Raw genomic sequence first — 61,619 nt, 5'->3', positions numbered from 1 at the left:
TCTGTCCTCAGCCTCCAGGCCAAGAACTCCTCCTTTTCCCACACATTTTCCCATTACCCTTTTCCTCAAAGGATGAGGCCAACACCAGTGTTTGCCAGGTACAACCGCGTAGGCTGTGGCCACCAGGGTGGCCGTGCAAACTCTAACTGTGGGATCCCAGGGTGCCCCGTTCTCGTGATCCAGTGTGAACGGCACCCATGTGGTTGTGCAATGTTGAAGTCCAGGTCACTACCATGCAGAGCAAGGAACGGAACGTTGGCAGGGTTTTGGAACCCTCCTGTTTGCCCCGTCCCGATCACTACCTCCCCCTTTGCACATGCCAGAGGAAATCACTCTGCTCACTTTTCCAATAATCACTCACTTTCCTTTAAGTATTAATAATTGCCATTTAATAACCCTCACCAACATATAAAAGTTAGAGGCAGTTAAATGCAAAATTATAATATGTTTGAAACAATACACAGACACACACATACACTCTCACACATACACGCGCGCACACACACACACACACACACACACACACACACACACGGGGATAACTCAGAAGCCGGCCATTTGACAGGTATAAGGTGATCAAGCCAGGTAACTACTACCCAGGTCATGAAACTGTACATTGCACCTTTAGAGAATTGCGATCTGAGTGTCTTTCTCTGAAGGAAGCCAAATACGCATGCTACGTACTGTGTGATTCCATTTATATGACATTTTGGAAAAGGCAAAAATCTAGGAACAGAAAACAGATTGGTGGTTGCAGGATCTGAGGGTTAAGACCAGGAGTTCACCACCAGAGGGCGTGGGGGAACCTGGGGGGGGGGGGATGGCGATGCTCTGTATCTATATATAATGTGCTGGTGTTTCCATAGCTGTATGCATTTACAAAATCCCATAGACCTCTGAGTAAGTTATAGCCCAATAGTCCTAACTTTTTGGGAAATCATAATGTCAGCAATACATCTCGAATGGATAATGACATGTAGTCAATACCTTTTGTGACTACGAGGAGCGTCTTTCTCTCCCCGAATCTGTTAATGTGGAGAATTGTACCACTGTATTTTCTGAAGGGAAATTAAGTTCGTATTTCTGGGATGAAGCCGATAGTAGTCATGCCATATTAGGTATTTTCCTTTTCATATCCTGTAGGCTTCCGTGGGCTAAGATTCTGGTTCCGATTTTTACTTCTATGTCATGAGCCTGTGATTGATCTCTAGCTTGTGATATTTCTCTAGGTGTCCTTGCAGGATTTGGTATCGAGGTTATGCCAAGCTCATACAGTGAGTGGAGGATTGTTTCTCCCTTTCAATTTCCTTTTCTTTTTTTCTTTTTTTTTTTTTTTGAGATGGAGTCTTGCTGTGTCGCCCAGTCTGGAGTGCTGCAGTGGCACGATCTTGGCTCACTGCAAGCTCCGTCTCCCAGGTTCATGCCATTCTCCTGCCTCAGTCTCCCAAGTAGCTGTGACTACAGGTGCCTGCCACCATATCCAGCTAGTGTGTGTGTGTGTGTGTGTGTGTGTGTGTGTGTGTATTTTTAGTAGAGATGGGATTTCACCGTGTTAGCCAGGATGGTCTCGATCTCCTGACCTCATGATCCACCCGCCTCAGCCTCCCAAAGTGCTGGGATTACAGGCGTGAGCCACCACGCCCGGCCCCTCCCTTTCAATTTTCTGAACAAGTTTGTGTCAAATGGAAGATATGTGTTCCTAGGATGTTTGTCAGAATGTGGTGGGGAATCCTGGAGTTTATTCATGGAAAGCCTTTAACTACTGATATCTTTCTGTAATGATTCTGGAACAGTTCAGGTTGGCTGTGCCTTCTTGTGTCCATTTTGGCGGGTTTGGTTTCCTACCGATTGGTGACCTTTTGCATTGTTTTCAAACTGACTGGAATAAAATGGTCCATAGTGCCCCCTTCATCCCAGATTGCATTTGTTTTTATTTGGAGCCACAGGAGAGTTGCAGGGAAAGCACAAGGAGCACCCCTACGTATATTCTTCAACTGAATCCTCCAGTTGTTACCACTTTCTCACATTTGCTTCATCCCTCCCTCCATCCCGTGCCCCTGTCTTTCTCTGAGAGGTGTGTGTGCTTGTATTTTTTTTAATTGTTTTGTGGGATCATTTGAGATCCATTTGAATCATTTAGATCCATCATCCGTAAATACTGCAACATGTATCGCCTACGAGAAAGCATGGTCTACCACAAACCTTAATGCCATCATGACACCTCAGGAAATGTAACATTGAGACCACACAGTTTTTTACTGTATGATCACTTGAAACATTTTCGATTGTCCCATGGTCCCATAGTGTCCCTCATAGCTGCTTTCTAACAAAATTCTCTTTCCAACCAAACATCATGCTTTGCATTTAGTTGTGAAGTCTCTTTTGAGACAGGGTCTCCCTCTGTCCGCCCACGCTGGCAGGTAGTGTCGGGAACCCGGTTCACTGCAAACCTCCCGCCTCCAGGCTCAAGGCATCCTCCCACCTCAGCCTGCTGAGTAGCTTGGACTACAGGCAAGCCCCATCCACTCGCCTAGGTCTCCCCAAAGTGATGTGATACGGACGTGAAGCCATGGTTCTTGGCCCATCAGGTCTCTTCAGCGTCCTTTAAGGAGTACTTTTTTTTTTTTTTTTTTTTTTTTTTTTTTTTTTGAGATGGAGTCTCCACTCTGCTGCCCAGGCTGGAGCACAGTGGTTCCATTTCAGCCTACTGCAAGCTCTGCCTCCTGGGTTCACACCATTCTCCTGCCTCAACCTGCTGAGTAGCTGGGGACAAAGGCACCCGCCACCACACCCAGCTAATTTTTTGTATTTTTTAGTAGAGACGGGATTTCACCATGTTACCAGGATGGTCTCAATCTCCTGGCCTCGTGATCCACCTGCTTTAAAGTGTGCTTTAAGCCAGTGCAGTTGTCAGGAAGCCCTTGAACGTAGGTTTGTCGAATGGCTTCCTTGTAATTAGACTCAGGTAGGTTTAACATTTTTGGCCGGACTACTGCATAGCAGCAGTGCTGTCCTTCTCAGGGCAATGACATCAGCAGATTCTCCATGTCGGTTTTGTCTCATGACTGGTGATGTTCATCTTGACCATGTGGTCAGGGCGCTGTTCCAGATTACTCCATTGTGAAAGTGCCATCTTCTCTTTGTATTTAATTAGCTATGTGCTGTTTACTGCATGGGGACTCTGTGTGAATATCCAGTTCCCCCACAATATCCTTTTTCTATATTTTGGATGTCTGCATACGATATGGCTTGGAACCGTGTCCCCACCAAGTCTCGTGCCCACCTGTAACTTCTAATGTTGGAGGTGGGACCTGGTGGGATGTGACTGGATCACGGGTGGATTTCTCCGGAATGGTTTAGCAGCATTCACTTGGTACTGTCCTCGTGGTTGTGAGTGAGTTGTCATAAGTCTGCTCATTTAAAAGTGTGTGACACCTCCCCCTGTTCTCTCTCTCTTGCTCCTGCTCCTATCATGTAACATGTACCTGCTCCTGTTTGTCTTCCGCCATGAATGCAAGTTCTTGAGTCCTCCCAGAAGCAGAAGCCTCTACACTTCCCATACAGCCTGCGGGACCATGAGCCTCTTCTCTTTATAAATGACTCGGTCTTGGGTATTTCGATACAGCAACACGAGAATGGACGTAACATCGTCTGTGGTTATCTCTCCCTTTTCTTTCCTGATCGCGGTGCCCTTCTCTCCTTGTTTTCTTCCCAGTCTCACAAGAGTTTTACCAATTCATTCCTCTTCCAAACACCCAACTTCTGGTTTTGTGATTCTTATGCTGGTTTCCGCTTCACTGATTTCTGCTTTTACCTTGATGACTTCCTTCTACATTCCTTGGTCTTATGTTGGCTTCTTTTCGAACGTTTTCTCGTTAATTGTCTGCGATCCTCTTTTAATATATGCTTTTAGCAGCCAACATGTCCCTCTCAGGACTCCTTTACTTGTGCGACAAGGGTTTAGGAAGTAGTATTTTTTGTGACCATCCAGTTCCAAACATGGAAAACCGTGAAGAATCGCAACTTTCATGGGATGGAATGAATACATTGCGGTATGTTAATACAACGGAACAGTATTTCAGCAACGGAAAGGTACAAAGTACTCTTCCATGGAATAATAGGCGCGAATCTTACAAAGATAATATCGAGTGAAAGAAGCAAGGGACAACACGGACATAGTTTAATGATTCCATTCCTATAACTTCAAATGACAGGCAACACTGACCTACCTTGTTGAAGAACGCATACTTAGGGTATAAAACCATAGAGAAGAGCAAGGAAAGGACAATCAGAAAGTCAGGATGTTGGTTACCCCTTGCAGTAGGAGTGGGGCTGAGCTCAGGCAGGGCACCCCAGGAAGCTTTGGGAGATGCTGGCGGTGTTCTCCTCTGGGACCTAGGGGAACGTTTCCATACAGGTGCACTTGATAATCATGTATTAAACTGTGCGCATAGATTGTGATGTTTTCTTTCTGTGTGGTGCTTGCCACCATAAGCCGAGAAAAACCCGTGCTAATGGAAGTAACCTCGCATTAAACAGTAAGTATTTTATAACCAGAAGGATAACCAACATTTTATTTTCCCTATTTATAGCAGATCTCCTTGCGAGTACTAATATCAGTTTATTGATAGTGATAGCTTGATTTCAAATTCTCATAGATTTCACTGAACATCATAGGAATGATGCTTACATAATTGTGATGTTAATTTTGATGTTTTGGTAAATATTTTATATTTGGGTGGTAAGTTTTCACTCAGAATTTGTGGATTTTGTGCTGGAACCCCATGCACTTGCTACATTTTTCTCACGGGAGATGTGTCCCCCCTCCCCATCCACTTATTCTCAGGGGGTGGAGGACCTAGGACCTGAGATAAAGAAATTAAGGCAACAACAGTAGGGAAAACAACGCAAATTTTCACCTTCGTAGTTTTTGTCAGTTAATTGTGGTATATTCATACGATGGAATTCCTTTTTTTTTTTTTTTTTTTGCAATGGAATGTATGGGGGTATTCTTAGGGATACTATCCATTTTTAAGAAAAGTCCATTACCAAGATATAACTAATTACATAAGTTAAATATCATATGATATTTATAACAGCATACTATACATATTACAAGTTTAGAAAACCAATCTACTGGCCGGGCGCGGTGGCTCAAGCCTGTAATCCAGCACTTTGGGAGGCCGAGACGGGCAGATCACTAAGTCAGGAGATCGAGACCATCCTGGCTACACGGTTGAAACCCCGTCTCTACTAAAAAATACAAAAAACTAGCCGGGTGAGGTGCGGGCGCCTGTAGTCCCAGCTACTCGTGAGGCTGAAGGCAGGAGAATGGCGTAACACCCGGGAGGCGGAGCTTGCAATTGACAAGCTGAGATCCGCCACTGTACTCCAGCGCTGGGCGACAGAGCCAGACCTCCATCTCAAAAAAGAAAAAAAAAAAAAGAGAAAACCAACCTACGCGAATGAACTGTTGTGAAGTGATGAAAGCACATATTGAGTACTGAGGTCAAGAAACAGTACACTGCAGTTCTACAGGTCTTATATTTATTTCATTGTGCTGAAGACACCAAATATGAAATGCTATATAATGTATGATTCCATTTGTAGAACATCCTTAAAACTGGAAAACTACACATACAGAAAACTAATCAGTCATTTCCAGGTCAGTGGATTGTGAGAAGTGTTAACTACAAATGTGTGTTATTTGTTATGCAATTTTGCCCCTCTTTATTTTGAAATGCAACATGCATAGAGAGAACTTCACAATCTGTGTGTGTGGTTTAATAAGGTGATCATCAAAGGCACCTCTACGGAAATACCCCCATGTCACAGAGGAGAACACCACCAGCATTCCCCAAAGCTCCTGGGGTGTCTCTGCCTGATCTCAGTCTCATTTCTCCTTCAAGAGGAAACCAACACATTTACTTTTGTGATCATCCTTTCCTCTGTTTGCTCTATGTTTTTCTGTCCTATATCCTACATTACATTCTTTTAATAGTACAGGTTGCCTGCAGAGGACATGTTCCTAAATCTAGAAAACCACACAGTCTCAGCCCCAAAGCTCCTTAAGCTGATAAACAACTTCAGCAAAGTCTCAGGATACCAAATCAATGTGAAAAATCGCTAACATTCCTATACGCCAACAACAGTCAAGCAGAGAGCCAGATCAGGAACACAGTCCCATTCATAATTGCTACACACACGCAAGATACCCAGGAATACTCCACACCAGGGAGGTGAACGATCTCTACAAGAAGAACTACAAAACAGTGCTCAGGAAATCAGAGATGTCACAAACAAATTAAAAACATTTCTGCTCATGAATAGGAAGAATCAATATCATGAAAGTGGCCATACTGCCCAAAGCAATTTGCAGTTTCAATTCGATTCCTATTAGGTTACCTGTGGCATTCTTCACAGTACAAGAAAACCTATTTTAAAATTCATATGGAACTGAAAAAGAGCCTGAATGGCCAAGGCAATCCTAAGCGTAAAAGAACAAAGATGGAGGCATCACGGTATGCGACTTCAAACTACACCGCAGGCCTGCAGTAACCAAAACAGCATGGTACTGGTACAAAAACAGACATGGAGACCAATGGAAAACAACAGAGGATCCAGAAATGAGGCCCCACACCTACAACTATCTGGTCTTTGACAAACCTAACGAAAGCAAGGAATGGAGAAAGGATTCCCTATTCAGGAAATGGTGCTGGGATAACTGGCTAGCCATACATGGAAGATTGCAACTGGACCCCTTTCTTACACCAGGTACTAGTCCATTCTCTTGCTGCTAATAAAGACATACCTGAGACTGGGTAATTTATAAAGAAAAGAAGTTCAATGGACTCACAGTTCCACATGCCTTAGGAGGCCTCACAATCACGGCAGAAGGCGAAGGAGGAGCAAAGGTGTGTCTCACATGGCGGCAGGGAAGACAGCATGTGCAGGGGAACTGCCCTTTATAAAACCATGAGATCTCAGGAGACTTATTCCCTATCACAGGAACAGCACAGGAAAGATCCGCCCCTATGATTCAATTACCTCCCACCAGATCCTTCCCACAAGACGTGGGGATTATGGGAGCTACAACTCAAGATGAGATTTGGGTAGGGATACAGCCAAACTATATCACACTATATACAAAAGTTAACTCAACACGGATTAAAGACTTAAATGTAAAACCCAAAACTATAAAAACCCTGAAAGGCAACCTAGGCAATCATTTTCTGGACATAGGAATGGGCAAAGATTTCATGATGAAGACACCAAGAGCAATTACAACAAAAGCAAAAATTGACAAATGGGATCTAATTAAACTGAAGAGCGCTGCACACTAAAGGAAACTATCAACAGAGTGAACAGACAACCTACAGAATAAGAGAAAACGTTTGCAGACTATGGATCTGACAAAGGTCTAATATCTAGCATCCATAAGGAACTTAAACAAGTGTGCAAGAAAAAAACCAAACAACCCCATTAAAAAGTGGGCAGTCCAGGTGCGGTGGCTCACGCCTGTAATCCCAGCACTTTGGGAGGCCGAGGTGGGTGGATCACGAGATCAGGAGATCGAGACCATCCTGGCTAACACAGTGAAACCCCGTCTCTACTAAAACCGTACAAAAAAATTAGCCGGGTGTGGTGGTGGTCACCTGTAGTTCCAGCTACTCGGGAGGCTGAGGCGGGAGAATGGCGTGAACCCGGGAGGCGGAGCTTGCAGTGAGTGGAGATCGCACCACTGCACTCCAGCCTGGGTAACAGAGCGAGACTCTCTCAAAAAAAAAAAAAAAAAAAAAAAAAGTGGGCAAAGGACATGAACAGTCACTTTTCAAAAGAAGACATACATGCAGCCAACAATCTTGTGAAGGAACACCCAACATCACTGACCATTAGAGAAATGCAAATCAAAACCACAACCAGATACCATCTCACACCAGTCAGAATGGTTATTATTTCAAAGTAAAATAATAATGGATACTGGCGAGGTTGCAGAGAAAAAGGAACACTTATACACTGTTGGTGAGAGTGTAAATTAGTTTAACCATTGTGGAAGACAGTGTGGTGATTCCTCAAAGACCTACAGACAGAAATACCATTCGGCGCAGCAATCTCATCACTGAGCATATACCCAAAGGAATATACTAAATCATTCTATTATCAAGACATGTGTATGTGTATATTCATTGCAGCACTATTCACAAGAGCAAAGACATGGAATCAGTCTAAATGCCCAGCAATGGTAGACTGGATAAAGGAAATGTGGCACACATACACCATGGGATACTATGCAGCCATAAAAAAGAATGAGATCAGGTCCTTTGCAGGAACATGGTTGGATCTGGAGGTCATTATCCTCAGCAAACTAATGCAGGAACAGAAAACCAAAAGCTGCATATTCCCACTTACAAATGGGAGCTAAATGATGAGAACACAGGGACACAAAGAGGGGAATGACACGCACTGGGGCCTATCGGACGGTGGAGGGTGGGAAGATGGAGAGGAGCAGGAAAAATAATGAACCGGTACTAGGCTTAATCACTGGGTGATGAAATAATTTCTACAAGAGCCCCCACGACACAAGTTTACCTATGTAACAAACCTGTACATGTACCCCTGAACTTAAAAGTTAAATTCAAGAAATAATAATATGATTTGATCTTGACTGTTATGTACTTTGTATTAGTGGAATCAGAAAATATGTTCATATTTCTTGCTTCTTGTGTTTAATGTCAGGAGTTTGGTTTTGGATATTTCAATTTGAGATGTCTGTTAGGTATCCACGTGGAGAAGTTGAGTAGACAAAGGTCTGGATCTGGGCTGAAGAAATACATATGGGAGTCATCGTAGCATCGATATTTTTTTTCAGGGCCCACCGCAGAGCTTATAGCTTGCAGTGAACGCCAAGAATGAGTTCTCAGAGAATTCCAGCCGAGCGGGGCCAGGGGCAGCTCTGCTCAGAGAGTCCGCCCCAGCATCTGTCCGCCAAGTATTTATTGAAAGGGCCGGGCGCGGTGGCTCAAGCCTGTAATCCCAGCACTTTGGGAGGCCGAGACGGGCGGATCACGAGGTCAGGAGATCGAGACCATCCTGGCGAACACGGTGAAACCTCGTCTCTACTAAAAAATACAAAAAACTAGCCGGGCGAGGTGGCGGGCGCCTGTAGTCCCAGCTACTCGGGAGGCTGAGGCAGGAGAATGGCGTAAACCCGGGAGGCGGAGCTTGCAGTGAGCTGAGATCCGGTCACTGCACTCCAGCCAGGGGGACAGAGCGAGACTCCGTCTCAAAAGAAAAAAAACAAAACAAAAAAACAAACAAACAAAAAAAAAAATGAAAGGGCCTGTGAAACCGCAAACATCCACTAGATGGCTTTTTTGAGGTCTGGTCTTGAGACACCTGTGGCCTTGTAAAAGCACTCAAACCGCATTCTCGGGAGGTTGTTTTCAGCGTTCCTTATCACACCACACACTCCACTGCCCTTCCTGTTTTCAGGGTCAAGGAGTTTCATTCTCATGCACAAATACCATACACACAATGCCTCAGTATGTTTCCATGCCCCGACCTCAAACGCCTTGTACATAAGCTTGAATATGTTGTCGTGCACCCCCCACACCCACTCCAGAGACAGAAATTGCACCACTTTTCTACTGAGTTATGTTAAAATACACGGAACATGAAATTTACCATCTTAAGCGTTTTTCAGTTTTCAGCTCAGTAGTGTTAAGTATATTCGCATTGCTGTGCAGCCAATCTCCAGCATGTCTTCAATTGCAAAACTGAAATATATACCCGTTAAACAACTCCTCATTTTCCCCTGCCCCCCAGCCTCTGGAAAACACCACTCTACCTTCCGTTTCTGAGTTTGAATATGTTAGATCCCATATATAGGTGGAATCATGTAGTATTTGTCCTTTTGTGACTGTCTCATTTCATAGCATAAGGTCCGGGTAATTCCATTTTTAGCTTTCTGAGTAACCGCCACACGGTTTTCCACAGCAGCTGTGCCATTTTACATTCCCACCAACAGCGCACAAAGGTTCCAATTTCTGCACATCTTCACCAGGATCACCTCAGTTTTATTGGACAAATGGAATTTATTTCATTTCTTTGTATTTTATTTCTGTTTATTTTTAATGACACAATCGTATACATTTATAGTGTACAACATGATGTTTTGAAATAGGTATACGTTGTGCAATGGCTAAATTAGGCTAACTACAATATGGATGAACTCACATGCCTTTCATCTTTTGTAGTGAGAACCCTTAAAATCTACCCTCTTAACAATTTTTCAAGTATATGTTATTATTAACTATAGTCACCATGCTTACAATAGATCTCTTGAACTTAGACTTCGTGTCTAAATGAAGTTTTGTATCCTTTGACCAATATCTGCCCAATCCTCCCCAGCCCCAGACCCTGGTAACCACCATTCTAGTCTCTGTTTCTAAAAAGTTTGATTTTTTAAGATTCCACATCCCAGTGAGATTATACAGTATTTGTCTTGCTGTGCCTGGCTTATTTCACTCGACATAATGTATTCCAGATTCACTCATGTTGTCACAAATGACAGGATTTCCTTTTTTTTTTTTTTTGTAAAAAAGGCTCAATACTATTCTACTGTGTGTACATATACACATGTGCTTTATCCATTCATCCATCTGATGGGCTCTTAGGTTGACTTCACGTCTTGGCTCTTGTGAACAGTGCTGCAATGTATATGCGAGTGCAGATATTTTTGACATACTCATTTCATTTTCTTTGGCCATATATCCAGTAGCAGGATTACTAAATCAAATGATAGTGCTATGGATAATTTTTTTAATTTTAATTTTAATGGATACATACTACCTGCACATATTTATGCTGTGCATGTGATATTGTGTCACGTGCATAGGATGTGTAAAGATCAAGTCAGGATATGTGGGGTAACCATCACGTGGAATATTTTTCAGTCCTAGTATTGGAGATATTTCCAGTCCTCTCTTCTGGCTATTTTGAAATATACAATACATTGCTGTTAACTGTAGTCATCCGACTCTGCTGTTGAACATTAGAAATTATTCCTTTTTTTTTTTTTTTTGAGACAGGATCTCACTCTATCGCCCCAGACTGGAGTGCAGCGGCGTGATCACAGCTCACTGCAGCCTCAGCCTCCTGGGCTTAAGTGATCCTCCCACCTCAGCCTCCCAAGTAGCTGGGAGGCTGCCAGGCACAAGCCACCATGCAGGGCTAATTTTTTTTTTTTTTCCCTAGAGACAGGGTTTCGCTATACTGTCCAGGCTGATCTGGAACTCCTGAGCTCATGCGATCTGCCAGCCTCGGCATCCCAAACTGTTGGGATTACAGGCATTAGCCACCATGCCCAGCCTAGAACTTATTCCTTTTTAACTGTATGTTTATACCTATTAACCAACTTCTCTTCTTCCCAACGCCCCTTCCCCCAATCCACACACATTTCCCAGCTTCTCATATCTATCACTCTATTCTCTGCCTCTGTGAGATCAACATTTTTACCTCCCACGTATGACTGAGAACATAAGGTATTTGTCTATCTGTGTCTGGCTTGTTTGACCTAACATAATGACCTCCAGTTCCATCCAGGTTGCTGCAAATGAAAGGATTTCATTCTTTTTGTGGCTGAATCGTATTTCCTGTGTATATATGCCACATTTTCTTTATCCATTCATCCACTGATGGACACTTAGATTGATTCCATATCTTGGCTATTGTGATGAGTGCTGCAATAAGTATGGGGGTGTAGGTATCTCTTTGATATACCGATTTCCTTTCTTTTGGATAAATGCCCAGTAGTGGGATTGCTGGATAGTTCTATTTTTAGTGTTTTGAAAAGTCTCCAACTGTTTTGCACAGTGGCTCTACTAATTTCCATTCCCACCAACAGTGTATAAGGGTTCTCTTTTCTTCACATCCTCGCTAACACTTGTTTTCTTTTATCTTTCTGATAATAGCCATTTTACCAGGTGTGAAGTCATAGCTCATTGTGACATTTCCCTGATGATAAGTGATGTTAAGCATTTCCTTTTTTTTTTTTTTTTTTTTTTTTTTTGAGACGGAGTCTCGCTCTGTCACCCAGGCTGGAGTGCAGTGCAGTGGCGCGATCTCCACTCACTGCAAGCTCCGCCTCCCGGGTTCACGCCATTCTCCTGCCTCAGCCTCCCATGTATCTGGGACTACAGGCTCCCGCCACCGCGCCCGGCTAATTTTTTTTGTATTTTTAGTAGAGACGGGGTTTCACCATGTTAGCCAGGATGGTCTCGACTTCCTGACCTCGTGATCTGCCCGTCTCGGCCTCCCAAAGTGCTGGGATTACAGGCGTGAGCCACCACGCCTGGCCTTGATGTTGAGCCTTGTCATACAACTGTTGGCCATTTGTATGTCTTCTTCGGAGAAATATCTATTTAGATCCTTTGCACATTTTAAAATCAAGTGATTTGTATTCTTGTTATTGAGTTGAGTTCTTTATATATTTTGGATACTAACTCCTTATCAGATGTATAGTTTGAGAATATTTTCTCCCGTTCTGTAGGTTGCCTCTTCACTCTGTTGATCATTCCCTTTGTTGTGCAGAAGCCTTTGAGTTTGACGTAATCCCATTTCTCTATTTTTTCTTTGGTTGCTCATGCTTTTGGGGTCATAGCGCAAAAATGATTGCCCAGGTCAATGCCATGGATGATTCTCCCTATGTTTCTTCTGGTAGTTTTATAGTTTCAGGTCTTATATTTAAATCCGGAGTCCAGTTTGCCTTGATTTTTGTGTATGATCTGAGACAGGGGTCCCATTTCATTCTTCTGCATGTGGATATTTCCGTTTTCCCAAGACCATTTATTGAAGAGAAAGTCCTTTCCACATTGTGTGTTCTTGGCATCTTTGTTGAAAACCACTTGACCATAAATGCAAGAATTCTTTCTAGTCTATTATATTGGTCCATGTGTCTGTTTGTATGCCAGTACCATGATGTTTTGATTACTCTAGCTTTTATTATGTTTTGAGATCAGGTTGTGATTCCTTCAGCTTTGTTCGTTTTGCTCAAGATTGCTTGGGTAACTGGAGTCTCTTGTGGTTTGCTGCGAATTTTAGGATTGCTTTTTCTATGTATGTAAAACTAGCATTGGAATTTTAATAGGGATTGCATTGAATCTGTTAATTGCTTTGAGCAGTATGGACATTTTAACAGCATTGATTCTTCCAATCCCTGGTCATGGGTTAGCTTTCCATTTATTTGTGGCTTCCTCAATTGCTTTCATCAATGTTTTATAGTTTTCAGTGCACACATCTTTTACCTCCTTGATTGAATTTATTCCCAATTATTTTATGTTATTTTTGAGAACTCTTTTAAATGGGATTGTTTTCTTGATTTATTTTCAGATACTTTGTTATTAATGTATAGAAATGCTACTGTATATGTTGATTTTGTTTTTTGTAAAATATTTTAAGACTTTATATATGTACAATCATGTTATCTTCAGAGAGAGGTAATTTAATTTCTTATTTTTTTCTTTTCTTTTTTGAGATAGGGTCTCGTTTTGTCACCCAGGCTGGAGTGCAGTGGTGCAATCTCAGCTCCCTGCAGCCTCGACTTCCTGGGTTCGAGCGATTCTCGTGCCTCAGGCCCAGATGTAGTTGGGTGCCACCAGGCCCGGCTAGCTTTTGTATTTTTAGTGGAGACAGGGTTTCGCCATGTTGCCCAGGCTGGCCTCAAACTCCTGGCCTCATGTGATCCACCTGCCTTGGTCTCCCAAAGTGTTAAAATTACAAGCATGAGCCCAGCAAACTTGTTACTTTCTGTTTTGTGTGCCTTTCATTTTTTTCTCTTGCCTAAGATTTTTGACTAAAAGTTGCAGTACTACTTTGCATAGCAGTGGTGAAAGGGGACATCTTCGTCTTGTTCCTGATATAGGTAGTACTGAAACCAGCGTCTTCCATCAGCTGTGGCAAGAATGTAGTTAAAGAAAAGAATCAGACCAAAAATTGAGCCCCGGGGCTCTATATTTTTAAGAATTTGGGGGGAAGGGAGCTTCCTGATAGCTGAACACATGGAAGTTCCTGGAGGGAGGTGCACCTGGAGAGGTCATGGAAGCTCCATGCCCCTTCCCACATACTGTGCCCTATGCATCTCTTTCATCTGGCTGTTCGTCTGTATCCTTTGTCATGTTCTTCATAATAAATGGGTAACATGTTTATGAATCAGTGATAAAACCCAACACGATACGCTAACATGATTTTGTGCACTTACAGGAGGACTGTTTCCTAGTTAAGTAGGAAATTGTGCAAAAGGCCTCTGAAAGACCTTCATTCTAAACTGTTTTGTAGGGAAACATTTCATTTAGAAGTCTGGACATTCTTTCTTTGGTTTGCTGTAATCTGCATTTGCTGAGTAGAACTCGTATTGATCATCAGGACCCCGTTTATTCCAGGGTTCTGGGGGATTCTTTCTGTCCCAACTAATTTTGGGGTTAAACAGTGTCAGATGCAAGACATGCAGCCCTGCTCTAGTGCCTCCTGCTCAAATAAATACAAAGAGAGAGATGTCGAACTCAAATGCTTTCTGGCCTGACCAAAGAGCTGGGGGAGCATGTGTGAAGCCTGGAAGGAGAGAAGAACAAATATTTCAGGCCTGGGTCTAAGTAGGTCAATGCAGCATTTGATTTTTGGAGGAGACTTTGGTAATATAGAATTGAGTTAATCATAATCCTTATTTCATAACATGCTACCCGTGATTGATACGAGGCCCTATTTGTTTATTTTAAAATGCAATGTGCCCCCATTTACCTATTACCCAATCCAAGAACTAGGCTATTAGTAGAAACCTGTATATCTACCTCTGAGCTCCCCTCACCGTAACCTCCTGAATCCCTTCACTTCCACCGGAGGCAACCCCAGCCTGAATTGTGTACTTGGCATTCCTTTGATTTTTATTGAAAATAAGTATATATATGAAACAATATACTCTTTTTGTTTGTTTGTTTTTGGAACAGGGTCTCACTCTGATCGTTCAGTCTGGAGTACAGCAGCATGATTTTGGCTCACTGCAGGTTTGACCTCCTTGGCTCAGGTGATCTTCCCACCTCAGCCTCGCGAGTACCTGGGAGTACAAGCGCGCACCGTGACATCTGCCTAATTTTTTGGAGACACGGGGTTTAGCCATGTTGCACAGGCTGGTCTCAAACTCCTGGACTCAAGCACTCCACCCACCTCTGCCTCCCAATGTGCTGGGATTACAGGCATGAGCCACTGCGCTCGGCCATTATACTCTTCAGTTTTGCTTGATTTTGAACTTTATGAAAAGGGTGTCACACGGTATGTAGTCCTGTGGGAATTACTATTTTCATACTTATACTAACATTATCCATTGTTGAGTATAGAACTGCAGTTCACCCATTTGCCTTGCTACATAGTGTATCATGGTGTGCATATGCCACAGTTTAGGCATGCTCTTGTTCATGAGCATTTGCATTGGTCCCAGGTTATTGCTACTGTGGCCAATGCTGCTGTGAAACTCTTGTCCAGAGGACATTGATAGGAATTGCTGAGTTGTCAATGATCTACTTTATATATTGATGTCACATTGTTTTCCAAACTTGTTGTGTTCATTTATATTCCCAACATGTTTCAAGCTGTATGAGATCCCACTGCTCTGCGTTATTTCTAACCTTTGATGTTGCCAGGTTTCTTATTCTTTGCCAATCAAATGGGTACAATATTTATCTTGAGGTCATGTTTAGCATTTCCCTGACTACTGATGAGCTGAGCATATCTTCATGTGTTTATTGGCCGCATAGGTTCCTTCTTCTATGGAATTCCTATTCATGAGTTTTGCCCATTTTCTTACTGGGCTGTTTGTCTTTCTTATTGATTTCTACAAGTTCTAAAAATATATTCTTTTTTTTTATTTTTATTTATTTATTTTTTTTGAGACGGAGTCTCGCTCTGTCACCCAGGCTGGAGTGCAGTGGCCGGATCTCAGCTCACTGCAAGCTCCGCCTCCCGGGTTTACGCCATTCTCCTGCCTCAGCCTCCCTAGTAGCTGGGACTACAGGCGCCCGCCACCTCGCCCGGCTAGTTTTTTGTATTTTTTTTAGTAGAGACGGGGTTTCACCGTGTTAGCCAGGATGGTCTCGATCTCCTGACCTCGTGATCCGCCCGTCTCGGCCTCCCAAAGTGCTGGGATTACAGGCTTGAGCCACCGCGCCCGGCCTAAAAATATATTCTTGATACCAATCTTTTGCCAATTGTATATAGGATAAATATCTTCTTCCATATCTTATACCATATATTTCCACTTTTATATGACATCTTTTAAAAATTGAGGCATTACATACATACAGCAAATCACAGAAATGTAAGTATACAATCTTATCACAGTTATACCCCCATGTAACCGCCATCCAGATCAAAATATAGAATATTTTCAACATCTTCCCATCCCCGAAAAGAGAATTTTGAGAGAAGATGAGGAACCAGTAAAGACTGAGGAGTGATCACTGAGATGGGAATAAACCCAATGTCTTCTCCTGGTAATGGCAGATGAGATAATTCAGATAAACCCTCTGTGTTGGCCATCTGTTAGTTGGTCATCTAGTTTAACTCGATCTACAGCCTCCCTCCCTCTCTCTGAGCTGGTATCACATAGTTCAATGCCCCAACCCTCTAGCCATATGGTTGGACTTTCTGGTATGGCCAGCCTCCAGTCTGAGTCATCTCATTACATGAACTATCTAGGGGCCTCCCATGATTCACCTCATTAGCGTAAACCATGAAGTGTGGTCCGTGGGACTCATCAGGAATGACACTATCACTCAGGAAATTGCAAGGGATTAGAGGTTATCTCCCAGGACTTAGGGACAAAGTCCAGGCAAATTCTTTATTACACATTAACTGCACAGAAAAATGAACATTATTTTAAAAATTTTGTCTTATTGGGATCTTTCCAGATCCTGGGAATACAGAAATATACTGCTATGGTTTGGATATGATTGGTCTGTCCCCGCCAAAACTCGTGTGGAATTGGATCCCCAGCATGGTGGTGCTGGGAGGTGCGGCCTTGTGGGAGGTGTTTGGGTCATGGAGACAGAACCCTCATGAACAGCTTGCTGCCGTTCTAGATGTAGTGAGTGAGTACTGGCTCTGGTGAGACTGGATTAGTGCCCATAACAGTGGGTTTGTTATAAAGCCAGCATGCCCCTCGGGTTTTCCCTCTTTGCATGTGTCTGCTTCCCCTTTGGCCTTTTCCACTATGTTTTGGCCTAGGAGGTGACTGTCACCAGAAGCTGGGCAGTTACTGGTGCCATGCTCCTCCTACTTCCCAGCTTGCTGAATCATGAGCTAAATCAACCTCTTTTATTTTTAAATTACCCAGTCTCAGGTATTCTGTTACAGCAACACAAAACACACTAAGACACATACTAACAATGGCCTAAAAGAGGGAGAGATGGTATAATGTTGGTGCAAAAGTCATTGTGATTTTTGTCGTTACTTTCAATAGCAAAAATTTCTGCAGCAACCCAATACCACAAACAACTCAATTCAAGAACTTACATGAAATGGACTAAATGTTTGAAAGACATGAATTATCAAGACTCACCCAATATGAAATAACTTGAATAGTCCTATAAAGACATTGAACTTTGGGAGGCCAAGCTGGGAGAATCACCTGAGCCCAGAAGACCGAGACCAGCCTGGGCAACAAAGTGAGACCCTAGTTCTACAAAAAATTTTTATATAAAAAGAAATGGAATTCATAGTAAAATACCTTCCAAAGAAGATACTCCAACCCAGATGGTTTCACTGGCAAATTCCACCAAACATTCAAAGAAGAATTAATACCAATTCTACAATATCTCTTCCCAAAAATAGAACAGTAAAGACTACTTGTCAACACATTTTGTGAGCCCAGGATTACCCTGATACCAAAACCAGTCAAAGACTGTATAAAAGAAGCAAGCAAGCAAGAAACAACAGACCACCAACTCTTATGAACATAAATGCAAAAATCGTCACAAAATATTAGCAAATTGAATCCAGCAATGTCTGAAATATGTATGTATATAGTTCAACCATGTGAGGCTTATCCCAGGAATGCAGGGCTTGTTGAATGTTAAAAACAAACAATAAATTTATTCCATTATATTAATGGTCAATAAAAGAAAGAAATACATGATCATATGAATTGATGTAGAAAAAGCCTTTGGCGAAATTCAACATCCATTCAAGACATAAACTCTCAGCAAACTAAGAACAGAAAAGACCTTCCTCAGCTTGATAAAGGTAATCTTTATCAAGAAAACCCACAGCTAATATCATAGTTAATAGTGAACACCTGAACGTTTTCCTCCTAAGTTCATGAACAATACAAGGGTATCTACTCTTGCCACTTCTATTCAACATCATACTTAGAAGTCCTTCCTATTTTAATAATTCAAGAAATAGAATTAAAAGACTTTCAGATAGGAAAAGAAGAAGTAAAACTGCCTGATATTCGCATATGACATTATTATCTATGCCTAGAATTCCATGGAATCTACAAAAAATATTCCTAGAACTCATAAGCGAGTTTACTAAAGGTAAAGCGTATTTGCTCAATACACAAAAATAAATTGCATTTCTATATAAAGTAAGTATAGAAATAGAAACAAAACATTTAAAAACCAGTGACATTTACAATAACTGCAAAAATGAAATACCTAGGCATGAATCAAAGAAATTCTACGTTCTGAAAATTACACAATGCTAATGAAAGAAATCCAGGAAGGCCTAAATGAATGGAATACACAGGAGTATACTGTGTTTATAAATGGAAACACTCAACAAATACATGAGTTCTCTGTGAATTGATCTATATATTTAATGCAATACAATTAAAATGATAGTAGGATGTTTTGTAGACATACACAACATGATTCTAAAATATACTAAAAATCAAAAGAACTACAATCATTAAAACAATTTTGGGCAGTGTGCAGTGGCTCACACCTGCAATCCCAGCACTTTGGGAGGTCGAGGCGGGTTGATCATGAGGTCAAGAGATGGAGACCATCCTGGCCAACATGGTGAAACCCTGTATCTACTAAAAATACAAAAATTAGCTAGGTGTGATGGTGCGTGTCTGTAGTCCCAGCTACTCGGGAGACTGAGGCAGGAGAATTGCTTGAACCCGGGAGGTGGAGGTTGCAGTGAGCTGAGATCATGCCACTGCACTCGAGCCTGGATGACAGAGCAAGACTCCACCTCAAAAAAAAAAAAAAAAAAAAGTTAAAAAGCATGAAGTTGAAGGAACCACTTTACTCACCTTTTTTTTTTAGACAGAGGCTCATTCTGTTCCCAGGCTGGAGTGCAGTGACACAATCATGGCTCACTGCAGCCTTTAACTCCCAGATCTAAATGATCTTCTCGCCTCAACCTGCTGAGTAGCTGGGACTTCAGGTGTGCACCACCACACCTGACTAATATATCTATTTTTTTGCAGAGATGGAGTCTCACTATGTTTCCCAGGTCTCACTGTGTTGCCCAGGCTGGTCTTGAACTCCTGAGCTCAAGTGGTCCTCCTGCTTTGGCCTCCCAAACCTGACTTCTAAGACTCATGAGAATACTACACTAAATACAACAAGGGTGTTATTAGCAATGGGGTAGATATAAGTCAGCAGAAAAGACAGAGATTCCAGAAATAGACCTTAGAGGTATTGCCAACAAATTTTTAAATTTATTTTTTGAGGAGTTTTCATAACATTAACCTTTCAGAATGAACAGTCCAGCAGCATTCAGTATTTTCATAATGTTGTGCAAGTACTGCCTCTATCTAGTTTGGAACATTTTCATCACTTCCGTAGAAATTTGCATACTCATTAAGAAACTACTTCCCATCCTCTTCTTCCTGGATTCAGGCACACACTAAGTTACTTTCTGTCTTTAAGGGTTTATCTATTCTGGATATTTCATATGAATAAAATCACACAATATGTGACCTTCATGTTTTTCTCACCCTTTTTATTTTTTTTCCTTGAGACACGATCTCCCTCTTTCACTCAGGTTGGAGTGCAGTGGTGGAAACAAGGCTCACTGCAGCCTCAACCTCCTGGGCTCACGGGATCCTCCCACCTCAGCCTCCCGAGTAGCTGGGACGACAGGCATGCACCACCATGTCTGGCTAATTTTTTTTGTATTTATTGTAGAGATGGGATTTCACCAGGTTGCCCAGCTGGTCTCCAACTCTTGGCCTCAAGTGATCCACCCATCTTGTCCTCCCAAAGTGCTAGGATTACAGGCGTGAGCCACTGCGCCTGGCCTTGGCTTCTTTTCTTAGCATGATGTTTTCAAGGCCCATCCACATTGTAGCATCTGTGAGTATTTCATTCCTTTTTATGGCTGAATAACATTTCAGTGTATGCATAGACCACAGATGGTTTATCCATTCATCAGTTGATGGATATTTGGATTATTCTCAACTTTTGACTTTTGAAATTATGCTGCTATGAGCATGCATGTACAAGTATGTCATTGAGCACCTGATTTCAGTTCTTTTGACTATATACTCAGGAGTGTAATGCTCAAGTCACATGTTAATTATATGTTTAAATTTTTAGGAATCACCAAAATGTTTTCCACAGTGGCCGAATTATTTTACATTCCCATCAGCCATGTATGAAGGTTCTAATTTCTCTACATCCTATTCAACAATTCCTGTTTTCCATCTTGAAAAAAGTATCGCCATTCTAGTAGATGTGAAACAGCACCTTATTGTTTTGATTTGCATGTTCCTAATAGCTAATCATGTTGAGTATCTTTACATGCATTTCTTGACAATTTGCATATCTTCATTGGAGACATGTCTATTCAAATCCTTTGCTTATTTCAAAAATAAGTTTACCTTTTCTTGATGGATTTTTTGTAAGTTTTAATATATTCCAGATGTTACATGATCAGATATATAATTGGCAAAGGTTTTTCTTCCATTTTGTTACCTTTTCACTTTCTTGATAATGTCCACTGATCCCCAAAGGTTTTCAATTTCAGTGAAGTCCCATTTATCATTTTTAGTTTTGTTGCCTGTGCTTTGGGTGTCATATTCTAAGAATCCAATGCCAAATACAAAGACACAATTTACCCCTGCGTTTTGTTCTAAAAGTATTAATTTTAACTCTTACATTTATGTTTTTGATTCATTTTGAGCTAATTTTTGTATATGGTATATGGTATGAAGTAGGTAGGGGTCCAATTTCATTCTTTGGCATGTGGATAACCAGTTATCCTAGCACCATTTCTTTAAGAAACGATTCTTTTCCCATGAATGGCCTTGGCGCTTTTGTTGTAAATCAATTTAGCATAGGCTGACCCCCACGGACTCAGGCTCCAGGTTTGCCCTTCCATTCCCAGGCTCCAGGTCACCCGTGCACACTGTCTTCAGCTCCACCTCAGCGCTGGTCCAGTCCCCATAGACTCAGGCTCCAGGCCCACCTCATCACCAGGCAGGCCCTGGTTGTCCCAGGCTCCAGACTGGCCCCATGGCCGGGCCTCTCCCTCAGCCCTAGACTCTGGGTGCACCTATGAACCAAGCCTCCAGGCCTGCACTGGGGCAAAACTAGCCTTACAGCCCCAGGCTCTGGGCTGGCACCCATGGAATGAGTCGCCAGGCCTGCCATGGGGCCAGGCTGGCCCTGCAGCCTCAGACTCCAGGCCAGCCTCCAGAGACCCAGACTCCAGGCTGGCACATGCAGAAATCACCTGCAGACCGGTCCCTACAGCCCCAGATTTCAGGCCTGGACTTGTGGACCCAGCTCCCAGATCTTCCCCAGTGTCAGCACAATCCCTACTGTCCCTGGACCTGGTCTGCTTCAATGATAGGCTGGCTTCTATAGTTTCAGACTTCAGGCTGGCACGCATAGACCTAGCCTCTGTATCGATTCCAGCTCCAGGCTGACCCCTGTGACCTCAAGCACCAGGCCAGTACCTGCAAAGCCAGCTTCCAGGCCAGCCCCCAAGAATTAAAGTCTCCACACTTGTCCAGTGCTACACTAACGCCTTTGGCCTCAGACCCCAGGCTGGCCCTCTCAGACTCAGGCTCCAGGTCCACCCCAGGCGCCAGACAGCCCAAGAGCAAGTCTGACCCACATGGCCTCAGGCTTCAGGCCCACCCCAGGGCAAGACTGGCCCCCATAGCCAGATTGGTCCCCATGGCACCAGGACCCAGGCTCAAATCCATGAACTCAGGTCCCAGGTCCACCCTACCTGCTCACCAAGCCAGCTTTCCCAAGAAATCCAGCAGCAAGCCCATCCACGCACCATACCAGATGGTCTTCCCAGAATCTCTGGAGGGACTGAAACATGAAGCGCTTTTCCAGCCAGAAGCAGTCATCAAACACTGGAGTAAGTCTCTACTTCTTTTTTTTTTTTTTTTTTTTTTTGACGAACTTTCGCTATTGTTGCTCCAGCTGGAGTGCAATGGCACAATCTCAGCTCACTGTAATCTCCGCTTCCCGGGTTCAAGTGATTCTCCTGCTTCAGACTCCTGAGTAGCTGGGATTACAGGTGCCCACCACCACGCCCAGCTAACTTTTTGTATTTTTAGTAGAGACGGGGTTTCACCATGTTGGCCAGGCTGGTCTCGAACTCCTCACCTCAAGTGATCTGCCCACCTCTGCCTCCCAAAGTGCTGGGATTACAGGCATGAACCACCGCGCCCGGCCCAAGTCCCTGCTTCTTTAAATGCACAGACGCCAATGCACAGCCACAAAGGTGACAATCAATCAGGGAAGCATGACACTACCAAAGGAACAAAGTAATGCTTCACTGACTAACCCTAAAGAAGCAGAGATTTAGAAACTTTCTAAGAAGGTGTTAAAAATAATCTTCCTGAAGTAGTTCACAGCATTACAAGGAATGCTAGAGGGAATTCTTCAAGCTGAGAGAAAACAATCTGGTTTTTGAGTTTGTTTGTTCTTTGGGTGTTGTTTTTTTGTTTGTTTCTTTGTTTGTTTTGAGAAAGGGTCTCACTCTATCGCCTGGGCTGGAGTGCAGTGGTGTGATCGTGGCTCACTGCAACCTTGACATCCCAGGCTCAAGCAAACCTCCTACGTGAGCCTCCCAAGAAACTGGGATTGCAAACCTGCACTGCCACGCCCAACTAATTTTTTTTTCTTTGTATTTTTGTGGAGACAGTGTTTCACTATGTTGCCCAGGCTGATCTCAAACTCCTCACCTCAAGTGATCAGCCTGCCTCAGCCTCCCCAAGTGCTGGGACTACAGGCATGAGCCATTGCACCCAGCCAAGGAAAGGATGTTAATTGGTAATAAGAAAATATGAAAAAAGAAAATTCATGGGTAAAATAAGTACATGTTCAAACCCAGAATACTCTTACCGTAATGGTGATGTGTAAATCACTTGTATCTTTAGTATGAAGATTAAAAGACAAAACTATTTGTAAAAGTATAGCTACAAAAATGTGTTAAGGGATACGGAACATAAAAAAGATGTAAATAGTGACATCAAAATCATAAAATATAAGGGGAGTTAGGGAGCATAATTGTAGTTTTGTGTGTAATCAAAATTAAGTTGTTATCAGCTCAGAATAGCCTGTTAAGACCATAAGATGCTTTATGTAAGCCTCATGGTAATCATAAAACAGAAATCCATAGTAGATACACAAAAGATAAAAAGTGAAGAATCACAGCATATCACTATTGAAAACCACTTGATCATGAAGGCAGACAGCAAAAGAGGAAAGGAACAAAGAATCCACAAAACAACCAGAAACAAAAAGCAAAGTGGCAACGATAAGTCCTTACCTATCAAGAATTAACTTGAGCTCTTTTCCGTGGAGCCTCAGAGGTGTTCAGCTGCTTGAAGATGAAGCTGAACATCTCCTTCCCAGCCACTGGCTGCCAGAAACTCATTGAAGTGGACGATGAACGCAAACTTCGTACTTTTTATGAGAAGCGTATGGCCACAGAAGTTGCTGCTGACGCTCTGGGTGAAGAATGGAAGGGTTATGTGGTCCGAATCAGTGGTGGGAACGACAAACAAGGTTTCCCCATGAAGCAGGGTGTCTTGACCCATGGCCGTGTCCGCCTGCTGCTGAGTAAGGGGCATTCCTGTTACAGACCAAGGAGAACGGGAGAAAGAAAGAGAAAATCAGTTCGTGGTTGCATTGTGGATGCCAATCTGAGCGTTCTCAACTTGGTTATTGTAAAAAAAGGAGAGAAGGATATTCCTGGACTGACTGATACTACAGTGCCTCGCCGCCTGGGCCCCAAAAGAGCTAGCAGAATCCGCAAACTTTTCAATCTCTCTAAAGAAGATGACGTCCACCAGTATGTTGTGAGAAAGCCCTTAAACAAAGAAGGTAAGAAACCTAGGACCAAAGCACCCAAGATTCAGCGTCTTGTTACTCCACGTGTCTTGCAGCACAAACGGCGGCGTATTGCTCTGAAGAAGCAGCGTACTAAGAAAAACAAGGAAGAGGCTGCAGAATATGCTAAACTTTTGGCCAAAAGAATGAAGGAGGCTAAGGAGAAGCGCCAGGAACAAATTGCGAAGAGACGCAGACTTTCCTCTCTGCGAGCTTCTACTTCTAAGTCTGAATCCAGTCAGAAATAACTTTTTGAGTAACAAATAAATAAGATCAGACTCGGAAAAAAAAAAAAAAAAAAAGAATTAACTTGAATGTTAACGGATTAAAACTCTCCAGTCAAAGACATAGCGAGGCTGAATGGGGAAACAAGAACAAAAACAAACAAACAAACAAAAAATAAGACCAAAGCATATGATGCCTGTGAGAGACCCACTGCACCTTTAGGACACACATAGACTGAAAGTGAAGGGATGGAAAAACACATGTCATGCAAATAGGAAACAAAGGAGAGCCAGAGTCGACATATTTGTATGTGACAAAATAGACTTTAAGTCAAAAACTACAAAACGAAACAAACAAGGTCATTATATGATGATAAAGGGGTCAATTCATCAAGAGGCTATGATAATTATAAACACAAATACATGCAACATTACAGCACCTAAATATTCAAAGCAAATAATTATACATCTGGAGAGAGAAATACACTGCAATACAACAGTAGGAGGAGACTTCACTATCCCACTGTCAACAATGGAAATTCAGAGAGAAAATTGATAAGGAAACGGTGGGTATGAACACTATAAAGCAAACGGACCTAACAGACGTATACAGAATGTTCCACCTAACAGCAGCAGAAGACACATTCTTCTCAAGTGCACACTGAACATTCTTCAGGACAGATTGTATGTTAGGCCACAAAACAAGTCAACACATTTAAGGAGATTGAAATCATATCAAATGTCTTTTCTGACCACAATGCTATGAACTTAGAAATCAATAACAGGAGGAATTTCAGAAAATTCTCAAATACACACAAATGAAACAACATGTTCCCGTACAACAAATTATTCAAAGAACAACTTAAAAGAGAAATTAAAAACTATCTTGAGACAAATGAAAATGGACTCACAACATACCAAGACATGAGAAATGCAGGAAAAACACAGTTTTAAGGGGAAGTTTATAGCAATATTTGCTTACATCAAAAAACAAGAAAGATTTCAAATAACAACCAAATGTTACACCTCAAGGAACTAGAAAAAGAAGAAAGTTTATGCCCAAAGATACTAAAAGGAAGATAATAATAAACATCGAACACGAATAAATAAAATGGGGACTTGAAAACAATAGAAAATAGCCACAAATCTGGGATGGTTTTTTGAAAAGATCAACAAAATTGACAAATGCTTAGCTAGATTAAGGAAAAAAAAGGAAAGACTGACTAAAAGCAGAAATGAAAGCAGAGACATTACAACCAATGCTACAGAAATTAAAAGGATTATGAGAGACTATTATGAACAATTGTATGCCAACAAATAGGATAACCCAGAAGAAATGAATAGATGTCTTTTATCCATACAACATACCAAGACTGAATTATAAAGAAATAAAAAATCTGGACAGACAAAAAGTGGGTGAGGAGATTGAATCAGTAATGGAAAGTCACCCATCAAAGGAAAGCCCAGGAACTGATGGCTTTCTGTTGAATTCTACCAAACATTTAGAGAAGGATTAAGATCAGTCCTTCTCAAACTCATCCAATAAACTGAAGAAGAAGGAATACTTCCAAACTCATTTTATAAGGCCAGCACTACCCTAATACCAAAGCCAGATGAGGACACTATGAGAAAATTACAAGCCCATATGCCTGATGAACATAAAAGCAAAAATCCTCAACAAAGTACTAGCAAATCAAATTTCCTAGCACATTAATTTTTTGCATGTTTTTCTGCTGCTTAATTAAAGGATTGCTCAGCATGACCCAGTGCCTATGGGACTTGCATTGAACTCAGTGCTGCCCTGTCACAGTAGAAGGCAAAACTGGTGTGAAGTCGGCTGATGCCTGCCCACAGAGGGAGCATTTAGACCAGCCCTAGCCAGAGGGGATTTACACATCACAGAGGTCGGAACTTGGGTTTTGGGAAGCCTCTCCACTGCGGGATCTGGGGTTCTAAATAAACTTGAGAGGTGGTCTAGGCCACAAGGACTGCAACTCCTAGTGCTATGCTCGGCTCAGTCAGAGAACATAGGGAACCAGCCTAGTGAGATACCAGCCAAGTTGGCTGAGGGAATGCATGCACCATGGCTCCCCCAACCCCAGCAGCACAGCTCAGAGTTCCAGGAGAGACTCCTTCCTTCACTTGAGGAGAGGAGAGGGAAGCATAAAGAAGACTTTGTGTTGCATCTTGGACACCAACTCAGTCACAGTAGGATACAGCATTGGGCAGAGTCCTGAGGCCCCCATTTCAGGGTCTAGCTCGTGGATGACATTTCTAGACACACCCTGGGCCAGATGGGAATCTGCTGCCTTGAAGGGAAGGGCTCAGCCCTGACAGGATCCATCACCTGCTGACTAAAGAGCCCTTGGGCCCTGAGCAACCTGCAATGATACCCAGGTAGTTTACCACGGGCCCTGAGTGAGACTCTGAGACATGCTGGCTTCAGGGGAGACCCAGCACTTTCTCAGCTGCGGTGGCTATGGACAGAGACAGTTTCTCCGGGAGAATAGCAGAGGGAAGAGTAAAGGGGACCTTGTCTTGCACCTTAGGTGCCAGCTTGGCCACAGTGGGGCAGAGCAGAAGTGAGCACTTGGGGTCCCTGAGTTCAGGTCCTGGTCCTTGCATGGGATTTTTGGACCTCCCGTGGGCCAGAGGAGAGCCCACTGCCCTGAAGGGTGAGTCCCAGGCCTGGCAGTATTCACCACAGGTGACTGAGGAACACTTCAGTCTGAAGTGAACCCAAGCAATAGCCTGGCAATACTTGCTGTGGGCCTGCAGTGGTGGTGGCCACAGTTAGAGGCTTCTCTGCCTGTGGAAAGGGTAGGGAAGAGTGGGAAGGACTTTGTCTTGTGGTTTGAGTGGCAACTTAGCTGCAATGATGTAGAGCACAATGCAGATTTCTAAGGTTTTTGACTCCGGTCCCTGGCTCCTGGAGGGCATCTCTGGACCCACCTGGGATCTGGGGGAACTCGCCACCCAGAAGAGGACTCAGGCCTGGCTGGCTTTGCCACCTGCTGATTGTAGAGTCCTCCAGCCTTGAGTAAACATAGGCAATAGTCGGGTATTGGTTACAGCCAGGTAATGGGCGAGACCCAGTGCAGTGCTGGGTTCAGGTCTGACCCAGCAAGGCCCCACTGGTGGTGGCCACAGGGGGGATTATGTTGTCCACCTGCAGGTCCAGGTGTCTCAGCACAGAGAGAGAGCAAGAGCAAGAGAGAGCAAGATAGAATGAGAGCAAGAGCGATAGCAAGAAATGCCAGGGGCGAGGGGCGGAGACAGAGAGAGAGAGAGAGAGAGAGAGAGAGAGAGAGAGAGAGAGAGAGAGAGAGATTGAGAGTTTGTTTGGGAGAAATAAGGGAAGAAAACAAGAGTCTCTGTCTGGTAATTCAGAGAATTCTTCTGGATCTTATCCAAGACCACCAAGGCAGTACCTCTACAAGTCTGCAAGAGCCACAGTGTTACTGGACTTGGGGTACCCCTAATGCAGATACAACTTAGATTACAACACCCAGTTCCCTTTGAATATCTGGAAAGCCTTCCGAAGAAAGATGGGTACAAATAAGCCCAGACTGCAAAGACTACAATGAATACCGAACTCTTCAATGCCCAGGCGCCGATGAACATCCACAAGCATCAAGACCATCCAGGTAAACATGACCTCACCAAATGAACTAAAGAAGGCACCAGGGTCCAGGCCTGGAGAATAAAGATATGTGACCTTTGAGACAAGTAATTCAAAATAGCTGTTTTGAGGCAAGTGAAAGAAACTCAAAATAACACACAGGGAATTCAGAAATCTATCAGATAAATTTAACAATGACATTGAAGTAGTTAAAAGGAATCAAGCTGAAATTGTGAAGTTGAGGAATGCAGTTGGGAGGGTGGAGCAAGAAGCTGGAATGGAAACCTCCATTGATTGCTCCCCCTGCAGGAACACCAATTTTAACAACGAACTACAGACAGAAAAACACTGTGTAAAAAATTAATAACTATGAGAAGTTTTCAAGACATAGAGAGTACAATAAGACACAAAGAGAAACAACAAAAGTTTAAAAGTGGGCAGATGAAGTTAAAGTGTTGAATTTTCATAAGTTATCTTTTCCCTTGTTTGTTTGTGTATATAATCAGTGCTAAGTTGTCATCAGTTTAAAATAATGGGTTATAAAATAGTATCTGGAAGCCTCATGGTAACCTCAAGTGGAAAAACATAAAATGAATACATAAAAAATAAAAAGCAAGAAATTAAATTTTACCACCAGAGAAAATCATCTTCTGTAAAAGGAAGACAGGAGGAAAAGAAGGAAAAGAAGATTACAAAACAACCAGAAAGGAAATAACAAATTGGAAGGAGCAAGTCCTTACCTATCGATAGTAACATTGAATGTAAATGAACTAAACTCTCCAATCAAATAACATAAAGTAGCTGAATAAATATTTTTGGGAGACCCAATAATCTGTTTCCTTTAAGAAACACACATCACCTATAAAGACAAACATAGATGGAAAATAAAGGGAAGAAAAGAAATATTCCATGCCAATGTAAACCAAAAAAGAGAACCTGTAGCTATACTTACGCCAGACAAAATAGATTTCAAGACAAAGACTATAAGAAGAGAAAAAGAAGGTCATCATATAATGATAAATGGGTCAATTGAGCAAGAGGATATAACAATTGTAAATATATATGCACCCATCACTGGAGCACCCACATATAGAAAGCAAATATTACTAGAGCTAAAGAGAGGGAGAGACCCCAATACAATAATAGCTGGAGACTTCAACATTTCACTTTCAGCATTAGACAGATTGTCCAGACATGAAATCAACAAAGAAACATCAGACTTAATCTGCACTATAGAGCAAATGGATCTAATAGATATTTTCTGAACATTTCATCCAATGGCTGCAGAATACATATTCTTTTCCTCAGCACACAGATCATTCTTAAGGACAGACCATGTGAGATCACAAGTTTTAAAACATTCAGAAAATTGCAATAATGTTAGACATCTTCTCTGACCACAATGGAATAAAACTAGAGATCAATAACTACAGACATTTTAGAAACTATACAAATAAATGGAAATTAAACAGTGTGCTCCTGGATGGCCAGTGGGTCAGAGGAGAAATTAAGAAGGAAAGTTTAAAATTTCTTGAAACGAACGACGATAGAAACAAAACATACCCAGACCTATGGGATACAGCAAAGCAGTACAAAGAGAGAAGTCTATATCTAAAAGTACCCACATCAAAAAAGAACAAAAAAAAAATCAAGAAGAGCTAATACTAATCCTACTCAAACTATTTTGAGAAACAGAGGAGGAGGGAATACTTCCAAACTCATTCTACCAGGCCAGTATAAGCCTGATACCAAAAACCAAAGACGCAATAGAAAAAAAAAAAAAAAAAAAAAAAAAGGAAGCTACAGTCCAATTTCCCTGATGAATATTGATGCAAAACCCTTCAGCAAATACTAGCAAACCAAATTTAACAATACATTGATAATTTGACTTCTTTCTTTCTAATTTGGAGGCCTTTTATTTCTTTCTCTTGTCTGATTGTTCTAGCTAGGACTTCCAGTACTGTGGTGAACAAAAGTGGTGAACGTGGGCACCTTGTTGTGTTCCAAATCTTAGAGGAAAGACATTCAGTCATCATCATGACCAAGTGCGATATATCCCAGGGATCCGAGGAAAGTTCAACATATGCAAATCAATGTGATACACCATATCAACAGAATGAAGGATAACAACCATATGATCATTTCAATTAATGCTGAAAACCCCATTTGATAAAATTCAGAATTCCTTCATGGCGAAAGCCCTCACAAAACTGGGTATAGAAGGAACATACAGACCCACAGCTAGTATCATACTGAATGGGGAAGAACTGAAAGCTGGGGAAAGGGAGAAGCTTGGAGTGGCTCAGTCTAAGTCTGAAAGCCTCAAAACAGGGAAGCCGACAGTGCATTCTATTTAAATATCTTTTTTGGACCCATTAATTATTCTCACCTCTCCCTCACCCCTCACTACCCTTTCCAGCCTCTGGTAATTATCCTTCTGCTTGTTTGCAGATGACATGATCTTGTATTTGCAAAAACCTAAAGACTCCACCAATAAACTCTTCGAACTGATGAACAAATTCAGGCAAGTTGCAGGATAGAAAAGCAACACACATAAATCTAGCATTTCTACATGCCAACAGCGAACACTCTGAAAAAAAAAAAAAATCGATAAAGTAATCTCATTCACAACAGCCAGAAATAAAATAAAATACCTCAAGGATTCGTTATTTATTCCAGTCTTCTCTGTCTGGCTTGTTTGGATTTTTATGTTTGCTTAGAGATTTTGTGTAATTTTCCTGTTGAATGTCATTTTTCTCTGCTAGGCCACTGCCTCCTTTACAGCATTAGATGGTGCCTTAAGCCCAAGTTTGCCTTGTCTCAAGCAAATGATCAGACTGCTGCCCATCCAGAATGGGGGAGGTCCCAAAGTTGGTATCTTGGCAGTATGGAAGAGCTAGCTGGCTAAGGGTCTGTGCCCAGGGGGCTCATGGAACATCCCACTAACAGTGTGGCACTGTTAAACAACCACTCTGATTTGGCATCTCCTCTGACTGAGTTACAGAGCAGAGGTTCCAGGGCTGAGGATAATAGTTCTGCCTCCCCTTTTTGTCTCTGGCTGTCCTCAGGGACATTTCTCCCCTCAGGCACTCACAATGCTTCCTGTGGGTTGAATCAGGAACAGGTCTCCTGCCACGGAACCCAAGATGGTGCGGAAGCTGACTGTTCACCTCAATATCACTTCTTCCAGTGTAGAAACCATGATTCGGCCAGCGCAGTTGCTCACGCCTGTAATCCTAGCACTTTGGGAGGTTGAGACTGGCGGATCACCTGAGGTCAGGGTTTCAAGACCAGCCTGGTCAACATGGTGAAACCCCATCTCTACTAAAACTACAAACATTAACCAGGAGTGGTGGCACAGGCCTGTAACTCCAGCAACTTGGGAGTCTGAGACAGGAGAATTTCTTGAACCCAGGAGGCAGAAGTTGCAGTGAGCCAAGATCGTGCCATTGCACTCCAGCCTGGGCAACAGAGTGAGACTCCGTCTCAAAAAAAAAAACAGGCAAATCAAAAAAAAAAACAAACAAACAAACTCACAGATGTCTCCACACATACGCTAATCTTGAATGGTATCTGCATTTCTCCTGTCTTTGTCTGTTCAACACTCAGGTTCTTGGTGTTCAGAGCTGGCAGAACCTACACACACCTCCTCACTGGCACCAGAATCTGTGTCTGTGTCTCACGCCCATCCAGCCCAGGATTCCGGCTGAAGGAAGGAGGCAATCCCAACTGTCAGGGAGGGTGAAGGCAGAACAGGAAGCTCAAGGAAATCTCATGTGACCTCAAGAGGCGGTCTGAAAGACTTAACAGGCACACAGAAATATCACGTCTACAAAAACCTGCAGCCTTGGGGATTGTGGAACAGTATTTGACGGGGACCATCCAAGAAGAGCCAGGCCTAGCAGCCACACTTGCCCTGGAAGGCAACTGGCCATTTCAAATCAAGGGTATGGAGTCAACAGGTCGCTTACAGGACACCAAGGATGTGGAAGACGCCTTCCATGTAACTGCCAGCGGGAAGTTTTTTTGGTTTTGGTTTTGGTTTTTTGTTTGTTTGTTTGTTTGTTTTTAGATGGAGTATTGCTCTGTCACCAGGCTGGAGTGCAGTGGCACAATCTCGGCTCACTGCAACCTCCGCCTGCTGTGTTCAACTGATTCTCCTGCTTCAGCCTCCCGAGTACCTGGGACTACAGGTGCCCAGCAGGCAGTTTTCACCAGGTTGGCCTGCTGGCACCAAAACAGACTCAATGCCCCCACCTCTAACCAAGAGACTACCCTGCCCTTTTCTTCAGTGCTCCCTGTGCCTTCCCTTTTGCTCGGCCACCCACCAGGATGTGGCGTCTGCTTCCATGTGGCTACTGAAATTAAGGAGGGAGACCTAATGGGATTTGGAAACAGAGGTTCAAAGATGAGGGCTAATAGAGGAACTGAGGATGTCGCATGGGTTTCTGGCCCAGATGAACTGACCGTGTGCATGGTGGCACTGGAGGGACATAATGGCTCCAGAAAGAGGACTGGGCCCTTGAGTGGGAGGATGAGCTCCGTCGTGCTCCTCAACAGCATAGAAATAACCATGCAGGAGAGGTGACCAGCATCAAGCCACAGGGAGAGCAAGGATGCTCATGATGGAGAGGACAGTAACATGGCAGAACCGTGACAGTGAACTGCAGGAGGAAAGGCAAGAGAGACTGGGGTTCTGAAAGGAGGCACTCAGCTCCTCCTGAGGGTGAGGGAGAGTAGCGCTGAACAACGGGAAATGTGAGACCCCAAAGTAGGAGGAGACGAGGAAGGAACATGAGCAGGGTGTGTTGGGAAAAGGCAGAAAATGCTCCTGTGGCGGGGCAGGGCCCCCACAGCACCTAGACCCAGGCACTATGGTGACTGCAGGGCTGCTGCTCAGAGGCCGGCCCAGGCGCCCTACAGGGAGAGGCCCCACCACAGAGAGCCAGGGGAACTGTTCTTCAAGTGCCAGAGAACGGACCAACACCCCACACCCCCCAACACTCCCAACAATTGCAGAGAGGGTAGACCACAGACCACAGAATATGAGAACGACTTTATTTCAAACTGCTTTGAACTGCGTTGGGAGGGAGCAAATGCAGCGGAAGAGTAGAAACCCTGGCTGAAGAGGGTATGGAGGGAACCCGCTTGGCTGCAGCTCTGGAGCTCCAAAGGTAGCAGTTGCTCATCTTGTAGGAAGATGCTGGCTCCAACCTGTGAAACAGAGCAGGCTCAGGGACAGGCCCCCAGCCAGGGCCAGTCCACAGCCCTCCTAAGCTGCCGGGACTGTGGGAAGGGGCATGGTGTGTGCAACACTCACTTCAAAGGTCCTGGAACTTGTCAGTGAGGAACTGCATGGCCGCTGAAACAGAAAGGCAGAACCGGGCACTCCAGACCCAGGGAAACAGAAACCCACCCCCTGCCCCCGTGGAGAATCACCTAGACCTGCAACCAGAAACCCCACCAGCCCTGGGACTGACTCACCCACCCGTCACCTGAATTAAATGTGGAAATGCCTTCTAAGCAGGAAAGTAGTTCTCAGGTGTTGGGCCATCCCAAAACCGTTCAGAACGTGTTCCAAAGACAGATAAGCCAGCCAGCAGGCAAAAACCATATAAGCCGTATCAGGCAGCAGTTAAAGGAAAATACATGAGGTATCTCTAACCGTCCTAAGAGAAGATCTCTGGGACTCGTGGACAAAGTGTACACGGAGTTCGGATGACACACTGCCGTCTGTGCACACCCTTAGCTGGAAAGGCACAGAAGGCTCCAGGGCCAGGCCTGCTTGATTCTCTTCCCCAGAGGAAAGTCAGTCCCAGTGACACCGCCTGTACCTGCAGTCCACCCCCATCCCCAGCACCTGCAGAAAGACACCGCTGTCCATCCCTGCCCCAGCCAGGGCTCCATCATACCTAGCTGGTCTCTAAGGTCATCAATTTCCATCTGCAGCAGGATGCACTAGCCCAGGAGACACCGGTGGAAGATAAATGGTTAGTCAATTCTGGCCTCCTCTCTCCCCGTTCTCCATCTCTCCCCCAGTCCTTACAGCCCCCATAGTCCGCAGCCCAGTGGTGAGGTAGATTGGCACAAAACCCTCAATGGAAAAGAGGCACCCACTCTGCATGGGTTATGGTAGGCAGAGGGGATTGGGGGGGACACCTAAATCAGTTTAACCTGGACATGGATCCCACCATCTAGCATGGACCTCAATTTCTAAGAGTCACACACAGCATTACCCAAGGGCAGCCCGGGGCTCCCGGGGGCTGCTGCTGCCTTTCTGGTCTTGGGGGATGGACAAGTGGCTGCTGGTCACCTGAAAGAAAACACAAAATCCAGCTTCCAAGCCTCCCAGTGAGGTGGAAGAGACCTAGAAGGGTCTAAAGTGAAGCACCATCACCCTCTGCTGGCAACACGTTGCCCCTGCTCTGCCCAGCAACTCCAACCCTCCCTCTGGGACTGTCTTCCTTGTTCTCCTGTATGAGCCCATGTGCACCCGCGGCCCCCTAGCATTGTGACTCCGGGTTGGACGCCAGTAGTGGGGCAGCCACAGTCAGGCCCTGGGAGGGCCAGTGTGGCTGAGCAGGACTTAACAGAAAAGGACTCCGTACCACCAAAAGTCTTCTTCCAGAGTTGGAATTTGGGGCACTGCTCCAAATCGCCCCCCACCACACAAACCCCACTCAGAGAGGACGATGTGACTTAAAGCCAGCCCCATCAACACCCCATTTCCCGTGGGACACCTGCCTGCGTGGGCAGGGAAACCTGGGAGCACGGCTAAGCCCCCATAAGCGACAGAGACAGAGGTTTCCTTCCCGACCCCTCTCCCCTCCACCCCTATCAAACCCGCAAGACTCACTGGAGGGTGCATGGCATCTGGGCACTAGGCGTCTCAAGGTAAAGGCCGAGGGCTGTGAGGTTCCTAGTACTTGGGGAGCTCTGATGTTGGGGTCACCACTGCTGTATTCTCCACGACGCACAGACAGGGAAATCAGCTCTGGCTTCTGTGTGGGAAGCTAAAACAGAAATTTCTGAGTCGGGCTGGTGGTGAGTACACATGGGGAGGGGCTGTGTTAAGGTGGACACTCCAGACTAATCTCATTAGCACTTTCTCCCTCAGTCAGCCCCAAGACAGGAGGGCTTGCTTAACAACTAGGGAAGGAGGAATTGGGAAGCTGATGAGTCTACACGCCCAAGCTTTGCGCCCCACACATTAAGGAGTCCCGTGATCCAAACCAGCTGCCAGACCTGCCTTCCATCCCAGCTCCTCTCTCGGGGAGGAGGCAGAACAACTGCACTGTCCAGAGCCAGGCCTGGCACACACAAAGTGCTCCCTTTAATGTGTGCCCCTATGAGGAGGACTCCAATCGGGCATCCTAGTGTCCCTGGGCTCCCGATGACAACCCTCGAGCAAGGGATAGAGGTGGAATGGATAAACAGGTGTGTACTGGAAGAGAGGTGAGTAGGGGGAGACAGAAGAGAAAGAGGAGGAGAGGGAGGAGAAGAAAGAGGAGTGCAGCAAAGAGAACCTACTCACTTGGGCCCTTGGGACGTCATCTCTATTTTGGTCATTATCTTCTCTGGTAGCAGCCTGGGACTCCCTGGCTTTCCTTCCTGCAGGTTTCTTCCCAGGGCTGCTGTGCTTGGGCTCCTTGGGTCTCGTGGACTTCCCCAGGAGCCCCACACCAGAGACTGGCGGGAAGCTGGCCGGATCAGGTGGAACTGCTGAGTGTCTCTGCCCCCAGGCAGGAAAGGCTCCCCGCAGGGCCGGTTTTGGCGCACCCTCTAGGGATTTCTTCTCCTGGGTCACCTTCCTTCCCGGAGGGCCCCGGGGTAGGGGCCCTCTAACGGCAGCTCCTGAGCACCTGGGCCTGACCCCCACCTTTCCCCACACCATGCTCTGCATTTTCTTCAAGGAAGGCGCATCCGGCTCTCCCATGGCCGGCCTCTCCACTACTGGGGTGAGTCTGCGGGGAGGAGAGGTCAGGTGAGGTCCCTGAGCCTGAAGGTAACTCTCCCTGCGGTGGAAACTGGGGCGTCTGCAAGTGCCTGCTGGCTTCTTGGGGCTTCCGGGCTTGGCCTGGCTTCCTTCTTTGGTGCTAATGATCACCCTAATCACCGGTAAGTCGCTGCTCTCATCTGTGGAATCAGAGTCGTCAGTATTCAGCCCAGCGGGGCCTTCCGCAGAGGGCTGCTGGGGATCCACTTGGATGCTCAATCTGCTCTTCAAGGCCCTTTCTGGGTTCTCCCAGGCCGGTCCTGGCCCAGGAACACTGAGGTGGAGAGGGCCACCGGAGGACCGCTGCCATTCTCCAGGGCAGGGGTTCAGCGCGCCTCTCCCACTGGGACCAACCTCCAGGTCCGCCCAGATGTCAGTGGACCCTTTGGCAGCGGCGCCTTCTGGGGACGGGTGTCCCTGGACGCTGGACGGCGGCATGATGGTGGCTGGCTCATCAGCCAGGTAGAAAGAGTAGTCCACACCGTCCCCTTGGTCGTCGACCGGGGTGCCAGGCCGGCCTTTCTGGCCCCAGAGTACCACCCTTCCCTGCTCTATCAATTCGGTCTCGGGCTCGAAACTGAAGCCCTCAGGATCTGTGAACCCGCTCTTCCCCTTGCCCTCACCACTGCGCTGCCCCCCCAGATCGAGGCCTCGGCCGTGGCTGTGGCCCTGTGGGGCTCCGGGGCTGGCGGTGTGGGCCCCGGCCTGCTTGTCACCCTCCGGGCCGAAACCAGCCCCGCAAACGGACACTTCATCTGTGGAGCTCATGGCGCCCGCCAGTCCAGACAGCCCAGGCTGTGGGGAGACGGTCGTCCTGGTAACAGTGGGAGAGGAGAGCCGAGCCCAGCCAAGCCCAGCCGAGGGGGACGCTCTCAGCTTTGAGCCTGAGAGCGAATTGAAAGAGCAACAAAGGGTGGTGTTCTGGGGCCACAGGAACAGCGAGTCCTTTGGGACACCGCCACCCTCACCACAGTCAGCTCACGAGATGTCGCTGACAGCGCCAGGCTTACGGGCTCCCTCAAGGCCTGTGTCCTGCCTTCTCATTGTTCCACGCCTTCTCATTGGTCTGCCCATCACCAACCAGCGCACCCCTTGTTGGGCGAGGCTTCCGGGCTTTACCCAATCGGGAAGCAGACTCTTGGATTGCCCCAACGCCCGTCTTTTGACCGGGTGGGTGTACTTGGGTCGGGTCTTGGGGCCAGGGCCCACTGGAGCTGTCCATCCACCTCTTTCTTCCTGTCCTGCTGCCTCTGGCCAGGCACCTACTTTCCAATGACAGCCACATCTCTGAGCACCAGTGTCCCATTGTAAGGCAGAGGTCAAGGGGAGAGCTGCCCCCAGCTCATAAGCTTGGGAGAATAAATGTCCTGATGCACGAGAAGCACCAGACACACAGAGGAGCTATCATTAAAAAGTAGGGAGGGAGCAAGACAGCAAGAAAAGAGATGGATTGAGAGCTCCAGCGCACCCTGGCCCCAAGACCCGACCAGAGCGCATCCACCCAAATGACGGGCGTCGGGGCAAACCAAGAGCCTGTGTCCCGATTGGTTGAAGCCCAGAGGCGTCACCCAACAAAGGGTGCACTGGTTGGTGGAGGGGGGACCAATGAGAAGGCTCGACACCTGGGTCGAAGGCGCGCGGAAGCCACGCGCTGTCTGGGACACTTAGTACTTCTGCCTGCTGTGAGGGCAGCAGGGTCCTGAAGGCGTCGCTGTTCCTGTCCCGTGGCCCGCTTGGCTGGGCTTGGCTCTCCCCTCCCGCCATTACCAGCATGACCGTCTCCCCATAGGCCAGGCTGCGTGAACTGGCGCCATGAGCTCTCCCGACGAGGTGTCCGTTTGGGGGGCCAGTTTCGACCTGGAGGGTGGCGAGCAGGCTGGCACCGGCACGGTCAGCCCCAGAGCCCCACAGGGCCACGGCCATGGCCGAGGCCTCAATTTGGGGGCACCGCGCAGCGGCAAGGGCCAGAGCAGGTTCACAGATCCTGAGGGCTTCAGCTTCGAGCCTGAGAGCGATCCCAGTGGGAGTGGCGCGCTGAGCCCCAGCCCTGGAGAATGGCAGCAGGCCTCTGCCGGTCATCTCCACCTCAGTGGTCCTGGGCCAGGCCGGGCCTGGAAGAACCCAGAAAGGGGCTCGAAGAGCAGATGGAGCTTCCAAGCGGATCCCCAGCAGCCTTCTGCAAAAGGCCCCACCAGGATGTCTACCCACGACTCTGATTCTTCCGATGAGACCAGTGACTTACCACTGATGAGGATGGGCATTCGCCACAAAGAAGGAAGCCAAGCCAAGTCCGGCAGCCGCAAGAAGGCAGCAGACACATCCAGACACACAGGCTTCCACTGCAAGGAGAGTTACCTGCCCGTGCCGGGCGGTTTCCTGACCTCTGCTCCCCGCGGACTCACTCCAGTCGTGGAGAGGCCGGCTGTGGGAGAGCTGGAGGACTCTCCCCAGAAGAAAATGCAGAGCAGGTCCTTGGGAAAGGTGGAGGCCAGGCCCAGCTGCTCAGGAGTTGCCACTGCAGGGGCCGTGCCCCGGGGCCCTTCAAGGAGGAAGATGGCCCAGGAGAAGAAGTCCCTAGGGGGTGCCTCTCAGCTGGCCCTGGGAAGATCCTTTCCTGCCTGCGGAGAGAGACTCTCAGCCGCTCCCCCGGAGCCGGCCACCTCCCAGCCCTTGTCTGGTGTGCGGCCCCAGGGGATCTCCAAGAAATGACAAAAGCCTAAGCACAGCAGCCCTGGGAAGAAACCTGCAGGAAGGAAGACCAGGGAGTCCCAGGTTGTGGCCAGAGAAGATAATGACCCAAATAGAGATGAGGTCCCAAGGGCCCAAGTGAGTAGGCCCTTCTCACTCCCCTCTCCCTCTTTATCCTCTTCCTCCTCTGTCTCCCACCATACCTCCTCTCTTCCAGCACACACCTGTTTAGCCATGCCCCCTCTATCCCTTGCTTGAGGGTTGTCATCGGGAGCCCAGGGATACTAGAATGCCCAATAAGGGTCTTTGTTGTAGGGGCACACGTTAAAGGGAGCGCTTGGTGTGTGACGGACATACCTCCGGACACTCTGCAGGGGTCCTGCCTCTTCCCCCAGAGAGGAGCTGGGATGGAAGGCAGGGCCAGCAGCTGGTGAGGTTGGGGTGATCCCCTAAAGTGTGGGCCACAAACCTGGGGCATCTAGGCTCATCAACTTCCTGACTCCTCCTTACTTAGCTGTTGCCCGAGCCACCTGGAAGGTAGCCCGGGCTATCTCAGTATCCCCAGTGTTTTCCCTGGCTGGGCTCTGCCTCCTGGCAAGGGGCTGACTGAGGGAGAAAGTGCTAATGAGATTAGGCTCCGGAGTCTCCACCTTACCACAACCCCTCCCCACATGTACTCACCGCCTGCCCCCACCACCAGCCCGACTCAGAAATTTCTGTTTTAGCTTCCCACACACAGGCCAGGGCTGCCTTGCCTATCCGTGCATCGTGGAGAACTCAGCAGTCGCAACCCCAACATCAGAGCTCCCCAAGTTCTGGGAACTTCAGAGCCCTCTGCCTACAGCTTGGGAGGCCTCCTGCCCAGACGCCATGCACCGTCCGGTGAGTCTTGCGGGCTTAATAAGGGTGGAGGAGAGAGGGGTCGGGAGGGAAACCTCTGGCTCTGTCGCTTCTAGGGGCTGAGTCTTGTTCCCATTCTTCCCTGCCCACCCAGGCAGGTGCCCCACGGGAAATGGGGTGTCGATGGGGCTGGCTTTAAGCCACATCCTCCTCTATGAGTGGGGTTTGTGTGGTGGGGGGCAATTTGGAGCAGTGCCCCAAACTCCAACTCTGGAAGGAGACTTTCAGCGGCATTGAGCCCTTTTCTGTTAAGTCCTGCTCAGCCACACTGGCCCTCCCAGGGCCTGGCTGTGGCTGCCCCACTGCTGGCATCCAACCCGGAGTCACAACGCTAGGGGGCCATAGGTGCAAATGGGCTCACACTGGGGAACAGGGAAGACAGTCCCAGAGGAATGGTTGGAGTTGCTGGGCAGAGCAGGGGCAACGTGTTGCCAGCAGAGGGTGATGGTGCCTCACTTTAGACCCTTCTAGGCCTTTTCCACCTCACTGGGAAGCTTGGAAGCTGGAATTTGTATTCTCTTTCAGGTGACCAGCAGCCACCTGTCCATCCTCCAAGACCAGAAAGGCAGCAGCAGCCCCCGGGAGCCCCGGGCTGTCCTCGGGTAATGCTTTGTGTGGTTCCTAGAAATCCAAGTCCACACTAGATGGTGGGATCCGTGTCCAGGTTAAACTGATATCTGTGTCCCCCCGCCCCGCCCCATCACCACCTTCTGCACCCCACAGAGAGAGGGTGCCTCTTTTACATTGAGGGATTCATGCCAACCCACCTCGCCACTGGGCTGCAGGCTATGGGGGCTGTCAGGGCTGGGGGAGAGAGGGAGGACAGGGAGAGAGGAGGCCAGAATTGACTAACCATTTCTCTTCCTCCGGTGTCTCTTGGGCTAGTGCATCCAGCTGCAGAGGGAAATTGAGGACCTTAGAGACCAACTAGGTATGACAGAGCCCTGGCTGGGGCAGGGATGGACAGCGGTGTCTTTCTGCAGGTGTCGGGGGTGGGGATGGGCTGCAGGTACAGGCGGCATCACTGGGACTGACTTTCCTTTGAGGAAGAGAACCAAGCAGGCTTGGCCCTGGAGCCTTCCTGTGCCTTTCCAGCTAGGGGTGTGCACAGACAGCAATGTGTCACTGAACTCTGTGTATACTTTGTCCACGAGTCCCAGAACTCTCCTTCTCTTACAACAGTTAGAGACACCTCATGTGTTTTCCCTTTAACTGCTGCCTGGTATGGCTTATACGGTTTTTGCTTGTTGGCTGGCTTATCTGTCTTTGGAACACATTCTGAACGGTACTGGGATGGCCCAGCACCTGAGAACCACTTTCCTCCTTAGAAGGCATTTCCACATTTAATTCAGGTGACGGGTGGGTGAGTCAGTCCCAGGGCTGGTGGGGTATCTGGTTGCAGGGCTAGGTGATTCCCCATGGGGGCAGGGGATGGGTTTCTGTTTCCCTGGGTCTGGAGTGCCCGGTTCTGCCTCTCTGTTTCAGCGGCCATGCAGTCCTTCACTGATAAGTTCCAGGACCTTTGAAGTGAGTGTTGCACATACCATGCCCCTTCCCACAGTCCCGGTAGCTTAGGAGGGCTGTGGGCTGGCCCTGGCTGGGGGCCCGTCCCTGAGCCTGCTCTGTTTCACAGGTTGGAGCCAGCATCTTCCTACAAGATGAACAGCTGCCAACTTTGGAGCTCCAGAGCTGCAGCCAAGCGGGTTCCCTCCGTATCCTCTTCAGCCAGGACTTCCTCTCTTCCACTGCATTTGCCCCCTTCCCAACGTAGTTCAAAGCAGTTTGAAATAAAGTCGTTCTCATATTCTGTGGTGTTTGGTCTGCCCTCTCTGTGATTGTGGGGAGTGTTGGTGTGTGCCAGGTGTTGCTCTGTTCCCTGGAGCTGGAAGAGCAGTTCCACTGACGCTCTGTGGTGGGGCCTCTCCCTGCAGGGCGCCTGGACCGGCCTCTGAGCAGCAGCCCTGCAGTCACCATAGTGCTTGGGTCTAGGTGCTGTGAGGGCCCTGCTCCGCCACAGGAGCATTTCCTGCCTTTCTCCTACACACCCTGCTCATGGTCCCTCCTCTTCTCCTCCTACTTTGGGTTCTCACAGGTCCCCTTCTTCAGTGCTATTCTCCCTCTCCTTCAGCAGGAACTGATGGCCTCCTTCCCGAACCCCTGTCTCTCTCACCTTTCCTCCTGTGGTTCACTGTCCTGGTTCTGCCCTGCCACCATCCTTTCCATCATGAGCATCCTTGCTCTTCCAGTGGTTTCACGTGGATGGCCTTTCCTGCACGGTTATTTCCATGCTGTTGAGGAACACGACAGAGCCCAGTCCTCTTTCTGGAGGTATTATGTCCCTCTGGTGCCACCACGCACACGGTCAAGTCATCTGGGCCAGTAACCTGCGTGGCATCCTCAGTTCCTCTTAGCCCTCACCTTTGAGCCTCAGTTACCAAATCCAGTCAGGTCTCCTCCTTAGTTTTAGTAGCCAGGTGGAGGCAGAAGCCACATCCTGGTGGGAAGTTGAGCTAAAGGGAAGATACATGGAGTGCGGAAGAAAAGGGCAGGGTAGACTCTTGGTTGGAGGTGGGGGCACTGGATCTGTTCTGGTGCCTGCGGGCCAACCAGGTAGTAACTGTGGGCCGGGAGACACACGGAAGGCGACTTCCACATCCTTGGCGTCCTATGGGCAGCCAACAGTCCCTTCAGCAGCCTGTCAGCTCCATACCCTTGATTTGAAAATGGCAGCTGCTTTCCAGGGCAAGTGTCGATGCTAGGCCTGGCTGTTCTTGGATGGTCCCCGTGAAATATCATTTCACCACCCCCAAGTTCACAGGTTTTTATTCATGTGATATTTCCATGTCCCTGCTCAGTCTTCCAGACTGCCTCTCGAGGTCACACGAGATTTCCTTGAGCTCCCTATTCTGCCTTCACCCTCCCTGACAGTTGGGATCGCCCGCTACCTTCAGCCGGAATCCTGGACTGGGTGGGCCCCAGATTCAGGAGCAGATTCCGATTCCAGTGAGGAGGTGTGTGTAGGTTCTCCCTGCTCCCATCGCCAAGAGACTGGGTGTTGATTAGACAAAGACAATAGAAATGCAGATACCACTCAAGGTTAGTGTGTGTGTGTGTGTGTGTGTGTGTGTGTGTGTGTGTGTGTGTGCGCACACGCGCGCGCGCGCGCCTGCATGAGCATGCCCCTGCATGCACCCGCTTGGGAGTCAAATTAATTGGGGGTGCTCTTCCTTGAGCAAGAAAGGGCTGATTCACGGAGTGGAAGCAGTGATGAAGGATCCATGAAGGATCAAATGCGCAAAAGCAGGGCTGGGATCTACCTTTGACAAGAGGTGTTGTTCAATTCTAACACCTAGGAGAGTGCAGAGTGGGACAAATGGGACGTCGCCAAACACAGCGATGGGTGTCGGGCTCTCAGAATGCTGGAGGTGCCACAGTAGGCTCCCAATCCTCCGCAGGATGAATGGGATGTATCAGCACTCCCGTGTGTGGGTGCAGTGATAATGCCTCAGAGTCGCTGGTTGATGTTTCATCTAGGAAGCAGGGAGCTCCCATGGGAAGGTGCCATGACTTGAGGTAAGGGAGACACAGGCAGGGTGGGAACAGTGCAGGTGGAAAGCCAGAAAGAGGGACTACCCTGGGACAGCTGGTCAGGCTCGGTACCGCCTTCCCACATACTCTCACTGTGTCTCACTGCCGGGACGGGGTGAGACCATCACGTACGTGGAGGGCCAATCATGGGCCTCAGAGATGTAAACATCTCTGTTTACATCTCTATTTACCCACAGTGGTGGGGACATACCCCATCGACATCGAACCCCTTGCCTGAGAGGGTTGGCTTCATTCCTCAGGCCAAGGCTTTAGCCCTGACATAGGTGGTTGTTTCTGCAGGGACAACACAGTAGACTGGTGTCTGGGGAAAGATGTGTGTCGGGGACTCTCCAGCTTGGGTTTTTACCACTTGAGACATCTAGGCAAGTTCTGGTGGGGGAAGAACTCCAGCCAGTCACTGCCCCGGGGGGCATGGGCCATGGTCGACACAGTGTGGAAGGGGAGAAGCCCGTGGACAGTCATGGAAGGCATGAACCCATCCCCCGGTGGCTAGATTTGCAAGCCCTGCCTCTCAGCACACCACCTCGGTTCGTATTCAGACTACCTCCCACACAATAATGGGGCTGTAACATGTACACTCCAGGCCATGGTCGGGCGGAGCCTTCCGCTTCTAGGGGAAATAAGTGCAGAATACGAGGCTCCTTGGATTAGAGGAATCCATCTGGGCCCCAGTGGAGAGGAGGAGGTTGAGTCCCTCCCCTCATTCAGTGATCCCCTTTTGCTTTTCCCTCAAGCCTCCTTTCCCACCAAGAGGATTGTGGGGTCCAGCCTGGAGAGACTTAAACCCCCTCCCGCCTTGTCCTGCCACTCAGCTCAGACGGGCTCCGGAGGTCTGGTGAGCTTCGTGCCTGCCTTCAATGCAGCCACGGTGGCGGAGCCCTGAGCAGAATCCCACCCACACCCGGTGCCAGGGCTGCCACAGGTATATTTCTATATGAGACCTCTTACTCTGTTGGCAGAAAAGAGCGTCTCCTCTTCAGACTCCAGCTAGGGCCGAAGGTGTGTGAGTCTCCTAGCACGCCCGCCAGCAACAGTCCCCAGGGGTGGCCTTCCAGGCTGTGGCGGAGGCCCAGGGCACGGCACACGGAGATGTGAGATGGCAACCATAGGATCATAGTGGTCATGGTAAGTAACAGCCATGAACTTTAGCCTGCCTGGAACACACTCCTGGGTGAATTCAGACAACCTCATGCATGTCTGTCCTCAGCCTCCAAGCCAAGAACTCCTCCTTTTCCCCACACATTTTCCCATTATCCTTTTCCTCAAAGGATGAGGCCAACACCAGTGTTTGCCAGGTACAACCGCGTAGGCTGTGGCCGCCAGGGTGGCCGTGCAAACTCTGTCTGTGGGATTCCAGGGTGCCCTGTTCCCATGATCCAGCGTGAACGGCGCCCATGTGGTTGTGCAATGTTGAAGTCCAGGTCACTACCATGCAGAGCAAGGAATAGAACGTTAGCAGGGTTTTGGAACCCTCCTGTTTGCCCCATCCCGATCACTACCCCCACTTTGCACACCCCAGAGGAAATCACTCTGCTGATTTTTCCAATAATCACTCACTTTCCTTTAACTATTAATAATTGCCATTTAATAACCCTCACCAACATATAAAAGTTAGAGGCAGTTAAATGTAAAATTATATGTTTGAAACACAATACACACACACACACATACACTCTCTCTCTCACACACATACACGCACGCACACACACACACACACACACACACACTGGGATAACTCAGAAGCCGGCCATTTGACAGGTATAAGGTGATCAAGCCAGGTAACTACTACCCAGGTCATGAAACTGTACATTGCACCTTTAGAGAATTGCGATCTGAGTGTCTTTCTCTGAAGGAAGCCAAATACGCATGCTACGTACTGTGTGATTCCATTTATATGACATTCTGGAAAAGGCAAAATTCTAGGAACAGAAAACAGACTGGTAGTTGCCAGGGTCTGAGGGTTAAGACCAGGAGTTCACTACCAGAGGGCGTGGGGGAACTTGGGAGAGATGGCAATGCTCTATATCTATATATATTGTGCTGGTGTTTTTACAGCCATATGCATTTACAAGATCTCATAGACTTCTAAGTAAGTTATAGCCCAATAGTCCTAACTTTTTAGGAAAAAAATAATGTCAGCAATACATCTCGAATGGATAATGATATTTAGTCAATACCTTTTGTGACTTCGAAGAGCGTGTTTCTCTCCCTGAATCTGTTAATGTGGAGAATTATACCACTGTATTTTCTGAAGGGAAATTAAGTTCATATTTCTGAGATGAAGCCGATATTAGTCATGCCATATTAGGTATTTTCCTTTTCATATCCTGTAGGCTTCCGTGTGCTAAGATTCTGGTACTGATTTTTACTTCTATATCATGAGCCTGTGATTCTTCTGCAATATTTCTCTAGGTGTCCTTGCAGGATTTGGTTATCGAGGTTATGCCAAGCTCATACAGTGAGTGGAGGATTGTTCCTCCTTTTTTTTTTTTGAGACGTAGTCTCGCTCTGTTGCCCAGGCTGGAGTACTGCAGTGGCACGATCTTGGCTCACTGCAAGCTCTGCCTCCCAGGTTCACACCATTCTCCTGCCTCAGCCTCCCAAGTAGCTGTGACTACAGGCACCTGCCACCACATCCAGCTAATTTTTTTTTTTTTTTTTTTTTTTTTTTTTTTTTTTTTTTGTATTTTTAGTAGAGACGGGATTTCACCGTGTTAGCCAGGATGGTCTCGATCTCCTGACCTCGTGATCCACCTGCCTCAGCCTCCCAAAGTGCTGGGATTACAGGCGTGAGCCACCACGCCCGGCCCCTCCCTTTCAATTTTCTGCACGAGTTTGTGTCAAATGGAAGATATGTATTCCTAGGATGTTTGTCAGAATGTGATGGGGAATCCTGGAGTTTATTCGTGGAAAGCCTGTGACTACTGATATCTTTCTGTAACGATTCTGGAACGGTTCAGGTTGGCTGTGCCTTCTTGTGTCAGTCTTGGCGGGTTTTGTTTCCTAGCGACTGGTTACCTTTTGCTTTGTTTTCAAACTGACTGGAATAAAATGGTCCAGAATATCCCCCTTCATCCCAGATTGCATTTGTTAAAATTAGGGAGCCATGGGAGAGTTGCACAGAAAGCCCAAGAAGCACCCATACTTGTATTCTTCTACTGGATCCTCCAGTTGTTACCATTTTCTCACATTTGCTTCATCCCTCCCTCCATCCTGCACTCCCGTCTTTCTCTGAGCATGTGCGCGTGCTTCTATTTTTCATTGTTTTGTGGAATCGTTTGAGATCCATTTGAATCAGTTAGATCCATTATCTCTAAATATTGCAGCATGTATCGCCTACAAGGAAGCATGGTCTCCCACAAAACCTTAATGCCATCATGACACTCAGGAAATGTAACATTGAAACCACACAATTTTCTACTGTAGAATCACATGAAACATTTTCGATTTTCCCCATGGTCCCATAGTGTCCCTCATGGCTGCTTTCTAACAAAATTCTCTTTCCAACCAAACATCATACTTTGCATTTAGTAGTCAAGTCTCTTTTGAGACAGAGTCTCCCTCTGTCGCCCAGGTTGATAGGCAATGCCACGAACCCAGCTCACTGCAGCCTCAACCTCCAGGCTCAAGCCATCCTCCAAGCTTCAGCTTGGACCTCCTGAGTAGCTTGGACTACAGGCATGCGCCACCATGCTTAGCTAATTTTTAAAATACTTTTTGTAGAGACAAGGTTTCACCGTGTTGCCCAGGCTGGTCTGGAACTCCTGAGCTCAAGCCATCCACCCGCCTAGGTCTCCCAAAGTGTTGAGATTACAGGCGTGAGCCATGGTTCCCGGCCTGTCAAGTCTCTTCAGTGGCCTTTAAAGTGTGCTTTAAAGCAATGTTTAAAGTGTGCTTTAAATCACTGCAGCTGTTGTCAGGAAGCCCTTGAACTTAGGTTTGTCAAATGTCTTCCCTGTGATTAAACTCAGATAAGTTTAACATTTTTGGCAAGACTACTGCATAGCAGACGTGCTGTCCTTCTTGGTGCATGACATCAGCAGATTCTCCATGTAGGCTTCTCTTATGACTGGCGATGTTCATCTTGACCATGTGGTCAGAGTGCTGTTCTGGATTACTCCATTGTGAAGGTGCCATCTTCTCTTTGTATTTAATTAGCTATGTGCTGTTACTGCATGGGCACTCTGTGTGAATATCCAGTTCCCCCACAATATCCTCTTTCTGTCTTTTGGATGTCTGTATAGGATACAATTTGGATCTGTGTCCCCACCAAGTCTTGTGTCAAACTGTAACTTCTAATGTTGGAGGTGGGGCCTGGTCGGAGGTGACTGGATCATGGGGCTGGATTTTTCAGGAATGATTTAGCAGCATCCACTTGGCACTATCCTCACAGTCACAAGTGAGTTTTCATGAGTCTGGTCATTTAAAAGTGTGTGACACCTCCTCCTGCTCTCTCTTGCTCCTGCTCTTACCATGTAACATGTACCTGCTCCTGTTTCACCTTCCACCATGATTGCAAGCTTCCTGGGTCCTCCCAGAAGCAGAAGCCGCTACACTTCCTGTACAGCCTACAGAACCATGAACTCTTTTCTTTATAAATGACTTGGTAATGGGTATTTATTTACAGCAACACGAGAATGGATGTAGTATCATTTGTGCTTATTTCTCCCTTTTCTTTCCTGATAGCGGTGCCCTTCTCCCTTGTTTTCCTGACCAGTCTCACAACAGTTTTAACAACTTCATTCTTCTTCCAAACACCCAACTTCTGGTTTTGTGATCCTTATGCTTGTTTCCCCTTTCACTGATTTCTGCTTTTACCTTATTTCCTTCTACTTTCCTTGGTCTTATGTTGCTCTTGTTTTTCAAACTTTTTCTCATTAACTGTCTGCTATTCTATTTTATATGGTTTGGTTGTGTCCCCACTCAAATCTCAACTTGAATTGTATCTCTCAGAATTCCTAAGTGTTGTGGGAGGGACCCAGGGGAAGGTAATTGAATCATGGGGGCCAGCCTTTCCAGTGCTATTCTCGTGATAATGAATAAGTTTCACAAGATCTGATGGGTTTATCAGGAGTTTCTGCTTTTGCTTCTTCCTAATTTTCTCTTACTACCACCACATAAGAAGCACCTTTTGCCTCTGCCATGATTCTGAGGCCTCCCCAGCCACGTGGAACTGTGTCCAATTAAACCTTTTTCTTCCCAGTCTCGGGTATGTCTTTATCAACAGTGTGAAAACTGTCTAATACAGTAAATTGGTACCAGCAGAGTGGGGCATTGTTGAAAAGATACCCAAAAACATCGGAGCAACTTTGAAACTGGGTAACAGCCAGAGGGTGGAACAATTTCAAGGCCTCAGAAGAAGACAGGAAAATGTGGGAACGTTTGGAACTTCCTAGAGACTTGTTGAATGGCTTTGCCCAAAATGCTGATAGTGACATGGATAATAAGGTCCAGGCTGAGGTGGTCTCAGATGGAGATGAGGAACTTGTTGGGAACTAGAGTAAAGGTGACTCTTGTTGTGTTTTAGCAAAGAGACTGGTGGCATTTTGCCCCTGCCCTAGAGATTTGTGGAACTTTGAACTTGAGAGAGATGATTTAGGGTATCTGGCGGAAGAAATTTCTAAGCAGCAAAGCATTCAAGAGGTGACTTGTGTGCTGTTAAAAGCATTCAGTTTTAAAAGGTAGGCCGGGCGCAGTGGCTCAAGCCTGTAATCCCAGCACTTTGGGAGGCCGAGACGGGCAGATCACGAGGTCAGGAGATCGAGACCATCCTGGCTAACTGGGTGAAACCCCGTCTCTACTGAAAAATACAAAAAACTAGCTGGGTGTGGTGGCGGGCGCCTGTAGTCCCAGCTACTCGGGAGGCTGAGGCAGGAGAATGGCGTAAACCTGGGAGGCGGAGCTTGCAGTGAGCTGAGATCCGGCCACTGCACTCCAGCCTGGGGGACAGAGCAAGACTCCGTCTCAGAAAAATTAAAATAAAATAAAAGGGAAACAGCAACTTAAAGCATTCTCTTTGAAAACTGGCACAAGACAGGGATGCCCTCTCTCACCACTCCTATTCAACATAGTGTGGGAAGTTCTGGCCAGGGCAATCAGGCAGGATAAATAAATAAAGGGTATTCAATTAGGAAAAGAAGAAGTCAAATTGTCCCTGTTTGCAGATGACATGATTGTATATTTAGAAAACCCCATCGTCTCAGTCCAAAATCTCCATAAGCTGATAAGCAACTTGAGCGAAGTCTCAGGATACAAAATCAATGTGCAAAAATCACAAGCATTCCTATACACCAATAACAGACAAACAGAGAGCCAAATCACAAGTGAACTCCCATTCACAATTGCTTGAAAGAGAATAAAATACCTACAAATCCAACTTACAAGGAGAAGGACCTCTTCAAGGAGAACTACAAACCACTGCTCAACGAAATGAAAGAGGACGCAAACAAATGGAAGAATATTCCATGCTCATGGATAGGAAGAATCAATATCGTGAAAATGGCCATACTGTCCAAGGTAATTTATAGATTCAATGCCATCCCCATCAAGCTACCAATGACTTTCTTCACAGAATTGGAAAAAATTACTTTAAAGATCATATGGAACCAAAAAAGAGCCCGCATTGCCAAGACAATCCTAAGCCAAAAGAACAAAGCTGGAGGCATCATGCTGCCTGACTTCAAACTATACTACAAGGCTACAGTAACCAAAACAGCAAGGTACTGGTACCAAAACAGAGATATAGACCAATGGAACAGAACAGAGCCCTCAGAAATAACACCACACATCTACAACCATCTGGTCTTTGACAAACCTGACAAAAACAAGAAATGGGGAAAGGATTCCCTATTTAATAAATGGTGCTGGGAAAACTGGCTAGCCATATGTAGAAAGCTGAAACTGGATCCCTTCCTTACACCTTACACAAAAATTAATTCAAGATGGATTAAAGACCTAAAACCATAAAAACCCTAGAAGAAAACATAGGCAATACCATTCAGGACATAGGCATGGGCAAGGACTTCATGTCTAAAACGCCAAAAGCAATGGCAACAAAAGCCAAAATTGACAAATGGGATCTAATTAAACTAAAGAGCTTCTGCACAGCAAAAGAAACTACCATCAGAGTGAACAGGCAACCTACAGAATGGGAGAAAATTTTTACAATCTACCCATCTGACAAAGGGCTAATATCCAGAACCTACAAAGAACTCAAACAAATTTACAAGAAAAAATCAAACAACCCCATCAAAAAGTGGGCAAAGGATATGAACAGACACTTCTCAAAAGAAGACATTTATGCAGCCAACAGACACATGAAAAAATGCTCATCATCACTAGCCATCAGAGAAATGCAAATCAAAACCACAATGAGATAGCATCTCACACCAGTTAGAATGGCGATCATTAAAAAGCCAGGAAACAACAGGTGTTGGAGAGGACGTGGAGAAATAGGAACACTTTTACACTGTTGGTGGGACTGTAAACTAGTTCAACCATTGTGGAAGACAGTGTGGCGATTCCTCAAGGATCTAGAACTAGAAACACCATTTGACCCAGCCATCCCATTACTGGGTATATACCCAAAGGATTATAAATCATGCTGCTATAAAGACACATGCACACGTATGTTTATTGTGGCACTATTCACAATAGCAAAGACTTGAAACCAACCCAAATGTCCATTAATGATAGACTGGATTAAGAAAATGTGGCACATATACACCATGGAATACTATGCAGCCATAAAAAAGGATGAGTTCGTGTCCTTTGTAGGGACATGGATGAAGCTGGAAACCATCATTCTGAGCAAACTATCACAAGGACAGAAAACCAAACACCACATGTTCTCACTCATAGGCAGGAATCGAACAATGAGAACACTTGGACACAGGGTGGGGAACATCACACACCAGGGCCTGTCATGGGGTAAAGGGAGGAGGGAGGGATAGCATTAGGAGATAGACCTAATATAAATGACAAGTTAATGGATGCAGCACACCAACATGGCACATGTATACATATGTGACAAACTTGCATGTTGTGCACATGTACCCTAGAACTTAAAGTATAATGTAAATAAATAAATAATAATAAACAAATAAAGGGGAAACAGCATAAAAGTTCAGAAGCTTTGCAGTCTGACAATAAGGTAGAAAAGAAAAACCCATTTTTTTTAGGAGAAATTCAAGCCAGCTGCAGAAATTTGCATAAAGAGCAAGGAAACTAATGTTGATCCCCAAGACCCTGGGGAAAATGTCTCCAGGCCATGTCAGAGAACTTCAAGGCAGCCCCTCCCATCACAGGCCCAGAGGCCCAGGAGGAAAAAGTGGTTTTGTGGGCTGGGCCCAGGGTCCCCATGCAGTGTGCAGCCTAGGAACCTGGTGCCCAGCCCTCCAGCCATGGCTGAAAGGGGCCTATGTAGAGCTCAGGCTGTGGCTTCAGAAGGTAGAAGCCCCAAGCCTTGGCAGCTTCCCTGAGGTATTGAGCCTGTGTCTGCACAGAAGTCAAGAATTGAGGTTTGGGAACCTCCGCCTAGATTTCAGAAGATGTATGGAAATGCCTGGATGCTCAGACAAAAGTTTGCTGCAGAGGGGGGTCCTTGTGGAGAACCTTTGCTAGGGCAGCACAGAAGGGAAATGTGGGGTCCGAGCCACCACACAGAGTCACTACTGGGCGACTGCCTAGTGGAGTTCCCATACGGGTGCACTTGATAATTATTTATTAAAGTATGCACATAGATCGTGATGTTTTCTTTCTGTACATTGCCTACCACCATAAGTGGAGAAAAAATAGTGCTAAGAGAAGTAACATTGCATTAAACAGTGAAGTATTTTATAACCAGAAGGATAACCAAATTATTTGCTCTATTTATAGCAGATCTCTTTGAGAGTAGTAATATCCATTTATTGATAATAATAGTTTTATTTTCAAATTCTCATAGATTTCACTAAACATCATAGGAATGATGCTTACGGCCGGGCACGGTGGCTCAAGCCTGTAATCCCAGCACTTTGGGAGGCCGAGACGGGCGGATCATGAGGTCAGGAGATCAAGACCATCCTGGTTAACATGGTGAAACTCCGCCTCTACTAAAAAATACAAAAAACTAGCCGGGCAAGGTGGCAGGCACCTGTAGTCCCAGCTGCTCGGGAGGTTGAGGCAGGAGAATGGTGTAAACCCGGGAGGCGGAGCTTGCAGTGAGCTGAGATCTGGCCACTGCACTCCAGCCTGGGCGACAGAGCGAGACTCCGTCTCAAAAAAAAAAAAAAAAAAAGGAATGATGTTTACATAATTGTGATATTAATTTCGATGTTTTGGTAAATATTTTATATCTGGGAGGCAAGTTTTCATTCACAATTTGTGACTTTGTGCTGGAATCTCATGCACTTGGTACAATTCCTCAGGGGAGATTTGTCACCTCCCCATCCACCTATTCTCAGAGGTGGAGGACCAAGAACTGGAGCAAAAGAAAAGACCAAAAAAACGAAATCTAAACACATGTGCCTTCAATGTAATACATTAATTTGACCAGGTGAGGGCAGTGCCGTTTTAAGTCGTTTTCTGGGATGCAAGTGGAGGCAGCTAGTGATTTCATGCCTTTTGAGTTTCTCCTCTTCTCTACTGTTAGCTGCTGGGATTTAAAGGGCCATTTGTGCCAACTAAAGTGGAAGCAGCGTTGGCAATCCTTCTGATGGGCTGCATCTCCTTTGCCTGTTTGGCACTTCCATCTTAACGCCAACCTTGCCAGCTGTTTTCCCCAGCAACTCTTTTCTTCCTGTTTCTTCTCCTCAGGCCTAACTAAGACCACTGATGTGCTAGACAAAGCACAGGGCCCTGACAGACAGAGAGATAGCAGGCTGGAGTGCACACCCCTTTGGGGCCTTATTGTTTGTTGTGAATAAAGCCAGAGGCACTTTTCTAAAAAGTCAACCTCCATCCCAGGATGAGTTTCCCCCGCTTTTGTTTCTAGCCTTGTACTCCCCCAGGGTGGCTTGAGTGAAGGCTCCACACTGGTTTATGGCATCAATAGGGTCAAGTAGGAAGAATGCTGTGATTATTTATTTCATCAATTGATGAAATGAAATAAAAATTATTCCCTGGAGCCGGGCTCAGTGGCTCATGCCTGTCTGGGAGGCCAAGGGGGGGCAGATCTCTTGAGCTCAGGAGTTCAAGACCAGCCTATTCAACATGGTAAAACCCTGTCTCTACGAAAAATACAAAAAATTAGACAGGTGTGGTGGCACATGCCTGTAGTCCCAGCCACTTGTGGGGCTGAGATGGAAGGATCGCTTGAGCCTGGAAGGTAGAGCCTGGCAGTGAGCCAAGATCACCACTCACCACTGCACTCCAGACTGGATGACAAAGTGAGACCCTGTCTCCAAAAAATAAAAATAAAAATGAAAAAACTATTACTGGTTATCTGGGAGCCACCCCTCTGCCTAGAGATAAATAGCAATTTCCATGATAAGTACCACTCCATTCCCTGATTCCATTATTTACAAGTCCAGCAACTGTAAGGACTTACTTAAGGTTGAGTGAGAAGCAGAAATCAAGGAACCACTTATGTTGAAACTTTACTTTACTACTTAAGTAAAGGGTCTTCTCAGATTCTCATTAGGGATTTTTCATCTTTTCCAATTACATTTTATTTTATTTATTTATTTATTTATTTTTGTTTGTTTAGACAGGGTCCCACCCTCTCACCCAGGCTGTAGTGCAGTGGTATGCTCATAGCTCACTCCAGTCTCGAACTCCTGGGCTCAAGTCATCCTCCTGCCTCAGCCTTCCAAAGTGCTGGAATTCCATCTGCGAGGCAGCACACCCAGTCTTTTTCATCCCTTTAAACTACATTTTCTTTATTGCTAATTCTATCATACCATTAGAAGAAATTTGAGGGGAAAATTATTTTGCAAATAATTCTAGGATCCAAACACCTCAACTGATTTTTTTTCTCCATAGTTCTTGCTCTAAGATCATAGAAGTACAGAATATTGGAACTAGAAGAACTCTTGGAGAAATTTAACAGGCCAACTCATGGTCAGTATGCGAGTGAGGAATCTAAGAGCTGGAGGGGCAGTGCCATGTCAAGGCCACCAGATAGTTCAAGGCTGCACCTCCTCAGTCTCCATTTTGTCCTTCAGCAGGGCAGAAGTCACTCTATCTCCTCATACACAGGCCTCATGTGGATTGATATTAAAGTTGGTGCAGCTTCTTCCCAACCTCTTGACTAGTTCTAAGCACTACAATCTATCCCATTTGCTGTCAGTTACAGCTAGAGCCAGATTAGCCCATGAGAGTATCTTGGGTGAAGAAGCAGCTGTTGCCTTTACTCCATCCACAGGACCTGTGGTGTGCTGGGGTCACCCAGGATGGTTGTCTCTTGGTATTGTACAGTTCTGTACAGGCACAACAGATGGCAGAGTAAGGTAGGACAAGCGCTAGACGAGGAATCAAAAGACCCGGCTCTCTCCTAACCTGCTGAAAAGCACTTCCCCTTACAGAACCTCCATTTCTCCATCTGTGAAAACAGAAAGGTGGCCTGGAACAGTGCTTCTCAACCTGGAGTCCATGAACTTTCCGAAATTGTGTGCAGAGTTGTGGGAGGTGGTGCTTACAGTCTCCTAGGGAGAGTGTATAGAGCTGTCATCTCATTCTCAAAGAGTTCCTATTACAGGCTGAACTGTGTTTCCCCAAAATTCATATGTCTAAATATTAACCTCTGAGGCGACTGTATTTGGAGACAGGGCTCTTAGGGAGGTAACTAAGGTTAAATGAGGGTGAGGCCTAATCCAGTAGGACTGGTGCCCTTAGAAGAAGAAGAAGAGACACCAGAGTGCTCTCTCTCTCTCTCTCTCTCTGTCTCTCTCTCTCTCTCTCTCTCTGTCTCTCTCTCCACCACCCCTTTAAGGACATAGTGAGAAGGTGACTGTCTGCAAGCCAGAAAGAAGACTGTCACCAGGAACTTAATTGCTGGCACCTTGATCTTGGACTTCCAGCCTCCAGAATTGTGAGAAAGATTTCCTTCATTTGAGCCACCCAGCCTGTGGCATTTTATTATGGCAGCCTGAGCTGACTAATACCAGTCCCACAACCCAGAAAAAGTTCAGTCACTAGATCCACTCATCCCCAGATACCAAGCTCGGGCATTCATGTTCTGCAGCAATGTGTCTCTAGATATTCTGTAGACTTCTTAAGTTTTGAACATTTCATACACGTATTTTACATAATTGTGATTATAGCATATATACAAATATATTCTCCCTTTTTTCTGCTCAGAATTGGGCAGCATATTTATTATTGCAACATACTGTGTTTTCTATCAGTTGCATAGCACAAGTCTGGATCTATATAAACCCATATGAGTTTAAGTCCTGATTCTACCACCTACTTATTACCTCTGTGACCTTGAGCAAGTTATAACGTATCTGTGCCTTGTATATAAAATGGGGATAAGGGCTGGGTGCAGTGGCTCACGCCTGTTATCCCAGCACTTTGGGAGGCTGAGGCGACAGGATCACCTGAGGTCAGATGTTTGAGACTAGCCTGGCCAACATGGTAGAACCCTATCTCTACTGAAAATATAAAAATTAGCCAGGTGTGGTGGCACACGTCTGTAATCCCAGTTACTTGGGAGGCTGAGGCACGAGAATCACTTGAACTCAGGAGGCAGAGGTTGCAGTGAGCTGAGATCGCGCCACTGCACTCCAGCCTGGGCAACAGAGCAAGACTTCATCTCAAAAAAATAAAAATAAAATGGGGATAAGATTAGTATCTGTATTAGTCCATTCTAACATGGCTATCAAGAACTGCAAGACTGGATAATTTATAAAGAAAAGATGCTTAGCTGACTCACAGTTCTGCATGGCTGGGGAAGCCTCAGGAAACTCACAATTATGGTGAAAGGGGAACAGGCATGCCTTACATGGCGGCAGGTGAAAAAGAGCAAGTGTGTGAAGGAGGAACTGTCAGACACATAGAACCATCAGATCTCATGGGAACTCACTCACTACCATGAGAACAGCATGGGGGAAACCGCCCCCATGATCCAATCACCTCCCACCAGGCTTTGCCCTTGGCTTATGGGGATTATGGGGATTGTAATTCAAGATGAGATTTGGGAGGGGACACAGAGCCAAACCCTATCAGTATCTATCTCATGTAGCCATGATGATTATCAAATGACATACTGTATGTAGAGGACCAGGGATATATTAAAGTTTCAACAAATGTTAGTAGCTCTTATCATTGTTGAATACTGAAGTTGTTACCAGGTTTTTTGCTTTTATAAATTATACTACTGTGATCAAATTTCTTTGTACCTAGAGAATTTTTCTTCTTTTGAACAATTTCTTGAGGTTAAATTCCCTAGAGTAGTGTAACTGGGTCAATAGTTAGATTATTTTTTCTTATAATTTGAAATTTTTATTTTGTTTTTATTGAAATATCTCATTTGTATTTACTGAACTGTTTATCTCTTCTGTGCATACATTTTTTAAATGTGTTAGTCCACATAAGCAAAATAAATCAGTGAATTTATTTCTAGAAGTTCTTTATATTTAGCATAGAACTCTTCTGAATCCTTTTTTGCATTAGCGTTGTCTGTGTTGCTGGATCTGCACCCTATGCTATCCTTTGGTGGTAGAAAGACTGTTTCACTGTTGGTTCCAAGATTTCCTTCCAGGCTGCTGAAACCTCATCTGCACCCTTTCAATGAAGATGCTTTCTTGATCTTTTAAGGGGATTTCATGCACAGGCAATGACAACTGGATCACAAAACTATCAAATGGTCAACTGTCATCACTGACTGTCAGAAGCATTCTGATTTCAGAGACATGAAAATTTTTTTTTAAAAGCATATCTTAGAATCAATGAAATATGCTAACTCACCACTATTGTGAATCCCACCTTCTTCAGATAGAATATTTTTAAATAAGTTTTGTTGTATATATTTGAGGTTTACAACATGATGTTGTGGGATACATATAGATAATAAGATGGTTACTATAGTGAAGCAAATTAACATTATCACTTCACACAGCTACTTTTTTGTGATAAGAGCAGCTAAAAATCTACTTATTTAATAAAAATCCTTAATATATACAATTTTATTAACTCTAGTCCTCATGTTGTACCTTAGGTCTCTAGACTTGTTCATCCTACGTAACTGCTACTTTAAAATCTTTCTCCTACATTTCCCCATTTCCTCCCCTTTCCCCAACCCTCCCCCTGGTAACCACTGTTGTATTCTCTCTATATGTATTTGACCTTTTTTAAGACTCTACATGTAAGTGAGTTCATGCAATATTTTTATTTCTGTGTCTGGCTTACTTCACTTAGTATAATGTACTCCAGGTCTATCTATGATGTGGCAAATGGCAGGATCTCCTTTTTTAAGGCTGAATAATATTCCTCTGTGTGTGTGTGTGTGTGTGTGTGTGTGTGTGTGTGTGTGTGTGTGTGTAGGTGAAAATGGATAAAGAAAATCAACTTAGGTTGTTTCTATATCTTGGCTATTGTGAATAATGCTACAATGGACATGGCAGTATTGTGATTTCATTTCGAGAAGGAGGTGAAAGATCTCTAGAAGAAGAACTACAAAACACTGCTGAAAGAAATCAAAGATGACAAAAACAAATGGAAATACATCCCACGCTCATGGACTGGAAGAATCAAGGCTGGGTGCAGTGGTTCACACCTATAATCCCAGCACTTTGGGAGGCCAAGGCAGGTGGATTTCTTGAGCCCAGGAGTTTGAGACAAGCCTAGGCAACATGGTGAAATCCTGTGTCTACAAAAAATACAAAAATTAGCTGAGCATGGTCGCACGTGCCTGTGATCCCAGCTATTCGGGAGACTGAGGTGGGAGGATCGCTTAAGCCCAGGAGGCAGAGGTTGCAGTGAGCCAAGATCCCACCATTATACTCCAGCCTGGGCTACAGAGTGAGACTCTGTCTCAAAAAAAAAAAAAAAAAATTGATATTGTGAAAGTGACCATACTGTCCAAAGCAATATACAAATTCAAATGCAACTCCTATCAAAATACCAAAATCATTTTTTGGAGAATTAGAAAAAGAGGCCAGGTGCAGTATCTCATGCTATAATCCCAGCATTTTGGGAGGCTGAGGCAGGAGACTCCCTTGAGCCCAAGAGTTCAAGGCCAACCTGGACAACAAAACAAGACCCCATCGCTACAAAAAAAATTTAAAAATTAGCTGGGCATGGTGGCATGTGCCTGGTGTCCCAGCTACTCAGGAGGCTGAGGTGGGAAGCTCACTTGAGCCCCGAAGGTTGAGGCTGCAGTGAACCATGGGCATATCACTGCATCCCAGCCTGGGTAACAGAGTGAGACTCTGTCTCAAAAAAAAAAAAAAGAAAGAAAGAAAGAAAAGAAAGCAAGCAAGAAAAAGAAAAACAAAAGAAAAGAAAATCCTAACATTCATTTGGAGCCAAAAAAGAGCCTGAATAGACAAAGCAATCCTAAGCAAAAATAATAAATCTGGAGGCATCACATTACCTCACTTCAAATTATATTACAAGGCTATAGTAACCAAAATAGCATGGTACAGGTATACAACTAGATACATAGACCAATGGAACAAAATAGAGAACCCAGAAATAAAGCCAAATATTTACATACAACCAGTGGATTTTCAACAAAGCATACAAGAACATAAACTGGGGAAAGTATACCCTATTCAATAAATGGTGCTGGGAAAACTGGATAACCACATGTACAAGAATGAAACTGGACCCCTATTTGTCACCACATACAAAAGTCAACTCGAGATGAATTAAAGACATAAAGCTAAGACCTGACACCGTAAGAATTCCAGAAGAAAACCGCCGGGCCTGGTGGCTCACGCCTGTAATCTCAGCACTTTGGGAGGGTGAGGTGGGTGGATCACCTGAGGTTGGGGGTTCGAGACCACCCTGACCAACATGGAGAAACCCCATCTCTACCAAAAATACAAAATTAGCCGGGTGTGGTGGTGCATGCCTGTAATCCCAGCTACTCGGGAGGCTGAGGCAGGAGAATGGCTTGAACCCAGGAGGCGGAGGTTGCAGTGAGCCGGAGAGCATGCCATTGCACTCACCTGGGCAACAAGAGCGAAACTCCATCTCAAAAAAGAAAAAAAATTCTAGAAGAAAACCTAGGAAAAACTCTTCTGGACATAGGCCTCGGCAAAGAATTTATGACTAAAACCTCAAAAGCAAATGCAACAAAAGCAAAAATAAATAAATGAGACCTAATTAAACTAAAAACTTGTGCTACAGCAAAACAAATCATCAGAGTAAACAGATAACCCTCAGAATGGGAGAAAATATTTGCAAACTATACATCCAACAAAGGACTAATATCCAGAAATCTGCAAGGAACTCAAATAAATCAGCAAGAAAAAAATAAAAATAAAAATCCTGTCAAAAAGTGGGCAAATGACATGAATAGATGTTTCTCAAACAAAGATATACAAATAACCAATAAACATATGAAAAAATGTTCAACATCACTAATCATCAGGGAAATGCAAGTTAAAACCACAATGAGATACTACCTAACTCCAGCCAGAATTGCCTTTTTTCTTTTCTTTTTTTTTTTTTTTTTTTTGAGATGGAGCTTCACTCTTGTCACTCAGGCTGGAGTGCAGTGGCACGATCTCAGCTCACTGCAACCTCCACCTCCCGGGTTCAAGTGATTCTCCTGTCTCAGCCTCCCAAGTAGCTGGAATTACAGGTGCTTGCCACCGTGCCCGGCTAATTTTTGTATTTTTAGTGGAGACGGGGTTTCACCATGTTGGCCAGACTGGTCTCGAACTCCTGACCTCAGGTGATCCACCTGCCTCAGCCTCCCAGAGTGCTAGGATTACAGGCGGGAGCCACCACACCTGGCCCAGAATTGCCATTATTAAAAAACCAAAATACAAAGGATCAACAAATTACAGCCCAGAGGCCAAATCAAACCCACCACCTGTTTCTGGATGGCTTGTAAGCCGGTCATGGTGGAGCACGCCTGTAATCCCATAGATGTTGGCATGGATGTGGTGAAAAGGGAACAGTTATACGTTGCTGGTAGGAATGTAAATTAGTACAATTTCTATGGAAAACAGTATGGAGATTTCTCAAAGAACTAAAAGAATCTACCTTTCAATCCAGCAATCCCACTACTGGATATCTACCCAGAGGAAAAGAAGTAATTATATAAAAAAAAAAAAAAAGACACCTGCACACATATGTTTATCACAGCACAATTCACAATTGAAAGGATGTGGAACCAACCTAAGTGCCCATCAACCAACGAGTGGATAAAGAAAATGTGGCATACACCATGGAATATTCAGCCATAAAAAACGAACAAAATAATGTCTTTTGCAGTAACTTGCATGGAGCTGGAGGCCATTAAGTGAAAGCTAAGCTATAGGTACACAAAAGCGTACAGAGTGATATAAGGGACATTGGAGACTCAGAAAGGGGGCTGGTGGGAGGGGCGAGGGATAAAAATATGCATATTGGGTACTATGTACACTACTCAGGTAATGGGTGCACTAAACTCTCAGACTTCACCACTATATAATTCATTCATGTTACCAAAAACCACTTGTACCTCTAAAGCTATTGAAATTGTTTAAAAAAGAAGTCACAAGGGAAATTAGAAGATACCTTGAGGCAAATGAAAATAAAAACACAACATACCAAAACTTATGGGATGCAGCGAAAGCAGTACCAACAAAAAAGTTTATAGCTGTAAATGCGTCGTACATTAAAGAAAGATCTCAAAGAAACAGCCTAACTTTACACCTCATAAAGCTAGAAAAAGGAGAACAAACTAAACCTAAAGCTATCAAAAGGAAGGAAATAATAAAGATTAGAGCAGAGATAAATTAAATAGAAAAAGAGTAGAAAAAAGCAATAAGGCCGGGCGCGGTGGCTCAAGCCTGTAATCCCAGCACTTTGGGAGGCTAAGACGGGTGGATCACGAGGTCAGAAGATCGAGACCATCCTGGCTAACACGGTGAAACCCCGTCTCTACTAAAAAATACAAAAAACTAGCCGGGCGAGGTGGCGGGTGCCTGTAGTCCCAGCTACTCGGGAGGCTGAGGCAGGAGAATGGCGTAAACCCGGGAGGCGGAGTTTGCAGTGAGCTGAGATCCAGCCACTGCACTCCAGCCTGGGTGACAGAGCGAGACTGCATCTCAAAAAAATAAATAAAAATAAAAATA

The 61,619-nt window shown here is 45.6% G+C and overlaps 2 protein-coding genes and 1 pseudogene across 3 annotated transcripts; 2 read left to right on the top strand and 1 right to left on the bottom strand.

The window, feature by feature from the left end:
• The first annotated feature begins 23,824 nt into the window (after positions 1–23,824).
• LOC115898724 lies at positions 23,825–24,664 on the top strand (annotated as a pseudogene). The gene has a single exon (XR_004058413.1). The product of XR_004058413.1 is annotated as a 40S ribosomal protein S6 pseudogene (transcript).
• Positions 24,665–33,252: 8,588 nt separating this feature from the next.
• LOC104664907 (uncharacterized protein CXorf49) lies at positions 33,253–37,069 on the bottom strand. Its single transcript, XM_010366590.2, has 6 exons — positions 35,743–37,069; positions 35,065–35,221; positions 34,445–34,521; positions 34,121–34,166; positions 33,529–33,570; positions 33,253–33,422 (listed from the first exon to the last, which is right to left on the bottom strand). The coding sequence occupies exons 1-5, from the start codon at positions 36,970–36,972 to the stop codon at positions 33,530–33,532; spliced, it is 1,551 nt and encodes a 516-aa protein (XP_010364892.1). The 5' UTR covers positions 36,973–37,069; the 3' UTR covers positions 33,253–33,422; position 33,529.
• Positions 37,070–38,016: 947 nt separating this feature from the next.
• On the top strand, positions 38,017–41,318 carry LOC104664909 (uncharacterized protein CXorf49-like). The gene is given in 5 exon segments (XM_030934590.1): positions 38,017–39,030; positions 39,618–39,774; positions 40,318–40,394; positions 40,678–40,723; positions 41,278–41,318. Coding segments are annotated over 5 exon segments (1,335 nt in total).
• The last annotated feature ends 20,301 nt before the right edge of the window (positions 41,319–61,619 follow it).

The sequence above is a fragment of the Rhinopithecus roxellana genome, chromosome 7, assembly GCF_007565055.1.
Source record: "Rhinopithecus roxellana isolate Shanxi Qingling chromosome 7, ASM756505v1, whole genome shotgun sequence".
NCBI lineage: Eukaryota > Metazoa > Chordata > Mammalia > Primates > Cercopithecidae > Rhinopithecus > Rhinopithecus roxellana.
The sequence above is the reverse complement of the archived record's forward strand: the minus strand, read 5'-3'. Positions and strand labels throughout refer to the sequence as shown.

Coding starts and splice junctions, on each gene's coding strand:
- LOC104664907 (XM_010366590.2), bottom strand. CDS start 36,972: ATGAGCTCCACAGATGAAGTGTCCGTTTGCGGGGCTGGTTTCGGCCCG. Junction 35,222..35,742: donor ATGACGTCCCAAGGGCCCAA/GTGAGTAGGTTC, acceptor TTTCTGTTTTAG/CTTCCCACACAGAAGCCAGA. Junction 34,522..35,064: donor CAGATGCCATGCACCCTCCA/GTGAGTCTTGCG, acceptor GTTTTCTTTCAG/GTGACCAGCAGCCACTTGTC.